The sequence below is a fragment of the Vombatus ursinus genome, unplaced genomic scaffold (assembly GCF_900497805.2).
Source record: "Vombatus ursinus unplaced genomic scaffold, bare-nosed wombat genome assembly UNPS02008996.1, whole genome shotgun sequence".
NCBI classification, from domain to species: Eukaryota; Metazoa; Chordata; class Mammalia; order Diprotodontia; family Vombatidae; genus Vombatus; species Vombatus ursinus.
The window spans coordinates 12,272,213-12,340,058 of NW_020948774.1; the positions used below are offsets into that span (position 1 = coordinate 12,272,213).

Sequence of the window (67,846 nt, forward strand, 5' to 3'; positions counted from 1 at the left end):
CAGAAGGGACATTCTTAAATGTGTAGATTCCCTTAATGCAATGTCATTCTTACAGCACTCAGCTACCCAATATCCACTGTAAGGTATAGCATGTTCTCATTGAGGTGGTGGTGAGTAGGCAAGTCTGAATGAGAAGACAGAATTGAGTAAGCACAAAGTACACAATTCCTGGACATTCTGAAGTCATGATTCCAAAGAAAATCTTCACCACATATTATCTACAATTGTTTGTCCTTATGGATTCTAGACAAGTTTTGAAAGTAAAATTCCGTGCTCTCTCTAAATTCTAATATCTTCTAGGGGAGAAAAATTGGAGAAATAAGCCAATAGTAAAACTAGTGGTTTTAAATGTCTGTATATAAATGTCCAAAGTTCAGGCAATAAATAAGAACTAGAAGTCCTAATGCAAAATTGACCTCATAAGGATTACTGAGACTTGGTGAGATGAAATCCATGACTGGCCCTACGTAAGTATACTCTATTTCAGGTATTAACTTGAATTCTGTAAACTTAAAATTGGTAATTGCATTTCAACATAATTATTTTCCTTTGTAATCTTTTGTTATTTTATGCATTTAAAATCATTATTCTGAGCAGTGGTAATAGGACTTATCTGACTGCCAAAAGAACCTAAAGAACTCTCCCTTATTGAAAAGAAACAGGATGGATAAAAGAGAAGGTATGTGAGGAAATGCAGAAACAGAGAGCCAGATGATAAAAAGAAGAAAAGCAAGTAATTGTGTCATCTGAGTAGACTGCAGACCACTCAGACAGAAAGAGGAAACATGTAAGATTTTGGACAACAGATCACAAATTTGGCATAGAATTAGAATATAATACAGATAGAGACTTCAAGTATCAGACATCTGTTGGAACTCTCTCAGCAAAAGCAGAACTTATAACTGCTTGACTTGCTTATTGATATTATACTTCGAAAAGGTAACCAAGGAAAAAAAGGGGGGAGGGGATTCTATATTTGATTCTCACTACAACAGAGGTACTGGTTGTCGAAAACAATGGGAACCTAAAGAGAAGAAGCTACTCCACTATAGAGTCTGTAATAGAGGAGACAAAAGGCAAAGTCTGATGTGCAACCTAGATTTTAGGAAAGCAGATTCGAAAGAGGAAGGACAAGAAAGACTCCAGGAACAAAAATGGTACAAGGGGCTACAGCTCAGGAGATTCTCAATACTGATATTATGAAGACACAAAAGGAAACAATTCCAAACAGGAAAATGGGATTTGTCTTAAAACACTAATGTGGATCAAAGGAAACTCATCTAATAAGATGAAATTAAATAGAGATAAATGGGATAAATTAAAGTCTTGCACTTCGGTACAGAAATGAACTTTATCAAATAGGAGAGGCATGGATGATAGCAAGTGTTCTGAAAAAGACCTGGGCGTTTTACTAGACTACAAGCTCAATATGTCAGAAGTGTGATGTGCTGGAAAATAAAATTAAGGGGTGAGAGAGGATTATACTGGGAAAAGGAGAAAGGGAGAAGTAGAACGGGGTAAACTATCTTACATGAAACAGACAAGAAAAGGTTTTTACAGTGGAGGGGAAATGGGGGAAGGTGAGAGGGAATGAGTGAATCTTATTCTCATAGGATTTGGCTTAAGGAGGGAATAACATACACAATGGGGTATGGAAATCTATCTTACCCTACAGGAAAATAAGGGGGAAAGGGGACAAGAGAGCAGGGGGTTGATAGAGGGGAGGGGATAATCAGAAGCGAACACTTCTGAACAGGGACAGAGTCAAAAGAGAAAATAGAATAAATGGGGGGTAGGATGGGATGAAGGGAAATATACTTGGTTTTTCACAATGTGACTACTATGGAAGTGTTTTACATGACTACACATTTATAACCTGTATCGAGATGCTTGCCTTTTCAATGAGGGTGGGTGGGGAGGGAGGAAGGGAGAAAATTTGTAACCCAAAGTTTAAAAAACACATGTTAAAAATAAAAAAAAAAATTAAAAAAAAAAAAGTGTGATGTGGCAGCCAAAAAAGCTAATGTCTTCTTGAGTTAAATTAAGAGGGAATAGCTTCCAGGAGTAAATGTCCCACTGTATTGACCCTTACCAGACCTTATCTGGCATACTACATTCAGTTCTGGGAACCACAGTTTTATGGGCAACCAAGCTGGTATGCCATATGACAGAGCTGAAGAAACAAAATATTTAGTTTGGAGAAAAGAAGCTTCAGAACATGGTAGCCACCTTCAAATGAAGGGTTATCATTTAGAAGCGAGATTGACCTATTTTGTCTGGTCCCAGACAACAGAATCAGAAGCAACATGTGCAAATTGCAAAGAGGCCAGTTTAGGCCTAAAGTTTGGAAAAATTTCTTAAGAATTAGAGCTATCCAAAAGTGGAATGGGCTACCCAGGGGTAATGGATTCCACCTCACTGGAAGTCTTCATACAAAAGCTTATTCATTATGTCATTAGGGGATTCTCTTCATGTAAGGGTAGGATGACTTTTAATTTTTGTGATTCTTTGAAGTTATTGGAAGAAGTAAGAGAGGAGATAAAAAATAAACTTGTAAAATAAGTAAAACAAATTGGCAAACCAAAAGTACTTAGTGAACAAAGTTGAATGTGACTATATAAAGTTGTAAGAAGGTAATTGAAAGCTGCAAGAGGTGCAGATTGAGGTGTCAACACTTAAAGTACTTTGACTTGAGTGTGCCATGTTTGGTTTTTCTGCCACAGACAAATGACTACTATGTATGTTCCAAGTATAGGCTGGTAATCCCTCTAAAAGAAGTAAAGGAACTTAAGAAACCCCTTTCCACATTCCAGTTTTTTGGGAAGGAAACAAACATTAAGTGCCTACTATGTTCAAGGCACTATGGTAAGCACTTCACTCATTTGATCTTTACAACAAACCTAGGAAGAAGGTGGGCATGTCTGTAGGCAAAAGGGAAGCAGCCAGTAGACAAGAAGAGATTGAAGATTAGTGAGGGATGATAGAGAAGGGGCAATCTACTGGAGAAGACAGGATGGAATGGGATCACTTGTGCCTTGGCAAGGAAAAGAACCACCTTTTCATGTGAAAGGAATCAAGGAGGTGATAGTGGCAGAAGAAAAGATAGAAATAAGCACACAGTTAAGTGCCTACAACATGCCAGGCACTGTGCTAAGTGCTTTACAAATATTCTCTCATTTAATCCTCACAACAACCCTGAGAATACTACTATGATCCTCATTTTACAGTTGAGGAAATGGAGGGAGAGTTTAAGTGACTTGCCCAAGATCATATAGCTACTAAGTGTCTGAAGTCTGATTTGAACTCAGATCTTCCTGACTACAGGTCCAATGGCTCTATTCATTGCCCCACCTATCTGCATAGCTATTTCTAAAGGAAATGGAAGCAGCACTTCAATGGGGAAAAAAAAAAGGGTCATCTGAAGTGGAAAAGGGGAAAAGACCTTATCAGAGTGGAAGAATGTCGGAGAGAGGAAGAAAAAGGACAACTGTGAACTTGAAGCTAAAAAACAAATTTGAAGCTCTTTCTAAAGAGATGGGAACTTGTGGCTATAAGGAGGCAGTTCTCCTTTGTGCTCCCATGTATAGTAAAGGAAACTCACAGAAGCTATCAATTGAGAGTTCATCTGGTAAGGGTCAGAGAAAAAAACATAGTGCAGTGGTAGCTGGTGCCACCCTGCTCATGGATACCAAGATACATATTCATTGACATAATGAAAACAGTAAAGTGAAGAGCATAAAAAGTATTGAAAATTATTACCAAGACTCATACAAGAAAATGAAGACTACCCTATTGTCCACTGAAGGCAAGATAAAGAAAAGAAATATTAGACAAATATGAAAAGCTGACTAAAATGGTGATCTCAGAAAATGAAATTTGGACTTCTGAACAAACAGCTTAAAATACAGAAATGGCAGACTCCTCAATCAAGGATGTAGCCTACCTCACAAGGTCTAGTAAGAGTATATTTACCTGATGTCTTGCAAATCTAGTCAAAAGGGCTTGAAAATAAAAAGAATGGGGAAGAGAGAACACTGCCTATCTTCACCAAGTTTTATACCAAAGAAAAAAGCGACAGTGAAGGAAAACAGCAGTTGGGACACCTAACCATTTAAAATCCATTGTCTCAAAAGCCCATACACGTACCCTTTGACCCAGTAATCACAGTACGAGGTCTGTATCCCAAAGATATCAAAGAAAAGGACCTATTTGTTCAAAAATATTTATAGTAGCTCTTTTTGTGGTGGCAAAGAATTGGAAATTGATGGGATACCCAACAATTGGGGAACAGATGAACAAACTGTGTGGTATATGATTATGATAGAATACTATTATGCTATAAGAAATGATGAGCTAGATGGTTTCAGAAAAATCTGGGCAGATTTATATAAAGTGATACAAAGTGAAATGAGCAGAACCAGAACACTGAACACAGTAACAATACTATAATGATGATTAATTGTGAAAGCCCCTAGCTATTCTGATCAACACTGATCCAAGACAATTCCAAAAGATTCATGACTGTCTATACGCATACAGAAACAGATTGAAGCAAACTTTATTGTTCTTGGAGTTTTTTGTTTTCTTTTGCAACATGGCTAATATAGAAATGTGTTTTGTATGACTTCACATGTATAATCAATATATTGTTTGCTTTCTCAAAGAGAGTGGGAGGGAGAGAGAGAATTTGAATTCAAAATTTTAAAAAATGAATGTTAAAATCTTTTTACATGTAACTGGGAAATGTTTAATGAAATAAATAAAAAATATATTTTTAAAAAAGCCTATATATTAATGCTTAAGGTTTAGGCACTAAGTAAAAAATCCAGAGACACAGTAAACGTGAGGGAGAGCATCTGGATATAAATAAGTGAAACAGAAGGGATAGTGCTAAAGTAGCCCAGTACTCTACAAACTTTTGATCATGCACTCTTACCTGTTAAAAAGAAAACCAAAAAAACAAGCACGAACCCTTGTACATTTATGCTATATTCAGGTACTACTGTAATGTATTTCCAAAGCAAAACAAAAAGGGGATGATAGCTCATACTCCTAGTACAGAATGCCCACCCTTCAGGTGCCTGCTCTGTCAAAAGGTACTCTGGAAGGCAAGAGAACTTTCCCAGTAGCACCTATGCAGCTGCTGCTATGGGTACACAGGTAGCAATTAGATTATAGTTGCCTCAAGGGGCTTGCAGAACAGGGAAGTTGTAAAGCAGCAGGGACTGGAAGGATGAAGCAGGTGTGTGTTGTGGGATAATGGATGAAGGGTACATGTGTTATGTTGTAGACATACCACCATCTGACTGATCACATTCCCCTTGGAACACATATCACTGTGGATAGAAAGTGGCCACTTGAACAAAGAGATATAGATGATTTCAGGAAACAGATCAAAATCCTGGCATAAAGCTATAATATACCCATGATGAGACAATTCAATTATGCAGATATTTACTGGAGTATCCATTCTGCCAAAAGCAGATGAAATATTAACTTCTTGAGAATGTCTTCCTTCAAAAGATGGAGGAACCAACAAGAAAAAATTTCATAATCAATCTGATTCTCACAGACAGGATATTGGGATGACAATGATGGGAAACAGGGTGGGAGGAAAAATTTGACCCCTTTTTGCCTCCAAAATTTGTAAAAGAGAAGAGGAAGCACAGTTAAGACACACATGCTAGATTTCAGAGAGTTGCGGCAGAATCCTGTGGATTAAAATTCTGCAGGGGAAATCTGTCCAGGAATGATAAGAAACTTGAAAGGATGAAATTCTGAAGACACAAAGTGAAATAATTTCTATTAGGAAAAATAGTTGTCTGAAGAGACCAATGTGAAAGCCCAACGTAAAAAAGTGTAAAACGTGTAAAAAGATATGTTCAAAAGAGTTAAACAAGGATAGGAGAGAAGATGTTTACATGACATAATCTTGAAAGAATAGTGTTAGGAGTGCTAAAGTTCATAATGAGCTGAGGTTTATGAGGAAGCTGAATTCAACAAAATTGAACAAAATCTGAAAATCATGGGTCTAATTCCTGCAGAAATTCTAAAACTAATCATTACAGAAATGGTTTAGTGAACATCAAGGAAGCAAAATGTTAGAGGGGAAAGAACGTTGACTCTACTAGAGTCTAAGGACTCAAACTCCCTGTGTAATTTTGGGCAAGCCATTTATTCTCTCTAGGTGTCAAGTGTCCTCATGAGTAAAATACGGGGTTTGGACCAGATGGCCTCCAAAGGTCTCTTCTAGTTCTAACCATATAAGCCTATCTAGAAAAAGAAGCAGTCATTACAAAGAACCAGTTTGGCTTAAAAATAAAACAAAATAAAAACGGGGAATGCTCTATATAGGATTTACCTAGGTTTAACAAAGCATTTGATAAAGTATTTCATACCATTCTTGGAGAAAAGTTACAGCAGGATTGCATAGTAATAATTTGCAACTACTTGAATGACTGGACTCAGAAAGTATTATTAGGTAGTGGAGGTCTTCAGTGTGTACATGCCTTGAGAAGGAAGAACCAGTAGTAACGGGTAGCAGTTGCAAAAAAGCAAATAAAAGCTTGATGTCAGGAAAAAAGTTCCTAACAATTGAAGCTGTTCAAAAGGGAAATGTCACACCTTGGTAGGTATTGCATTCTCCTCATTGAGAGAGGCTGGATTACTGGTCAGATTTGGTCACATGCCTGCTAACATCCATTTCAACACTCAAATTCAGGATGCTATCATTCTCTCTTACTGCATTATAGAGAAATTAGTTCTACCTGAGTGGGATATCCTATTTTCCATCTTGCCATCTGCTGATTGTCTAAAGATATTTTAAAAAACAAGTTTTTTTTTAAATTTTCTGATAATTTAATCTAGTCACGTTTCAATTGTATATGATTCAATTTGTTCATTCTTTAAATTCAATTCCACAAATATTTATAACATAACTAGTATTTGCAAGGCATTATATGACTGACACTGGGATGCAAAGACAAAAATCACACCATCCATCTTCCAAGAGATTACATTCTACTTCCCAGTAACTCTGTCAAAGTTAACAGGATTTTTTTTTTCTAGAGTGCAAAAGAAGATACCACTCTACTCAATCAGATCTCATGACCTCCCCATAAAGAAAGGAAAGGAAGGATGAGTTCCTATTCTCCTTGTCCAGGGCCACAGTAGATGCCTTCAATTTACTTTGAGCTTTTTGACTGGTGGGCTTTTAGGTTCCTCTTCTCTGTTATGAGCCTGCTTGGGCCCTTGTCCATCATCATGCCCACAGTGATCTGCACTAATGGCCTTTTTGAACTGTCGCAACTCCCGTTTCTCTTTCCTTTCTACCATCTCTTCAATCTCATCGGCAAACAGGGCTTTGAGAGGAGAGATCAGCCTAGGAACTGTTGGAAAGTCTCCAAAGCCAACCTAAACAGAAGTGTGAAATGAAAGGTTATATATAGGTCAGGGGGAAAAAAAAGGCATGGGTAACCAGCAGTCAACGACAAAATGGCTCTTGCCTTACTAACATTACTCCCAGTTCAAGAGATCTTAACAAAAAAGATGCTATAAAGAAAAGCAGAAGTTAACTGAATGCAATCTTTCCTAATTTCATTATATAGTAACAGATAATAGTCACACCATCTACCCACCATTAAAAATAGGCAACTATTGACTGCTTTCTCCTTCAGACCATGAGACAAAGTACCACTGAGTTATGTACTGAAAAATACAGGTACAAATGTGGTATGAACCAATGCAGTACCTATTCTTCAATCAAACTTATTATCACAGGCAGGCAAGCTCTAATTCTGAATATAGCTAAAAGCTATAATAAATAACTTAGCTAATTAAAGAATAGGAGAAAGGACTTTTGGAATTATGTTTCAGAAAAACCAGATGTACACAATGCAAATTCTCTGCCCTAATCCTCAACCAACTACATAACACATAATATACATACCCTCATGTGGTCAAATGCAATCCCAACTTTCTCATTAAAGTCAGGGCTGAAAAGAGGGATCTTGGCATAACGCTGACTAAAGTGATTCAACATGATAAACCTGGCATTCATCTTCACCCCAACTCCAATTGCTTGGGAAGTAGTGCTGCAAATAAGTGAAGGAAGCAGAATGTGACTTAAAATGCACAAGAAGCAAAAGGGTATCTGAAACCTTTAACTTTCAATATAAAACGACCTCAGAGTTTGAGATAGCTACCTCTAATTATCTTCTTTTATGACTATTTTTTAAACTTCTTTAAAAGCAGGAACTATGACTTCTACTTTCACATCCCTGAAAAAACACTACAGAACTTATAATAGCAGAAAGAATACTAGACTTACAAAAGACCTCAGTTCTCCATTCCCATACCTACCAGTTGTATGACCTTGGGCAAAATGACTTTCCAAATCAGTTTTTCCAACTGTAAAATGTGGATTATCCAGAAAAATGTATTATAAATATTATCCAGAATAATGTAAATTGTTTTTAAAATAGTTAAGCAGTATAAAATTATCAGGTTATTTAGTATTGTGCCCTGCATGCTGGGAACTCAATAAACATTCAATAAGATTACCCTAGTCTCCTCCCTCCAATCTGTAGTCTTTGTCTCCTGATTGCATTTAATTTTCAGAATGATCTCTCAAACTTATAACTATACAACCCTCTCAAGGGCTAAGTAACTGTTGAACTTTCAGGTCAGACTTTCAGTGGTAAGTGAAAGAACTGGTAGGTGTGACTGTTGGCCCACTGCACAAGTACAAGACTAGAAAAGCATGGCCTGAACACAGTTCCTGTGAAAAGTTTCCAGAAGTTTAGAGGACCATAAACTCCACGAATCAGCCATTCCATAATGAAATGAAGAAAGCTAATGTTAAGAATTCTGGACTTCTATCTTCAAGTATCTAGAGGGTTATCAAAGGGAAGAGAAATTAGATTCATTCTGCTTGTCCTCAAAGGCAGCTGAGCTGAAGCAATAGGGGCAGCTTCAAGGAGGCAGATTTTGATTCCAAGTAAAGAAAAAGTTACTAACAACTAGTGCTGTCCTAGAGCAAAACGACTTTCAAGCAAAGGCCAGATGACCACTTTTGGGAGATGCAGATGTGTTATCTTGTTCACTATGAGCCAGATCAGATGGTCTGTGAATTGTCTTTCAACATTTTCGTTCCTATCCAGAGAGAAGATCCCCTTTAAGCTGAAGTAGCATACAAACCACGAGCCGCAGTTCTATAATGGTATACTTGCTGGTAAGATACTGAGACAAAATCACCTCATCAAGAAGGGGTGAGAGGTCACATTTAACAGAAAAGAGCTAAGGAGCAAATTACCTGTGTGTCTTTTCTACTGCTTCTTCTTCTAAACCATCTTCCAAAGTAGCTTCATGAATAAGCATAGTAGCTCCTTTCCCTAAGGAAAATAAGTTAACACTATCTAAATGCCTGTCATGAAAGGAGGGGAACCATTATTTTTAGTTTCCTGGCTAAAGTAGTCTTCCTCTTTGGCACTACTGCTTCTGCACATGATAAGATGACTGAGGTACTTAAAGTAGGAGGCAAGGAGAATCCAATGCTGACACTAAAGCATATGCTACTGTAATCAGTTTCCTGCATTCTCTTCCACCTACTAAAATATCAAACTAAACATTTAAAAAAAACAAACTTCAACCAAATTTCTTACCCATGTGCAATTACTCACCCAGATGGACCAGAGAATCACATGGCATGGTATCACCAGAGTAAACTATTTTCCAGCCTGATTTGTGGATCAATGCACAACCAAAAGCATTCTTACAGTGCTGAACCAAACAAGTCTGAAACTGAATGAAAAAACATGAAGGGCTCTGCTACCCCTGCTACCTCACTTTTCTCCCTATGAGGTAACTAGTAGATTCTGTACCTCTTCTAAATCATATTTTTCTAGCAGTGAAGTAATCAATTTTGCAATCATGGGTTTGGAGACTTCAGTTCCTTTTTGGAGGCACTTGGCAGGGATCATTCTATGTAGAGAAAAAGAAAAAAAATTTAAATCAAAGCTCAGGCCTCACCTCTAATGAGGCCAACATACAAACTTACTAAGAAATAAAATTACACGCAAGTCATAGTCCATAAAATAGGCAACTTCACAGGAAACCATATGCCATAGGAACAGCACAATTAAGGCAAGAGAGAATTTGAATTCACAGCTGCTTGGAAAACAAAAAGTTCAAATTTAGATTCTTTTCTCTCATATTTTTGATTAGTTCTAAGCTTACATAGTGTCTCCTTTGAGGTTCTGATGCAACCATCAGATATGATTCCTGTTGCCAAGAGTAAGATACTCAAGCAGGTATCAAGAACTCTACAGTAGGGGTTCTTAACCTGAAGCCAATGAACTTGTTTTCAAATACTTTGATAACTATATTTCAGTATAATTGGTTTCATTTATAATCCTTTATATTTTAATTTATTATTATTTTTACTATTCTGAGAAAGGGTTCATAGGCTTCATCAGACTACCAAAGGGTCCACGATACAAAAAGGTTTAAAAATTGTGGCTCTTCAAAGCCTCTTGAGAAGGACTAGGTTAGGGGAATGGTAATGTCACTGGATAAGCAGGTGATAATCACTCACTTGACAGCATCTAGAATCTCTTGGCAATGGTCATGGTATTGCTGCAGCCACATCATGACTTGAGTAGGCGCTATTAGTAACAGTGGGCTGGATGATTTTCCCACTGATGCCTGAAAAGCAAAACAGAAAAGGAGATCACAGCACAGATGCATCTTCAGGAAAGCTCAAAGGAAATGGAAGAAATGGGTGTTTCCTGTGATTATATATATATATATATATATATACACATATAAATATATATATATACACATATATGAAATCCATGAATCTCAAGCTGCCAGTAAAAAAACAGCTTAACTTACCAAAGCACGGTTTCTCTGCAACAGGATATTTAATAAGCCCTAGAAAACAAAAATACAAGGTAAAGATGGAGACAAGTAGGAAACTTGTTTTATTTTTCTCCTTCTCTTTAGCTTTATTTTACTTAGTTTTAGAGTTCAATTTCTTTAGTATTTGTAGCACATGAGTATCCTATACAGGGCTTAGATCCTCAGGCCTGTGAACACTAAAGGGACAACTTTGAAGACGGCCCCATTTTAGCTTTTACTGGAATGCTAAGGAAAAAGGAATGGCCTACTCATACATCAAAACATCAATCCTCAGAGCTGAATGGATACCAACTACATTCAAAAAACACCTGTGAGAAAGTAAGACTTAAGAAAGAATGAACATCTCATTTCCAGTAAGAATACAGAACAGGGAAAATTTTTCCTATGAACTAAGTGTATAAAGCTGTTACTTGGCTATGGTAGAATACCAACTATCTAAGCCCAAAGTATAGGCTGACCTCTCTTAGACAGAGGTGTCTAGGGATAAAAAGACTTGAAGAACACCTCTCCACTTACCAGACTATCATGAAGAATGAAATTTTCCTTTAAAAAAAAGCATCAATATGGAAGTAAAGAAAAAGAATCTAAAAGAGGCAGAGAATACTAAATTGTATTAGGAAGTTGGAAGACAGAATGTCACAGAGAAAAAGGAAAGAAGGACTACTGAGTACATGGAACTAACAGAAAGATATAAAAGCTTCTTCCCTTAAGAAAAGGGAAGGGAAAATCAATCAATAAATCAACTAACTAAGCATGTATCGTGCACTTTGTTATGTGACAGCAAAAAGTTTCTATTCTATTAGAAAACAGTTGCTTATCCTCCAAGGAATGATGTGTAGATCTATAGATTCTTCCAGGTGAGAGATTATACAATAAGGGTCAGAGGATGAAGAAACGGTCACTGTCCTGCTGAAGGGAGCATATATCCAGGACATGACAAAGAACTTCACAAAACTTATGAAAGCAGATGACTTAGTCCTGGTGATTCACAGGAGCACAAATTGCCTTAGAAAGCAATGCTAAAGATTACAAAGTCTTATTATGCAAAAAAAAAAAACAAAACACCCCACAAAAAAACTAAGAACTTAGGAAGGAAGAAAGGAAACAAATGTTTATTAAGTACTTACTACTTGCCAGACACTGTGCTTAGTACTTTACAAATTTCTCATTTGACCCTTACAACAATCCTGTGAGGTAAGTGCTGTTTTTGTCCTCATTTTACAATTGAAGAAACTAGGACATGTAGCAGTTAAGTGACTTGGTCAGGATCACAAAGCTAGTAAGTGCCAGAAGCCAAAATTGAACTTCAGTTCAGTTAACTTCCTGACTCAAGGCCTAGTATTCTACCAATTTTTCCATGTAGCTACTCTAACTTAGGAGCACAGATGGTGTTATCATCACTGCCATAGAACAAAGGCAACAAATTCAGTAAGTGCCTGATAAATTGAACAGCTCTTTAAGAGGGTGGTGTCAAGGAAAAGGATTTCAATTTCTAAAGCACAGCTTAAAATAAAAGAATGGCAGGCTTTAGGCCAGGGTATAACTAATAATGGCGGGTAAAAATGAATTTGTTTAGTGCTTTGCAAGTCTAATTAAAAGGGCTTTAAACCGTTTAAAAGAACTTTTAAAGGGGGAGAGGGAAGATAAAAATTGCATAGGTATATCCATCAAGTTAGTTAGACATCCTAGAATGAAGCTACTTTGCAGGAGGAATAACAATTGAGACCCTCAGCAGTTCACAGATAACAAAATCCAAGAAGGAACCACTACTGCTAGTAAAACTTTTGATCTCAAATGTGAATTATGTGAATGCCCAAAACTCAAGTAACAAGCAAAAGGTACTAGGGGATCTAATGTAAAGAGGCAAATTTGACCTTTCTGGTAACACTAAATTCTCCAGATGAGTGTATCTTATTCAAAGCAAATAGGAAAGATAAAAGAGGAGGAAGAGTAGCAGTGTACATTAAGAAGGTATACTGATGTGAGAAAATCATGCAAATCATGGTAGAGAGCATTTTGGTGAAAAATAAAAATTAGAAGGAAGAACGGAATGTATATAAAAAATAAACCATGAAAGACTAAACTTATCTCCTTTTTGATAAATTTATTAAGCTAGCAAATTAAGAAATCTGGCAATATAGTTTACAAAGTCTCTTGTGCTATTCAGGCTAGAAGATAGTTTAATTAGGTAGATTCCAAGATGAACTCTAATATAGTCTCAGTTTAATGCCAACTTCTGAAAATCTGCAGTGGGCACAAGAATCTGTGCTTGGCTCTGTGCTATTTAACAACTTTTATCAATAACAATGATGGGGATGGGATCTGAACCCCTAAAAGGAAAAGACCATGTCTTTGGGATCTGGACCCCAAAAAGGAAAAGCCCTGGACTTTCCCACAAGGCCAAATCTCCTGAGGCTATAATCCTATCAACTGGCCTTTCATTATTGTCAATCTCCCATCCTTAATCCTATCTAGGCTCTATTCTCCCTTGGCCAGGTCTCTGGCTTTCTATTACCTCACAGTCACCCCAGACTACTTAGCCACTCCTCGATCTCTCCCACAGTCTTTCTGTATATAAGGTCTATATGGCCTCCACTAAGGTGCTCAGATTAAGATCTGGCCTGCTCATATTAGCGATACAAATACTTGGATTCCTTAAGAGTCTGGCCAATACGGCCAACTCTTTAACTCTCACCCACCCCTGATCAACATTCTAATAAACCTTGCCTTTGGCTAAAAGAAGCCGTGGGTCAAATTCATTCGGGCAGGACCCATGTGTCGGGATTTTGGGGTCTCAGCACCCCTAAACCTCAACAACTAGGATAAAGGCAGAAACGGCATGCCTATCAAATTTACAAGTGACTTAAAGATAGGAAGAGTAGCTAACAATCAATGACAGACTCAGGATGAAAAAAATATCTTAATAGACTATTATACTAAAGTTAATAAAATGAAATTTAATAGGGATAACTGTAAACTTGTACATTTAGGATCCAAAAATTAACTTCACAACTATAACTTGAGGGAGAGTTAGGTAGCAATTTGTCTAAAAAAGATCTATATATTTTAGTGAACTGTAAGCTCAATATAACTTAACAATGTGATATGGCAGTCAAGAAAACTAATGAAATTTTTGGCTGCAATCAGAGTAGCACTGTGTGGTTAAATAAGGAGGTCATGAAAGTTCAAGAGGAGCATATTTTAGAAGGTCACTGAAAAACCTGAAGAGGGTCCACAGGAAGGTAGTGTGAAGGGCCTTGAATTCATGCCATGGAAATATCAACAAAGGCTATTGGAGATATTTAGTCTAGAGTGGAGAAAACTTAAGAGAAAACATGATAGCTCTGTGCAAGTTGAAAGACTATAACATGGAATAAACTTACTAAACAAACTTACTATGCTTGGCCTCAGAGATAAGAACTAGAAGCAATAAGAAATTGAAAAGAACCAAAAACAAAAACAAAAAATTGAAAAGAGGCAAATTCAAGTTTATTAGAACTATCCTCAAAGGGAAATGATCTGCTTTGGAAGCAGTGGGTTCTCCCTTACTACAGGTCTTCAAGCAAAGACTACCTGTCAGATGTGTTGAGAAGGTATTTTTGTTCTGGTAAAGGTTGGACAAGGTCCTTCCAACTCTTGAGATACTATAAAAGAAACACAACAGCAGAAATTCACAAACAACCTGGTGGCAAGAAAAGGGGTCTTTTTCCAGAAAGAGTGGATGGGAAAGAGCCCTGAGAAAGAGTTGGTATTGAGGGGGAAAAAAATACAAACACAAAATTGAAAAGTAAACTACAATAAAAAGGCTACTGAGCCAGTGAACAGAAGGCTTGGTTCTAGGTCAGTACTCACTGTATGGTGATCTGCATGGATGTGGGACACAAACACAGCAGCAATGTTAACCAGGATTCTATCCACTTCATCCCCATAATGGCGGCAGAGTTGCCCAAAGGTGCCTTCCCCACAATCCAGTAGCAGAGATTGGTCAGAGCTGCCAGGGAGAATACCACAAGGTTTAGTACCAAGAGAAAAAAATGTTAGAGTAAATTCTTCTTAAGAAGGTAGAGGGGGCAGCTAGGTGGCGCAATGGATAGAGCACCGGCCCTGAAGTCAGGAGGACCTGAGTTCAAATCCACCCTCAGACCAAACACTTGACACTTACTAGCTGTGTGACCCTGGGCAAGTCACTTAACCCCAATTGCCTAAAAAAACAAAAACAAAATAAAACAACAAAAAAAAAGAAGGTAGAGCAATGCTCTAAGACTCCAATAAAAACTGACTGGAGAGCAGGCTGCATATTGACTTAGAAAACCACAAATTAAAATCATCTGTGTTGCATTATATCTTTTATTTATTTTGTTAAACATTTCCCAATTACATGTTGATACAGTTTGGGCAGCACTCTGAACTTTGGTGGCCTGGGGAGTGTTTGGCACCCCTGCTAGAGGACTATTTCTGTTTTACAGACATGGGGATAGCAGAGCAATGTTCTTTAAATATATTTTAATTTATTTACTACATAGAAAAGTTGTGAGAATTCCTTTTAATAATATCAATAGCTCATATTTATGTGTGCTTTAAGGTTTACAAAGCACTATATATATTATTTCATTTGTTCAATTATAGAGGTCCTCAAATGAAAAATCAAGAGAAGAGAAACATAGAGCCTATAGAGGTTACCTTTAAACATATTCTCTCTTCAAGTTTTTAATAAAGATCAAATTTTATTCAAACATTTAGGTGTCTACTATGTGCCAGGCACTGTACTAAGAACTGATATTACAAAGAAAAGCAAAAGCCATCCCTGCCTTCAGGGAATTTGCAGTCTAATGAGGGAGAAGCAAATGCTTATGTGCAATCAAAAAATAAACTGGATAAATTTTAGATAATTTTGGAGGGAAGGCACTAGCCTTTCTAGGGGTTAGGAGAGACAGATAATGAATTAGGTAGAATAGGTTACATACGGGCCCCAAGAAAACAACAAACATTTTATGGGACACTTGATCATCTTGCCTTACAGTTATGAACAAAAACAACAATATGAATATAATTGAAGCTTACGTACCAATATCTTCTCTTAAGACTGAAGAGGTAGAAAAAAAAAATTCCACAAAGGATTTTGTAATATTGTTCAAAGCAAAACATATATCCTAATAATCAGGAATTCCCATAAAAAGTAGACCCAGAAGAAAATGGCAAAAAAATCTTTTGGAAAATATGGTTCAGGATTAAGAATTTAAAAAGGACAAAAATTAGATCACTCAAAAACCTTGTACTTATAAGTCACAAACTCTTTCCTTTAAGGAGACAATCAGAGGGAACTGGATGTACACAACAACACTATAGAAATTGAAAGTAACTATTCTATCAAGCAAGAAATAATTAATCATTTGGGAGTCATTTTCTTCAGTGAGTTAGTCAATAAGCATTTATTAAACACCTACGATGCACCAGGCACTGTGCTAAGTATTTTACAACTATTATATCATTTGATCTTCACAAAAACTCTACAAGATAGCTGCTAATATCCCCATTTTACAGATGAGAAAATTGAGACAAATAGAGGTACAGTGATTTGCCCAGGATCGTGCTGCTATTAAGTGTCTGAGGCTGGATTTGGACCCAGGTCTTCCTGACTCCAGGACCAGCGCTCTAGCCACTGTGCCACCTAGCTGTTATAACCAAAAATTTCCAGATTAATACACTACTATTTCACCAGCACCCTGTGAAGTAGGTGGTACCAATATTATCAGTCCTATTTTTTGAATGAGAAAACAAGCTCAGAGAGGTAAATGGAATTGAAACTTGAACCCAGATCTTTTGAGTGCAAGTCCAGAGCTTTCTATGGTATCACACTTGCCTTTTACTACTGACATGTCCTTAGTGCTAAAGATAGTAGTGCTAAAGATAGAAGAATGGAATACTGGATATTTAACCAGGGGGTTAGTTTTTGTTCCACACAATCTTCTCTGTAGTGCAACTAAATTTTAGGTTAGGAAATCCTGCCTATGCCTTCCATACAAATAGTATCCTTTCCCACTCAATTACAAAGGAGTTATAAAGTATTCCCATACTTTATAACTCCTCCTCCTCACCACATTATGAGTGCTGTCCCCAAGCAGTTATTTTTGGTATATCTTAGAATTAAATGGAGAACTAGTCATTCAAAATTCTTAGATGACAGAGAACACATTTATTTTTGATGTAGATAATCTACAAGATACATTTTCTGCATTATGGGTTGTCATGTCAAGGAATACTCGCACAAGCGGCCACTTTTCTTGTCACTTTTCTTTTCATGGCTTCTGCCCCAAAAAACTATTTGTGGTTAAATCCCCAAGTAATTTGAAGGATATCAGCACATGCTCCACTAACTTTGTTTAAGAAGAAATTAAAAAGAAATGTTGTAAGTACCTAGCCATATACATCATGTTGTGAAAAAAAAATCATATTCAATAATCACACTACTGATGAAGAGAGTAATAAGGAAGCTTTAAGATATGAGTACATCCACTTAAAAGATGCTTAAAAAGAAAAAAATATTAAGCTTTCCCTGCCCACCCCCCACTAGGGGATATTTTTCACAGCTCCCAAAATCAGGTATATGGAATATACGATGATAATCCCTAAACACTTAACAATAACAGGTGAACTAATAGCCATGGCATCATATCATAGCCCTAATAGGGAAGGAGGAACATTGAAAACATTTGATCTGGTCTGTAGTGTGCAACAATTAGGAATCACTTTATGTCCAACATTCATCACTGGGGGTTTTGGAGACCTTTCTACCAACAAGATGAAAAAATTCCTCACTATTCCAAAACAATACCTTATGTTCACAAGTGTGGAACTGACATTTCGGATCTTCATTGGAATGGCAGATCCTGTTCCAAGGAATATGACTTCTGGATACTGGGTTCCTTTCCCTGTTTAAAAGCACATGGAGAATGTCCCATTTTTCCTGAACAACAGTTATACAATATTCAATCTACAATCCACAACAGTAGCCTCAAAAACCAAGTACTGAGAGGCCCCTTGTACAGCTTGTTGGAGATAGCACACCTCAAAAAGTCAAATTCAGAAGTCAAGTTCAGGATAAAGAGAAAGAATAAGTTTCCTCAACTCAGAGTTAGTTTTAGTTATTCAATGTAAGAGAGTCTAGGGGTTCTAACATAACAATCATATAAGTGATTTTTGTTCTTTGATCTTTGTTTTAAAAACAAAGACAGTTAAGACTAACCACATAGAATGTTTTCTTCTCATGGCCAAAGAGACAATATATGAGAAATGTGACAGTCAAAGACTTCAGTTACCTGTGAAATTATACAAGCAAATTCTGTCACACTTCTCCCAGAAAGTCTTTTTTTCTTTTAAACATAAAAACAACTTTTATGTGGCTTATTAAAATCTGCTATCAGTCATTATTTTATAGGTGACAAAACTATTTAGGTTATGACTATTTTTAAAAAAAATTTTCCCAAAACACAAATGGAAAGAATTTTATAAAGAGTTTTGAGATTTCCAAGTTGCTGCAAGAAAATCATGAACTGACAATAACTAGGAGCCTGAACATTTCAAAAAAGTAGGAAAAATACATATCTATTTAAAAAAACAACACTTAATTAAGTATCGTAGCCTTAATATCTGCCTAGACCAGATGAGGAGACATAGTCTTTTTTTTGGTTTAAGTTTTGGAAAAAGAATCAGGAGCCTGGGTTTGATTACCAGATCTGCCACTAAAATTTATCTATGACATGGAACCTCCCTTCTTTAAGTCTGTTTTCAAATCTGTACAATAAAAATGTCAGAAAAGATAAATCTCTTGTACCAACAAAATCTTTACTCTGTAAAGACTCTGCCAAAACATAGATGGAAGTTTCCACTCACCTAACAGTGCTGTATTGTCCAGCATGTTTTCCTTATACTCCTGTACCCTTTCCTGAAAATTAGGCAAGTCCAGAGCCTCAGTCACAAATTCGTCAAGGTTGCAAATGATACAGGCATCCCTGGAGGAAGAAAAAAAAAATCACAATTAATGGGGGGTGGGGGGACCTGCCTGGTAATAACAATTCTGATGTCTGGGAAGACTGGCTTGACAACAATTTCCAGAAAACTCTAACCTGGAGTTTGACCAAATTACCACAGCTAAGAAATAATCTCTTTATGTTATTCTTTGGGGCATCTCTCATCTAAGAGAAAAAGGTGGAACAACTCCCTTTAGAGCTCTGAACCCTCAAAGCTACTTCTAACATTCCCCAAATCTTCCAGGACTTTGGCCAAGTAAGCCTTTCATTTGATGTAGCAAAGTAAATGAAAATGCTCTTCTGCTTGAATGTTGTAAATGGGACTAAGGAATGTACTCTATCAGAGAATTCCAGAGTTGAAAGAGACCACAGGCCATCAACTCCAAACCCTATATGGACACAAATCACTTCTACATCAAGCCCCAAAAAAGGATCATTCAGTCATTTCTTCAAGACCTGTAGCAAAGAGGAAATCTCTACTTTTGGATAGTTCTAATTATTAGGAAATTTTTCGTTACGTCAAACAGAAATATGTCTCTCCTCAACTTTTAACCTTCACTCCTAGTTCTGCCCCTTTGGGGCCAATTAAAATCCCTTCTTCTACAAAACAGTTCTTCAAATATTCATCATTGGATTATAGAATTTAAAGTCAGAAAACACTGAAGAGATCCTCTAGTCCAAAACTGAGAAACTAAAGCCGAGAGAGTTAAAAGGATTTGCCCAAGGTGATAGAGATTTTAAGTAGCTGAGCTTAGCTTTCAATCTAGGTCCTCACTGCAAACCCAGTGTTCTTTGTACTCCCTGGAGACAACTATCATGTCCTTCACTAAGTCTTCTCTTATCTTGGCTAAATATTCCCCAGTCCCTTCAACAATAGAGTATTGTTTCAAGTGTGGCTGCCCATACTGTTCACCTTCCTCTGAACATTCTGCAGTATGTTAACATCATTTCTAAAATGAATCATCTAGAACTAAACACAATAAGGTAAAGTCTAAACAAGATCAGAGTATAATGGGACTAAGACCTCCTGAACACCTTGCTTCTCTTATTGTATTATAAATTTTCTATTAGCTATTTTGGTTACCACAGCACACTCTTAATTCAAAGTCTCCATATTTTTTTTATCCTGTAGGAAAACCTTCCCATATTTTATATTTGTGAGGTTGACAAACTGAACTAAAGTGTAGGAATTTACATGCTCAATTTCAGCTTATTAGTTTCAGTTGCAGAGGTAGTATGAAGAAGCAGACAGATATCTGGTCTTAAAGTCTGTAAGACTTGTATTAAAATCCTGCCTCTGATACATACTGCCTGTATGACCTGTGCAAGTCACAACCTCTGAGCACTAAGCTGAATGTCAGAGTTGAGTTGCGTTGAGCTGCTCAGTTATCTCTAAGATGATAAGCTGTAAAGACAGTGCCAACCTGAATTGGCAAAAAGATTTTCCTCCCTATACTAATCAATTCATACATCTAGTTAGTCCCTATTCCCAGCTTCAGTTGGTGTGGCACCAATATATGTCTTATCTGTAGCACAAGTTACCTTTACTAAATATGTAAGGGTCATGATGACAAGATTCTTCTACTGTTCAAGCTCTGTGGCACTTTCAGGCTTAGGATACTAAGAGGAACAAATCAGACTGCCTTAGTATCTGTCAACTTAAATTAATTTCAGTAATTTCAAAGACAGTGAACCACTACACAAAGCTATCACCACCAATGGAAAAATCTAACTACTTAGCCTTCTCTCAATTACCTGAGAAGCAATTTGACTGTATGTTAAGATAGTTTCAGGTAAAGTCATTTGTCTGTAGTCTTAAAACACCCCAAGAAGAGGAAAGTGTAAAAAGAGAAACTATTCTAATAAAGACAAAACTATTATGCAGAATTTCAAATAGCAGGAATTCAAAGATTCAGGAATGCACAATGGTCTCAACCTCTCCACTCAAAGTTCGGCAGTATGATGATTCCAGAATCACATACCTCTGCCAATGTAGTTTCGGTCTAAGCTGGTACTTTAGGAGGCATTCACCACGGATTACAGGCAGGGAGAAAGTAGCCAGATCCTCCTGGAAAAGATAAAGAAATAGAATAAGAAGAAGAAAATCCCCAGAAAACCAATTAACACAGAATAATAATACACATTCTACCTTGCAATTACAGTTGGTAAGCTGGGGAAATATGTCTGAGTCAATGAGGTTGAGCTGAGTTTGAATCTTAAGGCTACGGAGATTGTGTACAGAAGTACAATTCTCATTCAAGACCAGATGCTGAGTTTCGGGGCCAAACCTGGAGAAGAAAAATGAAGAAATAATTAAGGGTAACCTCACTGGGAGATGGAATCAAAGTGAAAAAAGAAGCCTAGAGTATGAAGGAAAGGTATAAGAAGAGAAAGAAGACAGAGCAAAGAGTAAAAGAGTATGTTCAGGAAGGGAAATAAGAGGAAGAAGATGAGATCAGAGGGAACAGGGTAGAATAAGAACCAAAAAAGGAAACGGGAGAAAAACAGGTAAAGAGTTAAAGAACAATGAAATAGGAGTCCAATGCACTAGGTTAGTTACTCTTTAGTTTAGTTACCTTTAGTTACTCTTGGTTCAATTTCACCACTAATTTTAATAATTTCTGACTCAAAGGGCTCATGGTATTCTGAATTCAAAAGAAGTCTAAAATATCAGAAGTCAGCAGCACGTTTCTTAATAGACACCATAAACCAAATATATATCAATATCCTATTGTGGTGCAAGGCACTGGCATAAGAGTTGGCACTGTAAGATGGGGGACAGGGTTCCCTCAAGGTATTTCTACAGGGAGACAGGCCATACATACCCAAATGCCAAATAAGTGGTAAAAAAAAGAATAACTTTTATCAGCGTTCAATAGTGAACCAAAGGCAAGATTTCATGGAAGAAAGCAGACTTGAAGGAAGGTTAGGAATTAGATGAATTATAGAATCTCAAAGTCAGAAGGGACTTCAGAGTCAGTCTAGTCCAGCCTACACCTGAACAGGACCTCTTTTCCAACATACCCAACCGGTTATCTAAACTTTTTCTCTGATAAATGAGAACCTATATCTTTATTCAGTTCTAATTTTTAGGAAGAGAAAGAAGAGAATGAAGACAAGGAGTGAGGGAACAGGAATAAGGTGCAAACTTTTCTTTACACCAAGCCTAAATCGGTAGGTAGGAAAAAAACTCAAATCCAGCCTCAGACTAGCTATATGATCCTGGACAAGTCACTTAATCCTGACTCAGTTTCTTCATCTGCAAAATGAGCTGAAGAAGGAAATGACTAATTATTCCAATACTTTTGCCAAGAAAACCCCAAACGACATCACAGTTGGACACAACAGAAATGACTTAACAACAAAAGCACTATATAAATGTTAACTATTATTTTTTTTTCTTGAATTGCACACTGGGTTTTAAATGTGATAAGTATAAAAGGCCAAGTGTAATATGATTAATGATTTTCTATGTAAGACAATCTGGAAATGCATTTGGCTAAATTGACATAATACGACTGGTAATAAGTTTTGTCCCATGTTTTAAATACATGATATATTGTAGTTATTGTTGCATTTTGAAATTCTTTTATACTGTGAAATTTGGGAAATCATTTTATCAGAAATGCTGCTAGAAAAACAACTTTTAAAAAATCTGTATGCTGTTAGATTATAATTGAATTTTTAAAAGAATGCGATAAAAATAGATTTTTGAAAACTCAAATATTTATTTATTTATTTTTGGCGAGGCAATTGGGGTGTTAAGTGACTTGGCCAGGGTCACACACCTAGCAAGTGTCAAGTGTCTGAGGCTGGATTTGAATTCAGGTCCTCCTGACTCCACAGCTGGTGCTCCATCCACTGCACTACCTAGCTGCCCTGAAAACTATAAGGTATATTTTGTTTTAAAACAGATAACAATAATAGCAAGTTTACTATAAAGGGTGAGTTTTCTTTTAGAAAATTTTTGGTTATCATTTATGAAAATGTATAGGGTGGTTTAAAGATATAACTTCAATACATCAATGAAGCAACTATCAGGTATTTGCTGTATGTCTGAAACCCCAGAAAAATGTTAGTTTTAATTTATAAGTAAAGGATAAATGGAATGTAACTGTTAGGGAAACATGAGAAGTTAATAGTATTTTAGGCCCTAAGTTTTAGTTAGTAAAATTTTGCTACCTGAAACTCTTGAGACTATAATATACTATTGCTTCAAGTTTTGATTACAGAGATGGTTATCTGAATTGTCATGAAGCCAATAGTAGAAAATGGCATGTGCTGCAGTCTGAGAACTGCTATAGGTGGATGTCTGTCCCTGGAAAAAGTTAAGGGGATGACATTGGCATGGCCTAAGGTAGAATCCTCTTGACTCAGTTTCCTCATTGTGCTATTTCCTTTCTGAACAGGAAATTTCCCAACCTGGTTAATCCTGATCCTCAGCTTCTGATACCCTCTGATTACATGGTTGTCAGATATGATTCATGCCTGGAATCAAACAGAGCTAAGGGAGTTTTTCCCTTGTTATGGTATATAGTATATCAGGCTGTGACTGTGAGGGGACAAGTCTGGATATTGTTATAATTACATCCCTCCTTTTCCTTTCATAGCAAGTTTCTATAATCAGGGTGGGTAAACAGTAGAAGTTTTGTAAGAACAATACAAAATCTATTAATTAGTAGCCTGATACTGGAACATCTTCGAGTTATTAAGATAAGACGCAAGTATGAATAATCTTACAATTTTAATCTGTATTTGTGGTCAAATTATAATATAGAGATGATCTCCTCCTACAGGGGAAATTAGACGAAGTATTAAGACAAAAATGTAATGTAAAGGTTTTCAAATTAAATGGAATAATAAATTTTGAGAAAACAATAAGATTAGACTGTTTTCTCTAAGAACTATATACAAGTGTGTGTGTGTGTGTGTGTGTGTGTGTGTGTGTGTGTGTATACATACACACATGTAGACAAGGACTGGCTTCCAAATGTATCTAGCACGGAAAATTCAGGCTTTGATTATATTTTAGTAATAAGTTCTCAAAATTGGATTAAGGGTTTTACATATAAAATTGCACTGATAACAGTAAAAGGTAGTAATGTTCCCATTTTTTTCCATCTGAAAATTATTTTAAGTTACAAAACATTTTTTTCACAGATTCAGTATAAAATAGCAGTTGATTTCTCCATAATTATTAGAACTATTTATACTTGAGGTCTTGGCGACGTGGGCCTGAAATCAACAAAAGGTCTTGGTCTGTTGGCTCAGAAATTATCCTTCTAAGCATCCTGCCCTTCCTGTGTCTGCCTTGCTCAGCTCTTAGGATATGACTATCTCCTTTAGAAATATCCTTCTTGAAGGTAGAAAATTGGGAAAGAATTTTTACAACCAGTCTCTCTGATAAGGGCCTCATTTCTAAAACATATAGAGAATTAAGTCAAATTTATAAGAATGCAGGTCATTCCCTAATTGATAAATGGTGAAAGGATATGAACAGGCAGTTCTCAGATGAAGAAATTAAAGCCATCTATAGTCATATGAAAAAATGCTTTAAATCACTATTGATTAGAGAAATGCAAATCAAAACAACTATGATTAATGTCAAAATATTTACAGAAGTCTCTCTAATAAAGGCTTCTTTTCTCAAATATTTATAAATAAGAGCCATTCCCCAACTGATAAATGGTCAAAGGATAGAAAGAGATAGTTTTCAGAAGAAGAAATGAAAGCTATCTATAGTCATATAAAAAAATGCTCTAAATTACTACAGATTAAAGAAATGCAAATTAAAAAATTAAAACACCACCTCACAATTGATCAGAAATGGTTTGACAATATCAACAAGATAGGAGCTCTCTAGTGAAGTACCCCAGGGACCCATGCTTGATCCTGTATTGATTGTGTTATGCTTAACAATGATTTAGCACGCTCATCAAATTTGCAGATGACACAATGCTGACGGTATAGTTCACACAATGGATAAAATTCAGGATACACAATGATCTTAGGCTAAAGAACTGGGATAAATCTAATAAGGTGAAGGAATAAAAGTAAAATCTTTCACATTAAAAAAAAATCACAAGTGTATGATAAGGGAAACAACATTTGTTCTGAAAAAGATCTAGAGGTTTTAGTTGACTAAAAGCTTAATACAAATTAGCAGTGTAACTGGCAGCCAAAAAGCTAATGTAATTTGAGGTGATCATCTCATTGTACTGTGCCTTCAGCAAACTTCACCTGGCTTATTGTGTTCAATTCCAAGGACTATGATTTAAGGAGAGGATAAGCTGAAGAGAATCTAGAAGAGAGCAACCAGAATAATGAACACCCTTGAGTCCCCTTCATATGAGTATTGGTTGAAAGAATTAAGTGTATTTAGTCTGAAGAAGAGAAGATTTGGTAAGACATGAGGGCTGTCTTCAAACATTTGAAGGTTTATTATGCAGAAGAAAGATTGGACTTTTTTTGTTCGTCCCCCAGAGGGCAGAAGTAAGAATCATAGAGCCAAGATGCAAAAAGGCAAATTTAGGGTTAATGTCAGAAAAAAAATTTCTTAACAATTCAAGTTGTTCAAAAGTAGAATAAAAAGAGCTAGAGGATTCTGATTCTTTGGAAGTCTTCAAGCAGAGGCAGGAGACTTGTTAGATATGTAATAGTAGGGATTTCCTATGTGTATCATCAACCTAAATGGCTGCTGAAGTCTCTCCCTACTCTAAATTCTGTAAGTTTTTGAAACTGGATACCTCTGAGGTCTCTTCAAATTCTGAGTTCATGAGAAGAGGGATTTAATTGTATTTATAACTTGAAATATTCATGATTCCCTTGATGTATACACTACTTATACTTAAATAGATTACCACTCAGCTATTACTTAGTAGCCATTCTTCAAAAGTTATTTTAGATTAAAAAAAAGAGTCTCTCTCAACATAGCTACCTACACTTAAAGGCTATACAGCTTAGGAAAACCTGCTAGACTGAACTCAGCCGATACAACTCCAAAATCCAGGTTTACCACCCTGCCACAAGGAGGATCATTTAGTGGAGTTTTCTCTATGCAGAGAATAGTTAAATAATTTTAAACAGATTTCTACAAAATGAAACATTTCAAATGTTACCCTGAAGTAAGGGGAAGATTTATATGAACTGATAAATAAAACCAAGTGCTGTTTAAATATAATTTTGCAGAGATGAGGAACGATGTTTGTAGAACACTGCATATGGTGTCAGAATCAACTGATGATTAATTTTGCTGAAGTGCTTTTTTTCCTCATTCTTTGTTACAAGGGATAGTTCAATGGGTAGAGGGAGGAGAAACATATGTATGAGGAAATGAAGATATTAAAAATTAAAAACAAAATATATAAAAGATACACATATATACATACACATATACCCCACACATATCTATGTATATACACATAAAGACAGCTTGCTTGTGCTTAAATTTGCATTATACAAATTCTTTATATAAAGAATTCTGAAAGAAATCCACATTCAAAAAAATCATCTATGTTAACTTTACTCTAAAATAAGTACCGTGCTCTCTTCACCCCTGCCCCTTGGCTCAGTGGCTCTATTGCCTCCCACCTTTCCCCAAACCAAAAAAACAAACAAACAAACCAAAAAACACACAAAAAAACCCCCAAAACCACCAAACCCAAAACCCTAAAAAAACAAACAAATCCTAAACCTCCAAGTTAAAGCAAAACAATGGAAGCCCAGAAAGACCACCTGCACAGCCAGATTGGGAGCTTGTCTTGAGACCTCCAGTGATGAAAAACGAGACTTTTCCCCACTCTACCTAACCTGAGCCTGTCTTTCCCCCAACTTCACTCAGATAACACATCTGTTCCCTACCCCCTCAGGAGGGATGATCTCTCCTATCTGTGTCCACGTCCAGTCCTCCATGGGCAAATTTCACATTATGTAAAAAACACTTTACGTGGGTGTGTGTGTGTGTGCGTGTTGCAGGGAAAGGCCCACAAACACATAGATAGATAGATATCAATATAGAAATATAGAAATATACATCTCTCTCTATACATTATTAACAGTATTAATTTCTCTAGGCCTGTTTCCAGATCTGAAAAATCAGCTGGTTAGATCAGGTAACTCATGTCTTCCAATTCTGATAGTCTGTGAGTCTCAGCACACAAAAGCTACTTTGCTGTGTCTTGTCACATACCTTTCCATCCACTGCTGGTATCTGTTATCCTTCAATATTGATTCTGGAGTCATGTGAACAACCACCGCCACATGAGCCTCAGCCTTTTCCCCTTGATACCTGAAATTAGTAATAATTTAATGAAAACAGCCTAACAAGTATATGTGGCACTCAACTGGGATCAGAGAAAATCAAATTTCGCTGTGAACTAGCTAACTTGAGTCAATTTTGCTACCTACTACTCAGCAGAGATTTTTGTTACCAACCATCTAAATATGCTCAACAGAAATGCCAAGTAAAACCCAGGGAGTTTCCCTAAAAGGAATACTGTCTCCTACATAAAATCCTCTTCTGCATCCATCACACTGTTTCCTAAGTTGTCCAATTTTATAGTTTTCAAGAAGTTTATCTCAAGTGAATCCCTGACCTTGAATGACGACTTGGTGGGTAAATCCATAACATGGGTCCAAAAAGGAACAAGTCAATGCTATAAGCATTCTTCTTCCTCACTACCCAAAATACAAGAAAGATAGAGGGTAGAACAGAAACTCTATTTCTGCCCTGCTTTTCAACATGAACAAGTCTAGTAATAATCTATTAAGTAATAATTAGATAATCTGTTTAAAACACCAGTTCAGACAATAGCAATCTTATCCTATTATAGAAGATCTATAAATCACCTAAGCACTATGCTTCTATCAGGCCAACACAAGCTAAATTAGTTCCTTGAGTTTCCAGATAGGCAACTATAAGATAGTAAACATAGGTAACAATCAATAACAAATCAAAAAAGGATCTGATGGTTGTTTTAAAATGTCTGCACTAGTAGAAAGAGCACCAGCCCTGAAGTCAGGAGGACCTGAGTTCAAATTCAGTCTCAGACCAAACATTTGATACTTACTAGCTGGGTGACCCTGGGCAAGTCACTTAACCCCAATTGCCTTAATAAAAAAAAAAGTCTGCATTACAGTCAACTGTAAAATTTCTAGTCTACTGCGGGAAAGAAGAATCTCTGATTTTCTATTACTATTTTAAATGCATACCATACATTAAAGATGATTACTACCTGTCTAATCCCGATAGAAGATTTTTTAATCTCGGTTTTTCAATGGGTATGTGAAAATGTTCCCTTGTAGATGCAGTAAAAAATGGTCGACTAAACTACAATTTTTAAAAAATTATTTTGGATAACAGATCCCCTGAAGTAAAGACAATCACTTCTATTTTGATTGATCCTTTAAAAAGGATTAATGTGTTTGTTTGGTTTTTTTTAGGCAATTGGGGTTAAATGTCTTGCCCAGGGTCACACAGCTAGTAAGTGTCAAGGGTTTGGTCTGAGACCAGATTTGAACTCAGGTCCTCCTGACTTCAAGGCCACTGCTCTATCCACTGCACCACCTAACTGCCCCAAAAAGGATTAATTTGTGATGCAGCAGCGCATAATTCAGAAGCTCAGGTTCAAGTACTGCCTCTGACAAGTTCTCTTGGAAAACCACAAGCTACAGAACAGTTGTTTGATCTTCATGGAAAATGTAATTTCCTTGCCAGGAAATTGATGATATCATAGGCAAGGTAAAAAAAAAAAATTGTATTTGGTACTGTGTTAACCCAATGTAGTTTCTCACTCAGCTAAGGCCAGAGATTTCCATACCTCCGGAAGGTGTCATTTTCACAGATCGGTTCTACAAATCCTTGGTCAGGACATTCCACCACAATAAAAACAGAGCCAGGATCTGGAGGGCTGCAAACCTCTTCTGGCAAAATCTACAAAATACAATGAAAATATAAACAGTGAAACAATAGCAACAAGGGGCATTTGGTTTGAAAATGTCTGAAGGATACATAAGGACTAATATATAACCCCTCAAAGCCAACAATCAAAAGTCTTCAACTCAGCTTCCATGACACTGTAAAAATATTCTTGTCCAACATCTTAGATGTAGAGTTTGCAGATACTTTAGGTTGAGTTATACAAGAAAATAAAATTAGCTTCATGAAAAATCACCTCTTTATTCTATAACTAATGATATATATATGTCTTCTCTGTTAAGTTTGTAAATCTTTTCTACCCATCTAGTAACTTAATCCTTAATAATTCTATATTTGAAAAGTTTGGAGCTTAGAGGTGCAGGGCCCAGGATGCTGCACTTCCTTGGAGTCAATACATACCTGACCTATTAGGTCAGGTTTATATACCTATATCTTTATATACCTAGCCCTATTTCTGCAGCAACCTCCCACTTACTTAGAGAACTCCACCATAGAGGATAGATCTAGAATTTTAATTACTTAGGCAAAATGCAATTTCATCAGAAGTACTTGTGGAGGAGATGACTGAATATTTATCTGATTACAACTGCTATTCAGCTACACTAAAATTTAGAGGAGAAAAATAATTCAACCAATATGTTAACAAAGTTAGTAAACTTAATATGACACCAGATAGTATTATACTAATCAAAATGGTCGAAAATTGGCGATCAGTAAGAAAAATGTGGATTATATATCCTTTTATGTCACAGGGCTGAGTGAAAAAAATGTGAACTATTCTGACATGATCATAAGGTCCTTGCCCAGAGCCAGGACTAAAATTCTATGCCTCACTTCTAAACTCTGCCAATTGCCCTGAGCTCATAAAATCCCAGTCTTACCTCTTTTCCTTCATAAGTGACACTTTTCCCAGCCTTGACAGCAGCAATTATAGGTGCAATGGCAGATGTACCACTAAAAGTAAAAAACAAAATTTTCATGTCACATCTAGTTAGTTCTACGAGCAAATGCCCAGCATATGCTCCCCACATCATCTTCTCTCCCCTCTACTTACACTGGGAGCCCCAGATCTTTTGCTTTGAGCACCAAAAAACTTCCTTGTTTCATGTGAAGCTGCAAGTAGAAGTTGAATATGAAAAGTGAGAAACCAGGGAAGAGTTGCTTTTAATCAATTATGTTAGAGAAAATCCCATTCTTGCCTGAAAACACACATTATTTTTAATTCAGAGAAATAAGTTTCAATTTTAAAGTCACTAAATATAGCCTAAGAGTAGCAAGACGAAGTATAGCAAACTTCAAAACCCATTCCTCATCCCTTCCCAACTCCCTCCTCTGTCCCCAGGAAATAATCTAAACAAATCTAGAAAACATATTAGACCATAAACTGATTAGGAATTCCAAGGAAGAAAAATGAAACAGTTATTTTTCCAGTCCATGTCAACACAGAGAGAGACAGAACAGACAAATATGTAGACAGCGTGGACAGAGTCTGGCCAGGAGTATACCACATGGAGCATTCCAGTGTAGGGAAAGGTTGTGGATCAATGCAAGAAGAGGTCTCAGATAAAGCATAAAAGAGCTTAACCTTATGATAAGATAACCTTATTACCCAGTTCTGGGTCACAGATGTACTGAACAAATGATACGTTTAGAAATTAAGCAGAAGCTCTGAAGCTCAGATCCCAGGAGAAGAGTGGAGACTCACTTTTTAGCTTATAATCCACTCTCAATCCTACAGAGGAGTAACCAGGGATGGAACTCCGAACTAAGGGTAAACTTTAGTTCTGCCATCCTGAATCAGAAGAGTTTTCCACCTGACTAACAGTTTCTAAGGCCAAAGCAATCTACTAAAACTCCAAATGGAGCAGGCCTACAGTCCTGTTGCTCAGAATCAAACCCAGGTCAGGATCCTACAGTGCTCAGACCAGAGGTGGGGGAAGGGGAGTGACCAAACTTTACTCTACATCAGACTACTCTGGGAACACTGAAGGTTTGCAGGTTCCCAGTCTGAGGTGTTCCTGAGATCCTGGAACAATATAACACTCAATATCCAAGAAAGCAGCAACAGGACCAGTCTAGACCTTCCCTCCATAAGTACTCAGAGCCTAGCTCTAACATGAAGTCCAAAGTCAGGAAGGCAGCAAGATAAATGAGCAAAAAAAAAAAGAAAAGAAAAGAAAAAGAAAAATCCCACCATAAAAAGCTGTTACAGTGACAGACTTTCAAGACACAAACTCAGAAGATAATACAATCAAAACATCTACAAGCAAAATCTCAAAGAAAAAGAAAGCATGATCAAAAATTCAACCAGAATTCCTGGAAGAGATGAAATGTTAACACAAAGTCAAAAACGTTTTTATAGAAGAAATCAGGATGCTAAAGAAAAAAATGGAAAAGAAAAGATAACCAGAGAAGAAAAAAATAAGAAAGGGAATTAAAAGCTTGCCACAAAAGTTTGGTACATCTGATTCGTTGCTCAAGCAAAAAGCTCCCTGAAAATCAGAATAGACCAAAAAGAAACTAATGAATTCATGAGACAAGAATTATTAAAATAAGGTCAAAGGACTGAGGAGAAAAAAAGAAAATGTGAGGTATCCCACAGCTAAACTGGAAAACAGATCAAGGAGAAATAACTTAAGAATCATTAGAATTACCTGAAAGACATGAAAAAAAGGGAGAATAGATATCATACTTCAAGAAAGCATAAAAGAAAATGCTCAGATCTCTTAGAGCCAAAGAAAAAACCTCAAAATGAAAACTCCCAGGAAAATTATAGCCCCCCCAAAAATACGATAGTACTAAGTACCTAAGAGCCACGGTTAGGATCAACACAATTAACAGAAAGCTTGGAACATGATATTCCAGAAGGCAAAAGATCTAAGCTTACAACCAAGAATAAATTAACGAGCAAAACTGAGTATAATCCTACCAGGGAAAAATGAACCTTTAAAGAAATATAGGACTTCAAAGCATTCTTGCTGAAGACCAGAGCTAGTAAAACATTTGAAATACAAAAGGAGTCAAGAAAAGCTTAACAAGATGAAACATGAATGAACAATCATAAGGAACTAAACAAGTATATACAGTTTACATTCTAATATGAGAAGCTGATATATGTGATATATACTACAGGGAGATATATAGCTATATAACTATATATTATATATACACATACATAATTATAGGGAGGTGATATATGTGATGTCCTATTAATCATCAGAAGTCACACTAATTGAAAAAAAGACCTGGGAGTTATTCTACTAAGATTTGTTGATCTTAAAAGAATTTAAATGAAGAGAAAATAGGAATATACTAAAGGGAGGGATGGAGAGGAAAGGGAAAATTATCTTACATAATTGGGGTACACAAGTAGAAGAGTATACAGACAAGGAGGAAAAGATGGGTGAAGCAGCTGACACTTGAACTTCACTCTCATCCGAACTGGTCACTCAACAGGGAAACAGGAGGAAGAGTAGAGAAGAGAGGATAAAAGGAAATGTAGATTAAGGGACGGATTTGTCCTAAGCAAAACAAACTCTAAATAAGGACATACAAAAATATTTATGTCTCTTTTTGAGGTAGCAAAGAATTGGAAACTGAGAGGGTGCCCATAAATTGGGGAATGTTATATAAATTAGATGTAATATTCTTGTGTTATAAGAAATGACAAAGGACATTTTGTCCTTTGACAGTTTGAAAGACACTTATATGAACTGATGCAGTGAAGTGAACAGAATCAGGAGAATAATTTATGATAATAACATTTAAAAACAAACAACTTTAATCAGTCTAATGATCAACCATGATTCCTGAAAACTCATGACAAATATGCTACTCACCTCCTGATTGAAGTAAAGGACTCAGAATGCAACATTGCTGGGGGGGGGGCGGGCAGCGCGGTGCAGTGCGGCGCAGCACAGGGCATGACCAATGTGGAAATTTGCAAATTAGTTTTGTTTGACCATACACAGTTGAAATAGGGGTTGTTTTTCTTTCTCAAATGGGGTGAAGTACAAGCTGGAACTCAGCTGAATTCTAAATAATTTTAAAATAAGGCCTTAAATCAAATTTTAGAGTGGCAAAGCCAACAAAAGGTCAGAGGAAGACATTTTTCCAGCCTAAGACAAATTAAAAGGTATGCAGGAGAGGTAACAGTGGAGTGGGTCCAGCTCCAGAGTGCACCAGGAGAATGAATGCAACTGATGCAGCAGCTTTGGAAGCTCTTGGCCCAGAGATTAGAAAACTGGTCATAGATTACAAGGGGACTCTTTGTTGGCAATGGATGCAGCTGGCATTGATTACAACTCTACTGCCCATAAGCAGTTCTGAGTTACAGTTCTAGGAAGGAAAGGATCACTTGTGATCAGTCACAAGGGAGCAGGGACCCTGGTCACAGTTCCAGGGTCAAGAGGAGCACTAGTAGTTACAGCTGAAGGGGAACAGGGGCCCTTCCTGGCAAAGACCAGAGCGAAGACCAGGAGAGCAGTGACCAAAGTTCTCCCAGGATACCATCAACTTGGAAGAACTAAAAACTTGCAGACCCCAGAAATAGCTCTGAAAACAATAGCACAAAAAAAGAAAAAAAAATGAAGGGTGAGAAGGAGAGATGCACTCGGGAAAGGTGGGAAAGAAGAGGCAGAATGGGGAAAATTTTCTCACATAAAAGAGGTGTTCAAGGGACAGCTTTTATATAAGGGAGAGGAAACTGGGAGAGGAGGTGGCAGAAAATGTCAGGACCTCACTCTCATCAGATTTGGTTCAAAGAAAGAAGAACACACACACACATACACACACCAGTTGGGCATAGAAATCTATCTCACACAACAGGGAATTAGGAAGGGAAAGGAATGAGAGATACTGGGGTGGGGTGGGGATGGGAAGAGAATGATAAAAGGGAGGGTGGATTAAGAGAGTCAGAAGCAAAACAGACTTTTCAGGAGAGACAGGATAAAAAAAGGACAAACAGAAGAAAACAGAATGGAGGGAAATAAATAGTAATCATAACTGTGAATGGGATGAGCTTATCCATAAAACAGAAGCAGAAAATGGATTAGAAACCAAAATCCAACAATATGTTGTTTACAAGAGATACACACTCAGTTAAAATAAAGAGATACAGGAGAATCTATTATGCTTCAGCAAAAGTAAAAAAGCAGGGGTAGCAATCATGATCTCAGACAAAAACAAAGCAAAAATAGCCCCAATTAAGAGTGATAATCAAGCAAAGTACAGCTTGTTAAGAAGTACTATCAACAATCTCAGACGTGCAGATGGTACCACTCTGAGGGCAGAAAGTGAAAAGGAATTAAGAAACCTTTTGATGAAGTTTACATAAAAGAGGAGAGTGCAAAAGCCTGCTTGAAGTTTAACATCAAAAAAACAAAGATCTTGGCAACAGGCTCCATCACTTCCTGGTAAACAGAGAGAGAAGAAATGGAAACTGTTAGATTTTATATTCTTGGACTCAAAGATCACTGAAGATGGTGACTGCAGTCATGAATTTAAAAAATACTTGCCCCTTGGAACAAAAGCTATGCCAAATTTGGATAGCATACTAAAAAGCAGCGATAGCACTTTGCTGACAAAGGTCCTTATATTCAAAGCAATGGCTTTTCCAGTCAAAAAGGCTGTGAGAGTTAGACTATAAGGATAGCTGAGCAACACAAAATTGATACTTTCAAATTGTGGTGCTAGAGAAGACTTTTGAGAGTCCCTTGGACAGCAGGAGATCAAATCTGTACATACTTAAAGAAATTAATTCAGGCTATCCACTGGAAGGTCAAATACTAAAGCTGAAGTTTAAATACTTTGGTCACATAACGAGAAGACAGAATTCAGTGGAAAAGACTCTGAAGCTGGGAAAGATTGAAGGCAAAAGGAAAAGGGGATGGCAGAGAATGAAATGGATAGATAGCATGATGGAAACCAGAAACATGAACTTGGACAAACTTCCTGAGATAGTGGAGCATAGAAAGTCCTGGCAAGTATGGTCCAGGGGTCATGAAAAGTTGGACACAACTGAACAACAGCCACAATCACCACAGACAATGAAGCAATATCAAAAAATTTTACAGTAAGTTTTTTCTGATTAAGGCCTCATTTCTCAAAAGACAATTTAGTCAAATTTATAAAAATAAGAGCCACTCCCCAATTGATAAATGGTCAAAGGATATGAAAAGGCAGTTTTAGAAGGAATCAAAGCTATCTATCCACAGTGATACGAAAAAATGTTCTAAATCACGACTGATTAGAGAAAGACAAAACAATTCTGAGGTACCACCTCACACCTATCAGAAATGCTGGAGGGGATGAGGGAAAATAGGTACACTAATGAACTGCTGTTGGAGTTGTGAACTGCTCCAACCATCCTGGGGAACAATATGGAACTATTTGCAAAGGGCTATAAAACTGTGAATACCCTCTGACCCGGCAATAACCACTTAACTAGGTCTGTATCCCAAAGAGATCAAAAATATAGGGAAAAGGCCCTATATGTTTGTAAACATTTATAGCAGCTCTTTTAGTGGTGACAAACTCATCAATTGGGGAATGGCTGAACAAGTTGTGGTATATGATTGTGATGAAGTACTATTGTGTTCTAAGAATTGACAAAGGAGGATGGTTTCAGAAAAATCATAAGACCTATATGAACTGATACAAAAAGAAGTGAGAAGAACCCGGAGATCATTGTGCACAGTACTGCTGTAATGATCAACTCGGAGTGCAAATTGAAGTATATTTTTCTCACTTTCTTTTTCGCTTTTTTTTTGGGATATGGCAAATACGGAATTACATTTTACATGATTTCACATGTATAACTACATAATATTATTTATCCTTCTGAGTGGGTGGGGAGGGGATGGGAGGGAGGCAGAGGAGGAACTCAAAACTTTAAATAAATTATAATTTTTTTGAAAAGTCAGGGAAGTAATAATGCTTATTATTTAAAAATGTTTTATAAGTGGTTCTCAGATTCTCAGGCTAATCCCCAGAACCTAACCACCACTTATAACACTGTTTATACAGTAAAACTGCGTTCTGTGGGGATTAAAATCACCAAGACTTACAGAATTAAACAGGTTTTAATATAGTACTGACAGATCTAATGAAGCAAAACAGACCTTTATATTCTTAACATTCAATAGGGCATTTGTGTTCCTTTTAAATTAAAACTACTTGAAAGTCTCTCTCATCAAATTACTGAGGGAAAAATGTGCTAGGTACTAGTGAATCTCAAACATATCAGCATCATAACTACCACCCAGGAGGAACTTGGGTAGGAATTTCACTTAATAGTTACCAGAGCTCAAAAAATCTCTCTGAATAAAATATAATTTACCTTACAGATGAAAGCTACAACCAAAGATGGGTCTCTGCCTTTTATTTTCCAATTGTCATCTAAAGAAAAAAAATTAAATATTAAACAGGGAACATAGCATGCCATTTGCTCAAGTGAAGGCAAGTACCCTAGATAAGTAAAATTCACTACATGAACCATGAAATTTAATATTAATCTGAAGACAGAAGAATCAAGTTATTTTGATGCCTATTACGATCCCTTTTTGTCCCACTTATTACCTGTATATTACTGTGGACAGAGTAGGCAATCAATGAATGCATTTTTTAAAAAGCAAATGAATGAAAGACATGAAGCATCAGCATGAGTTAAAGATTTTAGGCTAGGGTGACTGGAGCCAACAGTGATACCTTTGATAGAAATAGGAAAATTGGGAGCGCAAGTTGGTTTTAGAGGGAAGATATATTTACTTTTGATTGAAATTGCCTAAAGAGTTCAAAGGGAGAAAATGGCTAGCAGACATTTCGAAATTTGGAGACAGACTCTTATGAGAGTAATAATCTGGGAGTTAAGAGGATAGATGTAGGCAGTAGTTAGAAGATCTGAAAATGAATGAATCTTCCAAGGAAAATCTCTAATATTTTAGAGGAATTTTAAGTAAGAATATTTTGCTGCTTCCATTTTGATCATTTCCTTTTTATTCTCCTTAAACCAGTGCAAACATGTTGCAAAGTGACAAGGCTTGTTTGAAGGTCTCTGAGGGAACAAGAAGACAACAGCTCTGGGTTTGGGTGTTCTGGGAGAAGTACCCTTGAGGCAGAGGTGAAAGGAAAATGAAGTGACAGGGTATTTTTCAAAATCGAAGTGCCACAGGGTAAGATTATTCAAACAAAGAAGCAGGATGAACTTTAATCTTACTGGAGAAAGGCAAATCTAAAAAACACAGTGATAAAAAAGTTTTGGGACTGGTCAAGTAAGGATCTAGAAATGATCTAGCTCTACCTTTTTCAACACTTGTGTCTGGGGTATAATCTAACTCTTCCATAACGAGTAGGATCTATCTCTTTGTACTGACAAATTCCTCCTGTCTGCATGCCTTTGATTAAAGTAAACAAGCCAAAGCTAAGCAAGAAACAGAAAGCAGAATAAGAGAAAAGGATGGCTTTTGGAGAAGCGGTTGAGATTGGATCCTTTAAAGTAAAACAAACCACAAGTAACTTCTTGTTGTTGTTGAGTTACGTCCAACTCTGTGACCCCATTTGGGTTTTGTTTTTTTTTTGGCAAAGACACTGGAATGGTTTGTCATTTCCTTTGCTAGCTCATTTTACAGATGAGGAAACTAAGGCAAACAGGGTTAAGTGACCTGCCTGGGGTTACACAGCTAGTTAAGTATCTGAGGCCAGATTTGAACTTAAGTAGATGAGTCTTCTGTGACTCCTGGTCTGGCATTCTATCCACTATACCACCTAGTGTTGATTTATTTTTTAAATAAAAAAATAATAAAACAGATGTGATGGAAGGAAAAAATCATACCACAAAATGGAAAAGGGTAGCAGAATGGATAAGAAAATCTAATAATTTGTTGAATATAAAAAGTACACTTAAAAAACAAGGAATGTAATAAATTTTAGTATGCTCAATACAAAAAAGCAGGCACCTCAATCAATTTCTGATATAGCAACAATAAAAAAACACTTAATGACAGAGAAGGAAACTACAATTTGCTTAAGGCACCATATCCAACCAAACTGATATTAAATACATACAGAATGTCAAAGTATCTGAATACTTTAAGGGAATAGATAACGAATGAAAAAATAAGACTTAGTAAATAGTGAGAAATGAATTGTAAGCAACATCAGCATTACTCTTTCAGACATGAACAAAACCAACAAATTAAAAAGAGGGAAAAAAGGGGGGGGCCTCATAGGGAACATCTTCAATTTACTAAGAAAGAAAGAATCAAGGTGCTTAGCTGAGTGAGAAGGAAGAGGGGAAATGTGAAGCTTGAATAGAGAAGAAAGTGTTTGGAATAATTTCTGTGGAGAGTGAGGCAGGAAATCAATTAGGAGGTATAAAATGATTGCTTTATTTAGCACATTAGTGGGAGTAATCCAGGCCTAGGAAAGTACTGAGGGACTAGAGACATTAGAGGTACTGATGAGGGTGCAGAAGAGGTCTACAAATAGAATGACAGGAGGTTTTGGTCAGAGACAGGAAAGTCAAAGTTTCTGATCATGGACGTGGCTGCCCCTGTGTGGCTGAGGTATAATAAAGGTGTAAGTCTTGGGTTTTAAGGAATTAAGGGTTAGAAGTAGCATCAATATGGATGTTAAAATATGCTAATATAAGAGGAATTGGGAAAAAAAGCAAGACAGTGAGTCAAGTGCTAACTTCCTTTCTTTCTTTTCCTTTTTTTTTTTTGGTTAGGCAATTGGGATTAAGTGATTGCCCGGAGTCACACAGCTAGTGAGTATTATGTGTCTGAGGCCAAATTTGAACTCAGGTCCTCCTGACTCCAGGGCCAGCACTCTATCCGCTGTGCCACCGAGCTGCCTCCAAGTGCTAACTTTCTTGAAAAAGAATAGAAAATGACCTGGGTTCTAAATCATTCAACAGTCACCATGATTTGAAGAAGGTGAAAAACTGGAGGGTGGGGGGGGGAGGGAGTACAAAACTAGAAACTTGAAAATCAAAGAGATACAATTTTAATAAGATCAATAAAAATCTATAGCCCACTAGCTAATTTCATCAAAATATAGGAAAATCAAATTACCCAGATAAAAGATAAGCAGGAAACGAAAATTAATGGGAAGGAAATAAAATAATCAGACTCTACTATACCCAATAATATGCCAACAAACTTGATAACTTAAATGAAATAGATGGTCATGAAAATATAAAACTTCCAAATTAAGAAGCAGGGAATTAAAAAAACTCTAGAAGAACCCAACCCAGCAAGAAAAACTATGCAAGCCAACAAGGAACTTCCAAAGGAAAAAACTCCTGGTCCTTCTGGTCCAGGTGAATTAAGTGAATTCAATAAAATACTTAAGAAATAAATATGCCCTATACCATTGCTGAATAACCTGTAAGTATCTCATGTTGTTCCATTATCATACAAACTACCAAGTGACTGATCTGAGTCAGGCTCAGCCCAAAACATAATCCTTTTAAAATTTTCTCCTTTTTGTGTATGTTTTATAATGCACACAATATATTAGAATAGTAGTATAGAATTGACAAATACATACCCACTAGGTCTTATATATACCTCATTAGGAGCATATGTTCAAAATTTGTTTTATTGATGAGATGCACAATTAAAAAGTTTGAAGACCACTGCTTTAACTATTCCAGCCCTCACCGATCTCGCTCAATTTTGAATTCTTAAAGCACATGTGCTTTAAGAGAGTATGTTTCATCAAAACAGGAAACACCTAAGAGTAGAATAGAATTTTATAACCTCAATTTTTCAGTCTTCTCCTTGAAAAAAAAAAGTCTCTAGAGAAATTAAGAATGTCCCTAAATTGTGTACACACACACACACACACACATACACACACACACAAAGATATTTGGACAAACAATCAATATCTTGTAAGCATGGGCAACTGAATTATGACTTAGTAGACAAGTCTTAGTGAATTGCTTGGGCACACAGAAGTTAAATAACTTGTCCATAATCACATGTTTATCTTTCATTTTTGAAGAGGGCCAATGATATCACAGGGTGATGTCTTGACTTGTGCGTGGACTGGATTTAAGTGAGGCAGAGTTGCACAAAATCGTCAGCCTCATTCTCTCCTCCAGAATCATCAAAGTCCAGTGGCAAGACAAAAGTCAAGATGACTGGTTACGGCCCAGAATGCAATAGATGACCTTGGCATCTTCAATGTCTGCCTAAGCTCTAAATGCTCCATAGCACCTACTTCATCCACCTTCATGGAAAATTATTTCAAAGGACACCTTATACTTCTGCTTCAGGATCTGCTTTTCAGCTTTGAAAATCTGGGACACTGATAATTTTCAGTTCAGATTAGCTAGACATTCTTTTTTGAATTGATTCATACTAATCATATTCTATAAACGATGAGGATTATCAATTGTTCTCATCTGCCCATTCAGTCAGAGGAATTCTTCATTTACTTGGGGTAGACATCCTCCTAACTCAAATAGGGTGGAGGCCTGTCAGTTACCCTCAACCTTGTTTAGCCCATCACTGTGGTGTGGCTGTTGTGCAGCTACAATTTCTTGGAGCCACAGGTGAAAGCTGAATGCCAGGTGGACAACAAAGGTAGATAAGCTGCCCTGGAAAGGGCTCAGCAAGCTCACACCAAAGGTGCTAGTACTCCCTGAACACTCCATACACACCACAATCACATAGCTAGTAAGTATAAGAGGTAGTATTTGAACCTAGGTTTTCTTGACTCCAAACATGGGACTGTCATGCTGCCTCTCAGAAAAACATATTAGTGCTAGAAAGGCCCTCAGACGTCAAATAGTCCAACCCTCATTTTATAGACAAGCAAATTCAGGAGTAGATATTATGATTTGCACAAATTAATAATTAAAAAGTGGTAGGAAGAGGATTCCAAACTAGGTTTAGTGCTCAACTTAATTCCATACTATCTACTATTACTCAAGACTGTTTTATGTGTGTTTTTATTTTTTCCTAACTGTAAAATCTTTAAGGAAAAAGACAATGTCAACTTTTGCCTATTCCTAGGACCTGTTAAACAGTATTACAGCAAAGGTTTTCTTTTTCCTTTCAATATTTAGAAGCGACATATATACTATGCACATACAGTCTCTAGAGGATATTATACTGCTGACAGTCTCTTTTTCTATTGGTTTAAAAGGCAACTTCAAAGATCCTTGCTACAATAATCACTGAAATATTTTTCTCCAATCAGGTAAAGAACTCCTTATTAACCCAAAAACATTTCAGCAACACTAACAAAAACTTTCATTAACGCAACCTAACATTTGAAACACTTAAAGACCTTTTTTTTTTTAATAAATCTCCATAAAATCGTTTGAAATTTGTCAATGTGGTAAGAATAGCCAGAACAGCCGCACAGCCAATATAGCTGCATAAACATTCAGATCTCATGAAAATTGTGAGCATTTCTACTTAAATGGGAAAGTTTGTGGATGATAAAATGCAGGAAGTGACAGCTAAGAAATTGGATGGCCAGATTAGAATCTAAAAAGCTCTAGAGGTAAAATATCTTAAGATGAAATCTAGAAATTTATATGTATTATATCTACAGGCTGGTTAAAACACTTCAATTACATTAGGACAAGATACAGTAAGTGGCTCAGTAAGAATCAGTCTGAAAAGATATGGCAGTTATAGTGAACTTAACTTTAGTGGACTTTAGTGAGTCAACAGTGTGATATGGCAACCAAAAAAGCTAATGATACTAGGCTGTTTTAAGTGATACAACACCCAGAATGAGGGAAATTATACCCTGCTATGCTTTGCCCTAACAAGGCTATATTTATTATTCAATACTGGACATCATGTTTTAGGAAGAACATTGAGAAACTGGAACCTGTTCAGGAGAGTGGCCAAGACTATAAGACTAGAGGTATCATACCATACCATAATTAGAATAAATGTTTAATCTGGAGAAAAGATTTAAATGAAAATTCGATGTCAAGCATCTGCAAGATAGTCATACAGAAAAACAGCTTAGATTTATTTTGGTGGCACAGAGGAAAAATTATAAGTAACAAGTCAAAATTTTAATAAATTACACTTTTGGTTTGAATTTTTAAAAAGAATGCACCTCAAAATTAGAGCCACTCAAGAACAAAACAAGCTGGTTCTAGGGCCTGGGATGACCCAAGACTCTTGGAGGTCTTGGCTTCTGTTCAAAAATACATTACAACAAATGACTTCCAAGATTTTTTCCAGCTCAGATTTTATAGGGATACATTATTTTTGTATCCCCCTACAATGCCTAACACAACATTTAATACATAAATATTTGACATAGGCAAAAAACAAATCCTGAATTGATAATCCTCATGGTTAATAGACTACAATTAGTATGAATCAATTCAGAAAAGCATGACCTAGCTAATTTGAACTGAAAATTATCAAAGTCCCAGGATATCATTTTCAAGGATGAAAAGCAGATGCTGAAGCAGAAGTATAAGATGTCCTTTAAAATAACTTGATACCTGAACTACAATGATAATGTAAGCCAAGCAGAACATAATCTGTTAATTTTTCCCCTGTATCAATCAGAGAATAATCTAGTTTATTCACAACTTTGCAGAAATTGATTTAAAACATTAAGATTACAGATGCAAAGGAAAAAATGCAAACCCTCCTACCTATGTCCTTTGGAGAATTATTTCCATTACCACCTGGAAGTTCCTGTTCACTTTTAAAAGATTCAAAGTTGGTAGGATGGTTTGGACTAAACCTTGTGGGAGACTTTCTGGAATGCTGAGTTAACTGGTAATCACCTGCGACCCCTTTACCTGGATAGTAGAGCAAGCAACCAAATTAGACATCAAATGGCAGAAACCGTACATTCAAAGCAGAGATGTTTCTCAGTTGGTATAAACTTCATAAAATGAGATTAGTTCAACCGCAATATGGTTTCCTCAGGTGAACTGCTCTATCATTCCAGAAAATACCCAGAGCAGAAAGTTTATCTACCTCAAAGACACCTTCCACACATTCATGGTATCTAGAGATGGAAGGGACCTCAGTACAATCCCCCACATTTTATACATAGAAAACTGAGACACAACGGGGAAGTGATTCAGTTAAGATCACAGGAACAGAGCCAGATGTTCTGACTTCCAAGTGTGAATAATACATATGAATATACTCTCTTAACTGTACCATGTTGCCTCTCATAGGCCTAGGTGAAAAATTTTATGTGGTGTCGTGACTGACAAACTTTTAGGCAGTTTTTCTCTCTGGATGCTACCATTCAACCCAAATATATAATAACAGAATGCTGGTTTCTTACTTTAATACTTCAAAGATCTGTAATATCAGTGGTGGGAGTACTCCTTTCCATCAACAGATCATAACTTTCTATGACAAATATTTCACTGAGGTGCTATGGTCAATCTGGTAATGAACATCCTTGACTCAGCTACACTGGTAAACTGAAAGGCATGCAGTCCATAACCAGTCTGACAGGAGCTGCCAGCACCTGTTCTCTATTAGCATCTTTTTATAAAAGCCTAGGGCACTACACCATAATGGGGCATCAGTGAAGGAGGACTTCAGTGAAAGACCTTTAACTATCTAACAGAGACATTGTGAAGAAAATGTTGTAAACATTAAAATACTATATAAAGATAGCTTACTAGCTACTAGTAAACTAAACTATTATTAGTTGTAATATGGCTTTAAATTAAGTACAACTAGGTAAAAACAATACTGTTTATCCTGCTGAGATAGCAGAAATAATTGTTCAAACTTTATTCAGTTTTCTCTTAACACCAGAAGCATAAGACCTGTCAATCGATGTATTTTTTTCCTATGAAATTTCATCCAACTATCTCTATTTTCTTTGCCATACAAATAATAAAAAATATACTGCATCAATTGACATAGCTTGATCCTTTGAGGTATTCAAGCCACTCTGAATGTTAAGGTCAGAAATAACCCACTATTATTGTCAGATAAAGTAGCTGCTAGCCCCACACAACCTGTTTTCTTATGATACTTTTTCTACCCCTTTTGTTCCAAGTTTTTACTGTAAGGACAGTTTCCTTACAGTCCCCAAAACACCAATGCTTTGGCTTATGCTATTCTTTCCACTTAAAATGTCTTCTGTGTTTCATGGAGCTTTCCCTAAATGCTCAAGCCCTGAGACAGTAAAGTATAAAGAACACTATATTTAGAATCAAAGACCTGGATTCAAATTTGGACTCTATTTTTTATGACCTATATGACCATGACAAGAAACTTTACCTGTCTGGATCTTTTTCCACCTAACATCATAAAACCACAGAATGCTAGAGACTGAAGATACTTTAAAGGTGTTTTAGAAGAGGAAATGAAGTACAGACAGATGAAATCATCTGCCCAATCAGCAAAACCAGAAATTGAACCCAGGTCATTGGAACAATTTAGTTTCTGTCCAGATAGCCTTTATCTAGAAAACCACACACCCTCCTATCAGGAAGTTAAACATTCATACTCACTTTGTATAGGCAACTGAAAAACTGTCATTGTATCATCTTTGTATTCCGGAGCCGAATAGGGTCGTACAGCTATGTGACATTTAACAAAAGCACAAAAGAACAAATTAGTATAGATAGTCATAGAGGAAGTGAAACAAGATTAGACCACAAAACAATCCAATTCTCTTTATTGTGGATAAGAATTTGTGTTCCTAACTTTTCATGGCTTTTTGTTTTGTTCTGGACTTATGATTTAATTGGTTCAGGGACAAATATGCATTCTACAATTTTATAGTCTTGGGGTAGTGAGACAGTTAAGTGACTTGCCCAGGACCACAAAACCAGTATGTGTCAGAGGAAAGACTTGAATCCAGGTCTTCCTCACTTCACCATACTATGTATCTTCACATCACTAAATGAAGCAAAGCATTCTAATAGTTTTAAAAAGACAATTCAGAGAAAAAAAATATCTTCATCATCATAAATTAGAACTTACAGAGTATCTATACATTAACATATCACTAATCTTTTCCACTGTAATTAGAGCTATTATTTTTAAGTACTATATACCAAAAGCAATCCAAGCCTGCTGTCCTAATTTTGTCAAGATAACTCACTGGTCATAACAAACATTCCTTTTGAATAACCCACATGGACATCACCAGATGGTCAATACAGAAATCAAATGGATTATATACTTTGCAGCCAAAGGTGGAAAATCTCTATACATACAGTCAGTTAAAACAAGACCCAGAGCTGACTATGGCTCAGATCATGAGCTTCTTATTGCAAAATTCAAATTCAAACCGAAAAAAGTAGGGAAAACCATCTTACCATAAAGGTATGACTTAAATAACATCCTTTATGACTATGAAGTGGAGGAGATTTAAGGGATCAGATCTGGTAGATAGAATGCTAAAGAACTATAGTTAGAGGTACACAATATTACACAAGAGGCAGCAACAAAGAAACATTCCAAAGAAAAGGCAGAGCAAGAAAGCAAAATGAATGTCTGATAAGACTTTACAAATAGCTGAGGAAAGAAGGAAAGTAAAGGGTAATAAAAAGGAAAGAGCTATAACCAACTGAACGAAGAATTCTAGACAACAGCAAGGACAGAGGTTTTCTTAAATGAGCAATGCAAAGAAATAGAAGAAAATAAGAGAGTGGGAAAGACAAGATCTTTTCAAGAAAATTAGAGATATCAAGGGAACATTTCACGCAAAAATGGGCACGATAACAAAGCCAATGAAACCAAGATTAGAAGGGAAGCAGAAAGCTGGGAAACAATTTTTACAGCCAGTGTCTCTGACAAAGGTCTCATTTCTAAAACATATAGAGAAATGAGTCAAATTTATAAGAATACAAGTCATTCCCCAACTGATAAATGTTCAAAGGACATGAACAGGCGGTTTTCAGAGGAAGAAATTAAAGCTATCTATAGTCAAATGAAAAAATGCTCTAAATCACTACTGATTAGAGAAATGCAAATCAAAACAACTCTGCAGTACCACATCACACCTATCAGATTAACTAACATGACAAAATAGGAAAATGATAAATGTTGGAGATGTGGGAACATTGCAACACTAATGCATTGTTGGTGGAGTTGTGAACTGATCCAACCATTCTGGAGAGCAATTTGGAACTATGCCCAAAGGGCTATAAAACTGTGCACACCCTTTGGCCCAGCAGTACCACTTCTAGGTCCTTATTCCAAAGAGATCATAAAAATGGGAAAAGGACCCACATGTACAAAAATATTTACAGCAGCTCTTTTTGTGGTGGCAAAGAATTAGAAATTGAGGGGATGGCCATCAACTGGGGAATGGGTGAACTAGTTATAGTATATGAATGTAATGGAATACTATTGTGCTATAACAAATGATGAGCAGGCAGACTTTAGACAAACCTGGAAAGACCTACATGAACTAATGCTGAGTGAAATGAGCAGAACCAGGAGAACATTATACACAGTAACAGCCACACTCTACGATGACTGACTTTGATAGACTTGGCTCTTCTTAGCAATGCAAGGATCTAAGACAACTCCAAAAGACTCACAATGGAAAATGCTATCTACATCCAAAGAAAGAACTATGGAGCCTGAATGCAGATGGAAGCATACTATTTGCTCTCCTTTTCTTTTGTTGTTTTGTTTTATTGTCTCATTCTCATGGTTCCTCCCATCAGTTCTAATTCTTCTTCACATCATGACTGATGGGAAATATGCTTAATATGAATGTATAAGTAGAGCCTATATCAGATCACACACTGTCTTGGGGAGGTGGAGAAAATTTAAAACTCAAAATCTTATGGAAGTGATTATTAAAAACTAAAAATAAATAAACTATTTAATTTAAAAAATGGGCATGATCAAAGACAAAAATGGTAGGGACTAAACAGAAGCAGAAGAAATTAAGAAGTTGCAAGAATATACAGAAGAACTGTACCAGAAAGATCTTAACATCACCAATAACCATGATGGTGTGGTTACTGATCCAGAGCAAGACATCCTGGAGAATGAAGTCAAGTGGGCCTTAGGAAGCATTGATTACAATAAGGCTAGTAGAGGTATGCAATTCCAGCTAAGCTATTTAAAATCCTAAAAGATGATGCTGTTAAATGCTGCACTCAATATGGCAGCAAACTTGGAAAACTCAACAGTTTGGGATTGGAAAAGATCCATTTATATCCCAATTCTAAAGAAGAGCAATGCCAAAGAATGTTCAAATTACTGAAAAATTTCACTCATTTCACATGCCAGCAGAATTATGCTAAAGATTCTGCAAACTAGGCTTCATCAATATGTGATGCGAGGATTACCAGAACAGCAAGCTGGTCTTCCAAGAGGCAGAGGAATTAGAGATCAAATTGCCAACATTTACTGGATTAGAGAAAGCAAAGAGTTCCTGAAAAATATCTACTTCTGCTTCATTGACTACACTAAAGTCTTTGACTGTGCAGACCACAACAAAAGTGGCAAGTCCTCAAAGAGTTGGGAGTACCAGATCATCTTACTTGTCTCCTGAGGAACCTGTATGCAGGCCAAGAAACAACAGTTAGAACCAAACATGGACCAAATGATTGGTTTATGACTGGAAAAAGAGTACAACAACACTATATATTGTCACCATATCTATTTAATTTATATGCAGAGTACATCATACAAAATGCCAAGCTGGATGAATCAAAAGATGGAATTAAGGTTGCTGGGAAAAAGAGCAACAACATCAGATATGCTGATGGTAACAGTTTGATTGCAGAAAGTGAAGAGGAATCAAGAAGCCTCTTTAATAAGGGTAAAAGAGGAGCGTAAAAGCTGGCTTGAAGCTTAACATCAAAAAAACTAACATCTTGGCAACAGGCTCCATCACATCCTGGCAAACAGAGGGAGAAGAAATGAAAGCAGTGTCAGATTTTATATTCTTGGGCTCAAAGATCACCGCTGATGGTGACTGATGCCATGAAATTAAAAGACACTTGCTCCTTGGAAGGAAAGCTATGCCAAATCTGGACAGCATACCAATAAAGATCCGTATACTCAGAAGCTGTGATTTTTCCAGTAGCAATGTATGGCTGTGAGAGTTAGACTATAAAGAAAGCTGAGCACCACAGAATCAACACTTTCAAACTGTGGTGCTGGAGAAGACTTTTGAGAGTCCTTTAGACAGCAAGGAGATCAAATCAGTCAATACTTAAAGAAAGTATTTCAGGCTATTCACTGGAAGGTCAAATACTGAAGCCAAGATTTAAGTACTATGGCCACATAACGAGAAGACTGGATTCAGTGGAAAAGACTCTGAAAGTGGGAAAGATTGAAGGCAAAAGAAAAAGGGGATGGCAGAGGATGAGAAAGAAAGGTAGTGTCATGGAAACAATGAACATGAACTTGGATAGACTTCAAGATAGTGGAGGGATAGAAGGCCCTGGCTTGCTATGCTCTATGAGGTACCCAAGAGTCAGACACTACTTAACAACAACAAAGTCTGCTGTCTTACTCCTACTGAATTCTGGGCCTATTTCACTATTGTCTACAAGGTATGTCCCAGGTAATATTACTGATGGATTAACTCAAAGGACTGCCCACCCTACTGGATGTCCTAGTCTGGAAAACAGGCATTTCTTATCCATCTACTCATGTCATTGTCTAGACAACAGGCATTTTTTATCCATTTAATTTTTCTTGCATGGACTGTTAGGTCAATCTCTTTTGAATAACCATAGCTTTCACTGAGGAAGTCTAGTAATGTTCTAGGGCTTAATGTAATCAGGACAATGTCATTCACAAACAGGAGAAACTGGAGGATCTCACCATCTAGAGGGAACCTCTCTTCTACATGGCCCTTGAATGAACATCTTATATAACTATGAAAAACAGCTTTAGAGGAGCACAACTCTCCCTAATGATGTAAGTAACCAGACAGTCAATCACTGTAGCTGTTCATAAAGGACCATTCAACATATACAGGAAACATTTATTGAACAGCAATCTTTAAGGGTTCATTTTTCTAATCATTTTTTTTTTGAGGGGGAAAGGGAGAATTGGTATTCAACAAAAAATAAACATACTTTGCACAATTTAATCATTGAGTGGCTGTAAAGATGGGGCCAGTCAATTGCAAAATTTAGCTGGTTCCTTTCTCATTTTCATCAAGGATACCCTTAATACAAATATAGATTTTTCTCACCTTCTTAATGTCTATGAGAAGGGAGACACCTGCACTTATAGTTATGGATGGTCTTTACTGGGTATTAATAGTGTTCATATTAATAGTGTTCATATTTCTTTTCTTATAGTATATTCCCTTTCTGCAATCTTTTAAAATGATCTCTCCATGCTTTTAAGATGGTGCTCCCTCCGGCAGATTTTCTTGGTGTAGACCTGGTTAGACTTAGTTACTATTTTTAACTTTGTTTTCCTAAGAGTCTTCTCTCCTTAATCCAGCATATTGCAAACGAAAGTGTTAAGGGCCCAAATGTGTAGAAGAAAGCAGGGTATATTGCATGTGGGAAATTCTACAAAGCTTTTAATTATTCCAAATTGCTCCCCAGCCCAAAAAACATCTTTGAATATGAAATCTTTCCCAAACAGCCTGTATGAAACATAACAATCCCTGAGGAATTATAATCCAAAAAGCAATGGTGGGTACATGAAGATTGCAGTTTACATTCAATCAATGATGTACCACACTAAAATAGTATAGGGCAGCGGAGTCAAAGTCAAATAGAAATGAAGCCACTAAACTATACATAAATATCCCTGCGGGCTACATATTAACTTAATTTTAAGATGTAATGTTCTGCTACATTTTTATTTTGTTAAATATTTCCCAATTCTATTTTAATCTGGTTCAGGCTTCACTCAGGAATATTGTGGGCCATATGCAGCCTTGCCTTGTATTTGACACTTTGGTACAGGAGGTCATCAAAAAAAGTATGATTAGAAAAGGGAGTAAGACATATATTGATAACCATGAAACTCAATACGTGCATTACAGAGGCAACAAAACAAAATGCTATGCTGGGTTTAAGTAGGGGAATCACTAATAACTGGAGAGTAAAAGGAAAACAACAGAGAAAGTGGCATTGAGTTGGGCTTTAAAACATAAGAAGTCAACAGACAAGAAGGAGGAAAAGTATTTTAGGAATAATGAATAAATAAAAGCAGAGGCAGGAAACACAGGGTGTTAGGAAGGCAGAGTCATCCAGAGAAGTTGCAACATTAAATCTATCTAAAATGAGGAGCAACTATTTAGAACCCACAATACTGTATTTGTACACAGTTGTTTTTAAAAATTATTTCTAGAAATTGAGGGGGATGCCCATCAATTGGGGAATGGCTGAACAGGTCGTGGTATATGAATGTAATGGAATACTACTGTGTTATAAGAAATGATGAGCAGGCAGACTTCAGAAAAACCCAGAAAGACTTGTATGGACTGATGCTGACTGAAGTGAGCAGAACCAGAAGAACGTTGTACACAGTAACAGGCATGTTGTGCGATGACTAACATTGATAGACTTAGTCCTTCTCAGCAACGCAAGGATCTAAGACATCTCCAAAGGTCTCATGATGGAAAATGCTATCCACAACCAAAGGAAGAACTACGGAGTTTGAATGCAGATCGAAGCATACTATTTGCTATTTTTTCCTTCTGTTTTGTTTTGTTTTCTCTTTCTTATGGTTCCTCCTATTGGTTCTAATTCTTCCTTACAAGATCACTAATGTGAAAACATGTTTAATAGGAATGTAAATGTAGAGTCTATATCAGATTGAGCATCGTCTTGGGGAGGGAGGTGGAAAAAATTTAAAACTCAAAAGCTTATGGAAGTGATTGTTGATAAATCAAAATAAACTAAAAAAAAATTATTCCTACAGACTCTTTACTCCCCATTGACACTTTAAGACTCTCCTTTTACCACCAACACTCAGTAACCTCTGAATTTCAATTTATCTATATTACCCAATCAAAATTATGATTAATTGTTATCTAGAAACCCTGAGGATTCTCCCCCTCCTTCTTTAATGAATTCATCAACTGGCTCCCAAGCTTTCCTCTCTAATTCCTGCCCTCTTACTTCAACAACATATGAAAACTCTCTCAAACATCCAAACTTCTTTGTTCTTTGAACTACCTATTTCCCATGACCTATTCCACCACAGCTAGAGATGATCATATCCTTGATCCATCACCTACAAGTATTCCCCTATTCAGTGCTAAAGAACTGTGAATAAAATTATTTTATCTGATTATATTTTATCATTTTTTTCCCTTGCCTTATGACCCTGAACCTTGATTTTCTGTTCTCGCTGTGATTATTAATCCTTCCATCCCTCCATTCAATGACTACACTCCCCTCTATTCCCCCCACCTTCACTTAATAAACCACTTCAAATCTATACTGAAGTCCCTTGCCCCTCCTTTTCTTATGAAAGATCATTACTTGTTATGCTCCAATCTTGGATCACTCTCACTATATGACGCTTCTGTTCTACCTGTTGTTGAATAAAGCTGAAGAAAAATTACAAAACCATACTGAATGGGTCCACTAAAAATTTATGTTACAAAATCTCAAATGGGCCTTCACTGCAGCAAGGCAATCCTTTTTAACCTCCCTAATCATTCAATATCTCATTACAGAGAGGCTCTTCCAAACCTTCTCATCCCTCCTTGAATCTCCCATGGATCCACCTCCCCCCTCAGCTTGTCTTATTTCACAGAAAAAAATTGAGGCCATTCGCCTATACCTCCCTCTTATTGCTGTCTCATCTCATTTCACTCAGATGCTTTTCCCCACTATCTCCTCCTCCATCTCTGTGTCATCTCAAGTGGAGGCTCTTCTTGACAAATCAAACTTCTCATACATGCACAAGTGATTCCATTTCACCCAACAGATTGCCCTTTCTACCATTTCTACTTTCTAATTAATCTTCACTCTTTTTTCTACTGCCAACTTCCATGATCCATGTAAAACATCCACATCTCCTCAATCTTTAAAAAACCTTTACTTGATCTGACCAACCCCTACAGTTATTATCCTTTATCTCTCCTCCCTTTTCTTTTTCCTCTATTCTATTTTACTTTGTGATCTCATTAGCTCTCATGTATTCAATTATCTCCAAGAAAAAATTCTCAAATTTATCCCACCCTAACTTCCAGTCCTGCATTTCCAATTGCTATTGGACATTTTGAAACAGATGTTCTATAAACATAACATCTTAAACTCAACTTGTCCAAAGGTGAATACATTATCTTTTCCCCAAACCCTGTTTTCTTTCCAACTTCCCTATTAACTTCTACCATATTCCAACCTAAGTGTCACACTTCACTCCTCATTTCCATCCCACCATAACCTACCAGTTGCCAAGTCCCATTGATTTTGCCTGTAAACATCTCCCTTCTCTCCTCTAACTCTGCCACCATCCCAGTATAGACCATGGCCCATTGCAATAGCCTTTTGGTAGCTCTGCTTGTCTCAAGTTTCTCCCAATTCTAGTTTATCCTTTCCTCAGCGGCCAAAGTGATGACCTTAAAGCACACATCTGGTCATATCACACCTCTATTCGATAGAGTATTTGGCCCTGTTACCTCCAGGATCAAATAAAAAATTCTGTTTGCCTTTTACAGGGCTTCACAACTTGATCCCTCCTACTTTTCCAGTCTTATTTTTAACTCTTTTTCAGGTACTCTACAATCCAGTCGCACTGGACATAAGACCCTCTACGCCTTTTCACTAGCTGTACCTCATTCCTGGAATGCTCTCCCTGTTTACACCTCTGATTTCTGTGTCTTTGTTCAATACTCAACTCAAATCCTACCTTCTATAAAAGGCTTTCATGCTTTTTATATAAGGCATATGTAAATGGTCACTCTCACTGTTGTTGTCTTTGCTCTGAGATCATCTCCAATTTACTCCGTATATATCTCACATGTATATAATTGTCTGTATATTGTCTCTATCACTAAAACATGAGCTTCCTGTAGACAGGGACTGGTTTTTGCCCTTCTTTGTACTCTGATCACTTAAGAAGTGCCTCGCACAGAATAACAAGTGTTTGTTGATACAACTTGACTTAACCTGTGATGAATAAGACTAAGGGATAGAAGAAAACATTTAGATAATATCAATTATTTAATGTAAGGGTTTTTTTCATAAGATTTGCCCGAGGGCCAATTTTCATCTTAAGGCTGATGACACAGTAAAACCATATAGGAACAGAATAGTAGATAAATCATTGTTGAACACATACCCAAGTTTATTCCTTTCAATGGACCAGAAAATACTTTGATAGCTTCTAGGTATTTTTCCTATAAAGAGACAGACAAGACATTCTATCATATCTACATTATATCATATCTACAAGTTGATACAAGTTGAGAATGTATCTGATAAAAACAAAGCTTTCTACAGATGTTAGAAAAATGTTGCCTTCCTCATGGAAGGTAATCAAAGCTACAATCAACGAACACAGAGCCCATAATTTGAACCACTAGAAGTCTTCTCTTAAGAAAAATTCAAGTTGTTTTCTTTCCATATTTGAAAACAGGGCTCAGTACAACTGAGTCAGAAGGAAAGAGGCCAGGTCAACAAGTTGCTGCTGCTTTGGAAATTATCTAGAATTTATGCTATATAGCATAATTCTGCTTTATAAGAATAGTCCTAAAGTCACATTACTAATATTAAAAGCTTACAGAATTATGGACTGTTAGATGTGAAAGGGATCCCAAAGAGATCTCATAGAATGATCTGCTCCCCTTATTTTAAACATGAAGAAACTGAGGCTTAGGGAATCTAAGAGATTTGTCAAAACTAGAATGTACTCCTAGTTAAATGCTCTTTTCAATACATTAGCTGACTCTCTCCATACCACATAGTAACAACCACTTTTTCCTAGTATTTAATTAGCCCTCCCCAATCTCCTTAGACCATTTATTTCCCTGCCCTCTCCAGCCCTGAAAACCAAGGTACCTCGTAAATGAGCCAGTTGGGCCATTATGAGAATTCCCATATAGAATCCCAGTCATCAAAGATTTCCTTTTCACAGATTTTTAGACCTAAGTTTGTTTGTTTGCTTGAACAACTTAAACTTACCAACTGTGGTGGTCCAGAAAAAACACATTTTGGAAGCCCAGTTTCCTTTAAGGTAAGAATCATTCCTAAAAAGAAATAAGGTGGATATTATAAAATTATACAGATTTCTTTGCCATTTGTAACTGAGATTACTATTTCAGGCTGTCTCTCCTGTCAAGGTTTATCTTTAAAAGAGGAAATGACCTCACCCCATTTAACTAGCTGTCCTCTTGTCTGCATTCCACCTTCTAAGAAAGAAGCAGGGAAAATTGACAGCCCAGATGACAATGAAAATTTGGGTGAAATAGGTGAGTAGGAGGGTGTGGGCAATCATCAGAAATTGTCCACAGAGAGTAAAAACACTTAAAAATTTTGGTTCAGCAGTGGATAGAAATGAAGGAATATAACATTCACCAATAAGGACTGGGATGGTAGTGAATATGTAAATATGGTAAGATTCTATAATATTGGGGGCAGCTAGATGGCACAGTGGATAGAATACCGGCCCTGGAGTCAGGAGGGCCTGAGTTCAAATCTGGCCTCAGACACTTGACACTTACTAGCTGTGTGACCCTAGGCAAGTCACTTAACCCCACTGCTTAGCAAAAAAAACAAAAAACAAAACAAAAAAAAAACAACAACAAGAAACAAAGAAAGATTCTGTGATATTGTTTGGGAGGAGTCTTCTGAACTTAAATCTCTGAGGCACTGAGAACCTAAAATGTAATGGAGTTCTGGGCTTGGATGCAGGAAGACCTGAGTTCAAGTCCCACCTCTTTAAAATTACCAGCTACAGAAGGTGCTGATGTGCATTGGTGTAGGAGAAGAATTTGTTCTACCAGTGCATATACATACATTAGCATAAAATTGCAGCAAGACACTCCAAGAGTAAGGAGGCAGCACGTGCCAGGCAAGTCAAACCACCACCACCACTACCTCCCCTAAAAGACTGGTGGAGAAAGCCTAACATCCTGAAACTAAGAGTGTTGGGAGTAGCAGGGCCACTTCCTCTACCCTCTATTACAAGACTATTAGCCCTGCTTCCAGTCTAGTCTCCATCTCCACCAACCATCCAGGAAAGTAATTTCTATAAGGAAGAGATAAATCGTCCCATCAAATGCCAACCAAATTACCACCTAGAAGCCTGGCAAGCCAGCCCAGCTGAAGCAGCAAGGTACCCTGAGGGAGAGATAAGAGGCAGCACATATCAAGTGAAACCACCACTTCAACAATTCCAACTCTTCCCTCCCAGACCCTGCTGGAAAAAGCCCAGGGCCCTAAACACAAGAGTCTTGGAAATAGCAGTACCCCAAGGCCTTGTTGCTAGCCCAAGCCCCATGGCTGTCATCAAGCAATCACTGTAGATAAATTCCTCATCATCTTCTTTATCACCACCATCACCAAATGGTGGCTCTGATGAGCACGTCAGTCTAAAAGTCCTATGAGTGACAGCTTCTCCCCAAAACCACTAGTCACACTTCCAATCTAGCCCTGGCAGGCATCTCCTTGGAAGCAACTCTTGAGGTGATGCAACCTGCCAACTGATTCTGCAGGTCCCACAGCCACAGGCACTAAACACTCAGAAAGAAAGTTCTCACCGTCAAGGCCACTGGCATTGGTTTTAGCAGTAGAATTAACAGTAAAAACATACGTTATCATCTACTTTGCTGTTGCACCCTAAGAACCATAAGAACCACGGGAACTTTCCATTTGATTTGCAAATGAAATCATCTATATGTGTTGTCTCATTAAAACAGGAGAGAGTAAAGACTCTTATGTTTCTATCTATATCCTCAGCACTTAGCACAGTGCTCTTGACACTATTAAGTGACCCATGAGGATGATACAGTTACTAAGTATTGGAGGCAGGATTTGAATCCAGGACTTTCTACCTTCAAGCACAGAATTCTGTTTATTATAGCAGTCAATATGCCTACACCGCGGACCTATTTAATCCATGAGTCATGACTACTACTCATATATCACCCTTTCCAGTTTCCAGCCACAAATCTTTGGTACAATAGCAAAGCAAGTCAAATAGGTAATAAATATTCAAAGTTGGTCCACTGATTAAAGATGATTTCTTCATAAATCACAGGTTTTACTTAGCACACTAATGATGAATAGGCTAGAGAAGCAAGAGCTCTAGCTCACCTGAATTGGTATCTTGAATACATCAGATAGCCAGTAACCATTTGCTAAATGGATGAGTTAATATTGAGACAAGAAGTGATCAGGGAATCACTACTGATTAGAGAAATGCAAATCAAAACAACTCTGAGGTACCACACACCTATCAGATTGGCCAACGAGACAAAACAGGAAAATGATAAATGTTGGAGAAGATGTGGGAAAATTGGAACACTAATGCATTGTTGGTGGAGTTGTGAACTGATTCAACCATTCTGGAGAGCAATTTGGACCTATGCCCAAGGGGCTATAAAACTGTGCATACCCTTTGACCCGTAGTACCACTTCTAGGTATATATCCCAAAGAGATCATAAAAAAGGGAAAAGGACCCATATATAGAAAAATATTTATAGCAGCTCTTTTTGTGGTGGCAAAGAATTGGAAATTGAGGGGATGGCCATCAATTGGGAAATGGCTGAACAAGCTGTGGTATATGAATGTAATGGAATACTACTGTGCTATAAGAAATGATGAGCAGGCAGACTTCAAACAAACCTGGAAAGACCTACATGAACTGATGCTGAGTGAAATGAGCAGAACCAGGAGAACATTATACACAGTAACAGCCACACTCTACGATGACTGACTTTGATAGACTTGGCTCTTCTTAGCAAGGATCCAAGACGATTCCAAAAGACTCACAATGGAAAATGCTATCCAAGTCCAGAGAAAGAACTATGGAGTCTGAATGCAGATTGGATGGATACTCTTTGCTCTCCTTTTCCTTTGTTGTTTTGTTTTATTGCTTCATTCTTGTGGTTCCTCCTATTAGTTCTTTACATCATGACTAATGGGAAAATATGCTTAATATGAATGTATGAGTAGAGCATATATCAGATTGCACACTGTTTTAGGAGGGGGGGCGGAGAGGGAGGATGAGAAAATTTAAAACTCCAAATCTTATGGAAGTGAATGCTGAAAACTAAAAATAAATTAATTAATTATTTTTTAAAAAAAGTTATCAGGGTTAATTGAAATTCCAGGATACTACCAGGGATGTTCCTAAAAACAAACTCACCAGACAAACCCCCAACATTGGACCAGTGCATTCGAGTCAGGAAGATGTTGTCCAAGCGAGCAACTTTCAATCTAGAAAATAAAATGGAAGGGCATATTGATAAATGTGCTAAATCGATAAAAAAAAATGCCTTTATAAAGTTCCTTATTTCTTACAAAATGCTGTCATTTTCTTCAGAAATCCCCACAAAGAACAAAACCCAGAATCAACCACAAACCCAAAAGGAAGATGAACTCACTTGTGTTCCTGCATGATCCTCTGGATACCTTCCCCACAATTGAATAGATACCTACAAAAATATCATCCAACATCCAAGTCAGTTGGTGTCAAGAGTTTTTAAGGCAGGGTATAAGTGGCCCATTTCTATTCAAAGTTCTTCCCAAAACATTCCCAGTTTTTCCCTCCTCACCTCTTCCCAAGTTCTCTCCTTAGTCCTGAAGGGTTTTGGTTTTAAAATTCTATTCATCCCTGAAAGAAAAGTCTGTTTGTAGAGACCAGGCTATTGCTCAATTATACCTTTTCTCCACTAAGCTGGGCCTCATAAGACTATATGGATTTAGAGCTGGAAGTGTCCTCAAGGATCACACAGTCCAAACTTCTCATTTTTACAAATAAGTACATTGAGGCCCAGGGAATGTCAAGAAATGGTCAAAGAGGTAGCAGAACCAGATCATTAAACCTAGGTCCTCTGACTCCAAATTCGGCATTTTCCACCCAATCACACAGCCTCTGGTTAGGACAGGGACGGGAAGGACCCATCAAGATGCTCAGGATGGAAATGAAATCTACACTACCGAGGGCATGATCCTTGAGGGTTGTCCCAATCTAGAAGGGGCTTTGGGGTCCACCAAGTCCAACCTTCTCATTTTAAACATAAGGGAACCAAGGGGAGTGACTTGTCCGAGGTCAGTAATACAGTGCAAAGCACGGAATCAAACTTAGGCGTTCTTTCCAGGCCGGGAGCCTGCCTCCACTGGACAATGGATTAGAATCTGGGGAAAGACGAATGGAGAACGAAGGTGGGCGGCGGGAGGCGGGGAGGGCAAAGGGAAAGGCAGGAGCACAATAAGGACAAAGCGGGTCAAGGCTGGACAGAAGGCGCACTGACCGGTTAAACTCCGAGAAGACGTAAAGAGCCGAGCCCGCATCGCGGGTCCCAGAGGCCACCACCTGCAAGTACACGGTGCTGGGTCCCCCGCGCTCCCCAGCAGGACCGCGCTTTTCTCGCGTACGCAAATGCCGCAAAGGGTCCTTGGGAGGCCGCGGTCGGCGAGCGGAGCCCTCAGACATGGTTCTCCCAAACCGCAAGCTCCAGTAGCCCCACCGACCCGGAATGGCCCAAGTCAGCCACAGAGGCCACATGCAGCAACGAGTAGCCTGTATCCGGATAAGAACACACGCCTCCTCCGAGCCGGCCGAGCCCTTCCCCTCCCAACACGTGAATGAGGCAGCGCGCGGCTTACGTCAAGCGCTCAGCCCATGGAAGGCCAACGACTTAGCTGGAAAGACGTCCTCACCAATAGGAAGGAGCCATTCTCGATCCTTTTCCTTTCAGCTCCACCAAGCGAGAGGAGGAATGAATGCTAGAGTTCCCCAGTGGCTCGAGCTTGTAAATCAGATACCCAATAGGAGACCGCGTCTAATTGATGACCTAACGTTTGCCTCGACCTATCGGGTGGCCCTAGGAAGTGGCCAAGCTTTGCAGTTACTTTAAAACTCAGTGTAGGCTTAGGGGTTTCTTAACCTTTCTCCTAGCAATGTGTTGAAGTTTATGCTTCCCTTCTCGGAATATAAATACATAACACAAAGTACATAAGATTATAAAGAAAACCAACCATACTGAAACACAGATATCAAAATTAAAACAAAAAAGTTCGTGCAGCCCGAGAACCCCTGATGTAAATAAAGGTAGAATAGTCCATTCTCAGGTTTGTCATGTTAACCTTTTATTAAAAAATATGGTATCTCAGGATTATTGTATAAATAATACCAATTCACGTACACAGTATCATAACAATACAAAGGACGCATTTCGTAACAACTCTATATGATAGGTAGTATACATAACATTATCCTTGTTTTACAGACAGACCAGCAAAGGGTAGTCAACTCACTTGTCCATGGTTTTACAGATAGTGTCAGAAGCAGGTTATGAAGGTATCCTGATTCTTCCAGATCCAGTGCTTTTTGTATTTTTAAGATATTGATAAATAATGCAGTATTTGGACACAACTGTGATCTCACTAATGTAGGGGATTCCCTTTCAGAGTTAACAGAATGCCTACACAAATAAAACATCAAAAGATTTCAGCAGCTGGTCAAATGATTGGTGGTGCATTAGATTTTCTTCTTTCCCGGGATCGTTTCTTTAGCTGCAACAGTCTTCCTTTCCTACATTGAGAATTGCTCTTTGTTAAGAACTTTTCGATGAAATCGTTGTTCCTTCCTACTATAAGTTGCCACTTTCTTAATTTCTCTGTCTCTTACTCGATTTGCCTTTAGTATGTATCCAAGGCAGAACTGCACTCCATGGGAACTTTTTGTAGAGACCTATGTGTCATTGATGTCATTGCCTTGCCTGTGAGATCTCACATGTTCATACCCCCAACCAATATTTTGAGAATTCTCAGGTCAGACTGTTCCAATTGCTGCATTTCCTTTTTTCCTCCAGCTTATTATTTATTTTAATGTTTTTATTCATTTTGAACTTAAGGTCAAAAAAAGAACATTTCCATGTACACAGCACAACCTAAAAAGAGGATTCACTTTAAAACCATGAATTTACATTTCACGCTGTTTACTTAAAAAAAAAAACTATATAAGTATTACTTCAAAGCTGCTCTGCTTTCTATGCTTCCTTCTAAATTTCTTTTATTCTCTATTAATATTTTCACCTTCCCCCAGTACAGATGGCTATCATTAGACACAGATATGTAAATATATGTAAAACCATATTATACATACTTCTAGTTATCAATTCTTTCTTTGAAGGCAAATAGCATCTTCCTTCATTGGCTCTTTGTAGTTAATTTGGTTATTTACAATACTCAAAATGACTTAGTTGCTCACAGTTGTTCTTAAAACAGTGTTGCTACTACTATATACAATGTTCTCTTGGTTCTGTTCATTTCACTTTTCATTATTTCATACAAGTCTTTTCATGTTTTTCTAAAATTATGGAGCTTATCATTTCTTATAGCATAGTAGTATTCCATCACAGTCATATACAACTTGTTCAGCCATTGCCCAATTGATGGACATCCCTGCAACTTCCAGTTCTTTGCCACCACAAAAAGAGCTGCTGTAAATATTTTAGAACATACAAGTTCTTTTCCTTTTCCCTTAATCATTTTGGGAAACAGACCGAATAATGTTATTGCTGGGTTGAAGGGGTTAGGCAGTTTAATTAGGTGTTAATTCCAGATTGCTCTCCAAAATGGTTGGATTAATTCACAGTTCTACCAACAGTAAATTAGTGTCCCGATTTTTCTACATCCCTTGCTACGTATGTTACTTTCCCCTTCAATCATTTTACCAATCTGATAGGTGTAAATTGATATCTCAAGGTTGTTTTAACTTTCATTTCTCTAATCTTACCAAGTTAGAGCGTTTTTTCACATGACTATAAATTGTTTTGATTTCTTCATCTGCTAAACGGCCTGTTCATATTCTTTGGCCATTTATCAATTAGGGAATGACTCGTATTCATGTAGATTTGACAAAGTTCTTTATGTACTTGAGATATGAATTCTTTATACATTTGAGATATAATGAAACCTTTATCCTGAGAAACTGTCTATAAAAATTTTCCCCAATTTTCTGCTTTTCTTCTGATCTTGGCTAAATTTGTTTTATTTGTACAAATGCCTTTTAATTTAGTGTAATCAAAATTATCCATTTTACATCTCATTACGCTCTTTGTCTCTTGTTTATTCATAAATTGTTTACCTATACGTAAGTCTGATAGGTAATATGCTCCATGTTCTAATTTTCCTGTGATATCTCCCTTTATATTAAGGTCATGTATCCATTTTGATCTTATTTTTGTAAATGATGTAAGATATTGGTCTATGCCCAATTTCTGCCAGACTCCTTTCTAGCTTTCCCAGCAAGTTTTACCAAATAATGAATTCTTATCCCCAAAACTTAAGTCTTTACACTTGTTAAATACAAGATTATCACAGTCATTTACTGCTATATATTGTATGCCTACTCTGTTCCACTGATCTAACTTTCAGTTTCTTAGCCAGTACCAGATAGTTTTAGATAATTACTGCCTTAGAACCAGGAGAACATTGTACACTGTATCAGCAACATTGTGCAACAAACAACTATGAATGACATAGCTCTTCTTAGCAATCAACGATCCAAGACAATTCCAAAGGACACAGGATGGAAAATATCCACATGCAGACAAAGAATTGATGGCATCTGAATTTAGATAAAAGCATACTATTTTCACTTTATTTTTTTTTCATTTTTTTTTCTCTTGGTCTGTTTCTTCTTTCACAACATGACTAATGTTTTCCTTGGACATATATAATCTATATCAACTAGCTTACCATAAGGGTCTTAGAAAGCCGTTTAGATTGTGCACCCTGAAACCCAGCCCATGGGAAGAAGGGTTCAGAAATGGGGAGAGGTATCAAGTTAGGGCTATAAAACTTTGCTTCTCACAGCCAGCAAGTGCACTCCCTGGCTATCGCTGCTCAATGAGGGCTATGCCCTTTCTCATGAGAAAGAATAAAACCTCTTCTGACCTCTGACTCAGCCTCTGAACTTTTAATTCTAGTGTGGCCATTGTCCCACACGTGTCTATTGCTCCAACACCCTACCTTTGCTCTTGGCATATTTATTACTTAGTGAAAAAGCCTTTCAACAGATTTATGGTTTGCTTCTTCTACATGTTTCCAGGCATTTTTCTATTCATGCAGTAAAGACCTAAAGTCCCTTCATCAGGGCTTGCCCACCTATCTGCCTAATTCCATCCATGCATCCACAAACACTTTCCTTTATCACTCAAATCCTCAAAAACTCAGTTGGCATTCCAGGGTCCAGCCCGTACTTCTGAAGAGGGAAATTCTGAGAGCCGGTAACAAACATTGTAGATTACCAGATCCAGGTCCTAGAAGGCATCCTTTCCAATTTATGAACACATTACTCATGTGTGTGTTGGTTTCATGGGGGCAAGGCCTCAGTATCTCAGTTTAGTCACCTCTGCAGTTCATAAGGGGTAAGGGCTAGACTAATATTTCCTTATTAGTCATGTGATGAAAGAAGACACGGACCAAAAGAAAAAAACTACATGAAAAATAAAGTGAAAAATAGCATGCTGCCTTCTGCATTCAGACTCCATCAGGTCTTTCTCTGGAAGGAAATGGCATTTTTCATTGTAAGTCCCTTGGAATTGTCTTGGATCACTGAATTGCTGAGAAAAACAAATTCACAGGTGATCATCATAAGATACTATTGTTACTATGTACAATGTTCTCCTGGTTCTGCTCACTTCACTTTTACATCAGTTAATGCAATTCTTCCTGCTTGTCATTTCTTTTTTTTAGGTGAAAAATTTTGTATTTTAATTTTTACCAATTCTGTGTAATAACATTTTTAACATTCGTGTTATTTGTTTTAAATATTTTATTTTTCCAATTACATGTAAATTTTTTTTAATGTCTTTTAAATTTTGAGTTCCAAATTCTCTTCTCCCCCTTCTCTAAGAAGTCAAGCATTTGGTGTAGATTAGATGTGCAGTAGTCAAAATATTTCCATATTAGACATGTTGCAAAAAAAACCCTCACAACCCTCCCCCACAAAAAATCACCCCCCAAAAATAGTTACTTAAGTTACCCCTTTTTGGAGTTTTCTTGGCAAACATACTGGAATGGTTTGCCATTTCCTTATCCAGCTCATTTTCCAGATTAGGAACAGAGGCAAACAGAGCAAAGTGACTTGCACAGGGTGATGCAGCTAGTAAGTGTCTGAGGCCAGGAAGTGTCTGAGAAGGAAGGAAGATTAGTCTTCCTGACACTAGCCCAATACTATCCACTGGACCCCAGGAAATAATTAGAGAAAGGAAATCCCATTCCAAATACAAAATGCATAAAATATCTGGGGATCCATTTCCCCAAGCACACATACAACACTTGTATAGATTCAAATACACAGAGTGCTTAACAAAATTAAAAAAAAAAAACCCCAATCTAAATAGCTAGATGAATCACTGCTTATGGCTAGGCCCCGCCAAAATAGTAAAAATGACAATACCACCAATATTAATTTACACTTACAATGCTATATCAATCCAATTATTAAGTCTCATAGATGCTCTTGATAAAACAATAACAAAATTTGTTTGGAGAATACAAGTTCTAGAATATCCAAGGAAAGGATGAAGAAGGACCAAATGGGAATAAGCACTTCTAACTATATGATTTTGGTATCAGCGAAAGAATAGATAGATCAATGGAACAGACTAGACAAGAGAGATTCAGAAGCAATAGGACTCAATACCCCACTATTTGGTAAAGTGGCAATCACACACTCTCTATTTGATAAAAACTGCTAGAAAAGCCAAAAAGTATTTTGACAGAAATTAGGATTAGACCAGACCCTTATGCCAAACTTCACAATATATTCCACATGGATGTGACCATAATATACCCACTATTAAAAACTATAAGACAGATCATATACCTCTTATAGCTATGGGTAAGAGAAATATTATGAACTAAACAAGATGTGGAAGCAATTACAGAAGATAAAATAAAAAATCTTGATTACTTGAAACTGAAAAGCTTTGACACAGACGACATTAATGCATCTGTGGATGTGGTCTTAAGGGAAAAAATTCTCTATGGAGTTTCTCTGATAAAGCTTTCATATCTGAGGTAAATAAATAATTCATCTATCTATAAAGTTTGTGAACATGTGTGTTTTGTGTGCGTGTGTATCATATATGTGTATACATACATATACACACATATATACACATATATATTTGATATCCCCCCAGAGATGAATAATTAAAAGATAGACAGAATTCTTAAAAGAACTACAAATTGAGTGAAGGGAGCAGAACCAGAAGAATATTATATACATAACAGCAATATTGTACAATGAACAACTGTGAATGACAGTTATTCTCAGCAATTCAATGATCTAAGAAAATATTGAAGGATTTATGACAAAAAAAAAAGTGCCATCCATCTCCAGAGAAAGTAATGATGGAGTCTGAAAATCAAAGCACACTATTTTTCACTTTTTTTCATTTTTTTTGGTTGAGTTTTCTTCCACAAAATCACTGATATGGAAATATGTTTTACATGATTACACATATATAACCTATATCAGACTGCTTACCATCTCAGGGACTGGGGAGGAAAGAGAGGGAGGGAGAGAAAGAATTTGGAACTCAAAATTAAAAAATAAATGAATCTTTAAAATTGTTTTTACATGTAACTGGGGAAAAAATAAAATATTATTTAAAAAGAACTGCAAATTATTCAAAACCACATGAAACAAATGTCCCAAATCACTAACAATAAGAGAAATTCAAATCAAAACAAACCCTGAGGTTTCTTCTCATATCCTGCAAATTGGCAAAAATGATCCAAAATGGCAATATTCAGTGTTGGACAGATTACAGAAAGACACAATGACACATTGTTGGTGTGACTATTTTGAAAAACAATTTGGAATTATGTCAGCCAAATGTCTAAAATGGTGTGACCATTTTGAAAAACAATTTGGAATTATGTCAGCCAAATGACTAAAATGTCTATACCCTTTGAACTGGAGACTCCATTACTAGGCTGATACCCCAAGGAAACATTGATAAGAAAAACATCCCCTTATCCTCCAAAATATTTACAGAAGCACTTTTGTGATAGCTTTGAGTTGAAACAAAGTAGATGTCCATTAATTAAGTGGAGAATGGCTAAACAAACTGTGGTTCACAAATGTGCTTACTATGCTATAAGAAAGAATGTGTGGGATCCATGCAGAGAAGCATGGAAAGATCCATATGAATTGATTCAAAGTGAAATAAGCAGAACCAAGAAAACAATATATACAGTGACTACAATAAAGTAAATGGAAAGAACAACCACAATCTCTTTTTTGTGGAACACTCATTGCACAAACTTCACTCAACACTACCATGGAACATGTAGAGATAGAACCTTTTTATCCTGGATCATATCTGGGTCATTTTCTGGGCCCTCATAATCCAGTCATGTTCAGATCATCTTTTGAGTCCTAAAAGTCCATAAAATGTATGAGGTTGGCGGGTCCAAAAGTTTCTCTGTGAGCTGAGCTACTTGGACTTTTCTCTCTGAAACTAGGACTAAAAAAAAAAGCCTGACCACCTAAACCAGGATATATTCTTTTCATCTCATCTTTAGGTTTCTTCTCTGCTTTCTTTGCAAGTACAAGAGAACACACATTCCCCTCCTGGAACTCCTTGGTTTCCCCATCAGGGAACCATATGATGTGGTCTAGAGGTTAGGGGTCCTGGAATCCCAAAATCACAACACCCGGGTCCTGCCCAGAAGAATTCGACCCAAGCCTTTTTGCAGCCAAAAACAAAGTTTATTGAAGATTCGCCATATTAGCTAGACTCTTAAGGAATCTGAGCATCTATGGGCTATTGGCTAGATTCTAAGAATCAGAGCATCTTAATGGAGACAAGATGGACCTTTTATACAGAAAGACTGTGAGAGGGATCTAGGAGTGGCCAAGTAGTTTGGGGTGACGGGAGGAAGGGCCTAAGGAGATCTGGATGGGAGTGGCTAGTAAGGGGTGAACAGAACTCCTAGGACCTGGACCTCGTGGCCAAGGGAGAATGGAGCCTAGCTAGGATTAAGGGTGGGAAATGGCTGGAGGCCATAGGGAGGTAAGACAATGGAGGAGAGATTGGGTGTAGCTACAATAAAAGGCCAGTTGATGGGATTATAGCCTCAGGGGAATGCCAGAGATTTGGCCACGTGGGAAAGTCTAGGGTTTTTCCTTTCTGGGGCCCAGATTCCAACCCCATCATTTGCAAGTACAAGAGGACACACATTCCCCTCCTGGAACTCCTTGGTTTCCCTGATGCTCAGCAATGTTCCTGATGCTATTAAATCCCTTGAGAAATGACTTCTTCTTCTGCCTCTAAACTTGTCTCTTGATCTCATGCTCCTTTTCTAAACATAGTCATCACACCACGAAGTATCTACTTTTGGGGGACATTTCTACTGAGGAATCATCTTCACATTTCTCCAGAACCAACAACCTTCTCATCATCCATAGATAATCCAGATGATTGTTTTGGAAAAAGCCACAAAAGATGTTTACTGATTTTCTAAGAGAAATTCAAGCTTTATCTTTTCTGATATCTTAGCCTCCAGCATCACTCCTGGTTACTCTTTGGAAACCTCCCACCCTTTACTTTCATCTCTCTTCCAGGTCTTTATTGTTTCTTAAGAACAATGGACAGCCTTCCAGGGAAGTATTTAATTCATGAGTTTTATTTCTCTCCCAGTTCTTCAACCTCCCTCAATGACTACTGCACAGAATGGCCTTATTGTCTTTCCCACCAGCAGTTTATCTCTTTACCTGTTTTCTTTCTATCTCTATAGCTTCATTTCTAGGCTTCTTTCAAAATATTGCCAGAACTTTTCCTTTGGAGATCAGTCCCTATTTCTGAATTTGGAGCAGCTGAAAGAAGAAACTTTCCCCAAACCCCCATACCCTAATCAGTGTTATGTTAGCTCGTGAGAAAGGCCTACTGAATGCAGGATTGCACACCATAACTTCTGTCAACTTGAATTAAAGAGAAGATTGATAATATAAGAAATGATCTTTAGTCAGGGAAAAGGAGTCATGACAGTTGGGGTGTCAAGCCACAGCAAGTGCTGGGCTCATGATTTGGGGGTTGTGTCCAGGGTTCTTATAGAGTAGCAGGGCAGAGGGATAGGGGTACAATTCTTGAAAAGACCAGGCAGCAAATGTGAGGCATTTGGGAAGTTCCACAGTTTTGCAATGTAAGTTGTTTTGCATAACAACCAAAAATCCCTAGAGAAAGCTTGGGAATCTGGAAGGGGAGACTTGAGTATGAAACACACACACACACACACACACACACACACACACATACACACACGCACGTGCGCACACACATAAACCAGAAGTTAAGGAGGTTAACATCTGGTCAGCCTCAGGCAATTCATGGGTCTGGGAACTGGTACAAGGTCCACTTCAGTCAGCTAGTAGTAGTATATAAAGATAGCAGCTCATAATCAGCTGCTTTCAATGCTTCCAAAGCTCACTCCAATGGGCTGAAAACTGACTTTCCCCAATGTGGATTCTTTTCCCATCTGCCTTCCATTGCCAAGGCAGAGCTTCCCAAAACTCTGCCTCTAAGGACCAATGCTTGATGACACATTCCATGAACCTGCTTCTGATTTCCACTTGAGTTAGTGTAACATCTGTCTCCTTTCCTAGCACACTAACTTTGGCATTCTAGATGTGTTTTGTCTATCCAATTTCATCTTATTCCAGTGAAGTCCCTAGATGATAAAAACCTTTTATTGAGTTTCCTTGCATCTCTGAGCCATGTTTGACTGGCCCAGAAAACTATTTCCAAAGAAAAGTGACATTGATTTCTGTACTGACAACACACACACACACACACACACACACACACACACACACACACACACACACA

At 37.2% G+C, this 67,846-nt stretch overlaps 1 protein-coding gene across 1 annotated transcript; it reads right to left on the reverse strand.

The window, feature by feature from the left end:
- Positions 1 to 4,790: 4,790 nt before the first annotated feature.
- Positions 4,791 to 58,669, reverse strand: ELAC2 (elaC ribonuclease Z 2). The gene is made up of 24 exons (XM_027850237.1): positions 58,247 to 58,669; positions 57,377 to 57,427; positions 57,139 to 57,209; positions 53,951 to 54,015; positions 53,109 to 53,166; positions 44,375 to 44,443; positions 42,536 to 42,685; positions 36,227 to 36,285; positions 29,942 to 30,000; positions 29,769 to 29,841; positions 28,769 to 28,881; positions 27,139 to 27,237; positions 21,100 to 21,238; positions 20,933 to 21,018; positions 18,814 to 18,932; positions 17,756 to 17,852; positions 14,776 to 14,914; positions 10,897 to 10,935; positions 10,595 to 10,704; positions 9,882 to 9,981; positions 9,681 to 9,801; positions 9,314 to 9,392; positions 7,949 to 8,093; positions 4,791 to 7,413 (listed from the first exon to the last, which is right to left on the reverse strand). The coding sequence occupies exons 1-24, from the start codon at positions 58,498 to 58,500 to the stop codon at positions 7,180 to 7,182; spliced, it is 2,529 nt and encodes an 842-aa protein (XP_027706038.1). The 5' UTR covers positions 58,501 to 58,669; the 3' UTR covers positions 4,791 to 7,179.
- Positions 58,670 to 67,846: the final 9,177 nt, after the last annotated feature.

Bases quoted from the DNA above. Each gene is read 5' to 3' on its own strand.
- ELAC2 (XM_027850237.1), bottom strand. From the start codon at position 58,500: ATGTGGCCTCTGTGGCTGACTTGGGCCATTCCGGGTCGGTGGGGCTAC. The intron at 28,882-29,768 runs GTAAGACTGGGA...TGTATTTTGTAG, and splicing joins TCACTTATGAAGGAAAAGAG to ATTTTGCCAGAAGAGGTTTG. The intron at 14,915-17,755 runs GTATTGTTTTGG...TCTCCCTGGCAG, and splicing joins TCCACACTTGTGAACATAAG to CTCTGACCAATCTCTGCTAC.